Raw genomic sequence first — 59,026 nt, forward strand, 5'->3', positions numbered from 1 at the left:
GGTGGAAAGATCTCATAGAACTTTTATCTAGTGTATCTTGAAACATTTGGTAGTCTAAGAAAACATTCTAATTACATTTAAAAGAATTAAGGACACTAAAACTGATATTGCTTTGCTATTTGAAGTTTTTTGTTTTTGTTTTTCCTAGCTAATAATACGTCTGAGGGATAAATACCAAGAAGTTGTAAAGAGCTTCTTATATTTAAATTCATTGCAAGAGGGGAAATTTTCAACAATCTACCTTTCTTACTCAACACTAGTTAATGTTATTTTTGCCTTGCTTTCATGAAACTATCCCTCATATTGATATTTGACAAATACATGGCACAGAGAGAATCATTAGTCTAAAACTGTCTCACTGCTATCTCCGTAATCTACCAGAAAATCCTCATGTATGCTAAAATATTACATTTATAGCATGACACTTAACAGCAATATTTATAAGTCAGGGAAATAGGGGAGTCTTAAGTTTACAATCTCTATGAACTTATGATCACCAACCCTTTCATGTACTCGTGGGCGTGGGATACATCTTCTCCATGTAAAGACCCCTGTATTAAGTTAGCAAGTCAAATCAGCCAGAATCCTATTTGCATTGAAGCATTAGACATTCTGGACAAAATCAAGTAGAAAACCTCAGACCAGAGGGTTAGTCTCCCAGACTTCAGATCCAAAACAGAGGTTGTGCTCCCTTCTCTCAGCCTGCCTCTAGCCAGGGTACAGAGTATCACAGAGAGAATCCTGAGAGCCACTTCATACTTCTTCTGGCCTTGGGCCCAGATCAGAGAAGAGGGAAATTTCTGAGTACAGCATTGGTGCTGTCTTTGTGGTTCTCTGTGATCACGTCCGAGTTGAACTCTTTGTAATATTCTTTACCAAAGGAACCCCAGAATGGACCAAGCCTATTCGCCTTATGCAGTCTAAGGCACACCTGCAATCACCAAGAAGAAAGTTCTTTATTTTCCAGTCCCTGGCAACAATAGGAGTAGTAGTGAAGAGGAATGTGAGCCATTAAAGTCAAGTTTGGGGTCAAGGAGGGCTTAAACTTTCTGTTAATAATGTGGCTGGAACTCCAATCCAGTAACTACTAATGTCACCAAATTCTTGATATCTACATGACTCATGTAGAAGTGAGTTAAGTTTCTTTTGACCATTTGTGCTCTGGACATAGTACATTAGTATGGAGAGATGACACTATTTGATGGAAAGAGAGATTTTTCCATGTTCTGATGTTACTATTCATGACTCAGATATAGTTATACAACCAATATCAGTGTCTTTGCTTATGTTTTAAAGGATCTTTAAAATGTTTGTTAAATACTCTGCAGTTTTGTGTTTTGCCTTGGTCACGTTGCATTTCGGTTGCACGTGTATAGAGTCTGTATTACTGTTCTTATTTTCGTCACAATGTTCTAAATGTTTGTAATGCTAACTTCATAGGCACACTCTTAATTATTAATGGCCCCCAGATACCCAGAGTTTCTCCAACCATCCCTCGCCTCCAGGGATGCATAGTTATTGGAAGGACACAGGGAAAGGTATGTGTCCACGTGGGTCTGAGGGCATGTGACCAGATTGAGTGAATGATCCCGAGTGTATTTCAACCACAACATCTTTGTAAACTGTTCATGTATTACGTATGCCTCTTCTGGCCTTTCTTAGTGTAAAAGCAACCAAACTTTTAATGAAGAAACTGTGTATTCATATGTTACTGAAACTCAGTCACAACAGGTTTAATACAAATGTGATTCTGAATGTAATATCATGGGGTTCCGTATAAAGAGCTTCTCATAAATGTTCTGCATTTTCCTGGAAGCATGATGAGGATGTTGTCTCAGCAGTTTTCCTTGGCCGTCTTTAGATTTCATCTTAGCACTCCTGAGGGGAAAATTTCATCTCAGATCTTTTAACTTATCTAAATGTGTGTACAAAAGGAGCTATGGTGCTCCCTCAGCCATCTCGGGTTAAAATCAAGGTCTCACCACAGGTCAGACCAATGGGTTTTCTTACATCACTGAGAGGACGTGAAAGAAAGGCCTGGATGCCTCGCCCGATGAAAGAGCCATCCTCCCAGGCATCAGGCTGGGCCTTCACTCTGTGTTCCCAATTTAAAAACAGGAACTAAATCTCTGGCATGAAATAGTGTGATTGCCGGTTTGTAGGCCCTGGTGCCGTCCCTTCCAATAACTCATTAAAAACCCTGTGTCAGAAAAGAAAAGGTCACACAGCACACATGTAACGGAATCACAAGGACCTGGATCACCCTCACCCCCTCTGTGCCACATGGATGCTGCCCCTCAAAGCACCCAGGCCACTCTGCTGGGAGCACCCTGAGATGGAGTCTCCTGGGGGAAAAAAAAAAAAAAAAGGCTAAAGAAGCAGCTGGTGCATGTGGCAGTAGCGAGGGAGAGATGGGCAGTAAGGTGTCACATTCAGGAACATGGCAGTCTCTCTGGGGCAGCCTTGGGTCAGCATAGGGGCACTGAGAGCACAGGTGTGTGCCCTGTCCTAACGGCCGGCTGCCCTGCAGAACTGGTCACAGCAATGACGCAGCAGTGTGGTGGGAGGGACAACGGCGATAGTCGTTACACTTACTGCTTATGATGGGCAGTCCACAGTGCTAAAAGCTTTAGAAGTATTTCCTTTCATCCTCCTAAGAACTCAGTGAGTTTGGTATATACTTTCTGTTCCTTTTACAGGGGAGAAAACTGAGGCTTGGAGAGGTTCAAGCAGCTCCCCCAACGTCACACAGCTTGTAAGTGGTGAAGTCTGGATTGGCAAATAGGCACTGTAAGCTGGGAATTGGACTAGGGACAAGGCACATCCCCTTGTCCTCCAGCTGTGTCTCTGAAAAGGGTTAGGACCCTCACTTCAGAGCAAACTTGAGTGACATCTCTGTACTGTGTCTGATGACATGATGATCTAGCCTCATTTAAGGTTGAGCAAGTAAGAGACAGAGAAAGAGAGAAAGGGGAAGGAAGGGAGGGAGGGGAGGGAAAAAAAAAAAAAGAAGGAAAGGTAGAGAAAAAAAGAAAAGACCGAAATAAAAGACAGAGCTTAGAACCTATAGAAGAAGCATTATAGAACAAAGTGGGGGAACGAACAGGTAGGAAAAACAAGACAAAACAGATCTGTGGAAAAGATCTATTGCAGAATCTTACAAAGACCCTTTGGGAAGCTATTTAGCATCCTGTAGAAGCAGAATATTAGAGGTCTCCTATCCTTTTTTTTTTTTTTTTAATGTGTCATTTTCTATATTAGGTCTTTTGGTCCTGTGCTTTCTGATTTATTTCTAGAATATCATGTCCTAGCTGTAGCCTTAAAAAAGCAGGTCCTTCTAAATACAGACAAAGGAGAAAAAGAGTGTTAAAATGGGTACAAAAGGAGAGAGATATAACGAATTATACAGCTGTTCACAAGAAAAACTCTCCAGATAAAGTCAAAGGCCAAAATTTATAAGAATAAAAACATGTTCTAAATTTAGTAATCATAAGAGTTCTCATAAAGAATTGTCTATAAAAGCCCATTTTTGAGACACAGGTCTTCAGAAGTTAAAGTTTCTTTTGTGGAATAAAGCCTTTTATTCTCAAAGGTCATTTATGCCCATTTTTTTCATTGTTAATAACAGTATGAAATTAACACCCATCATTTTAGAATGTGTATAAACCTTCATTGTTTTGATTTGGGGCAGAGGATCTTAAGACTCTGTCTTTGCTCTTCTTCCTTTGATTTATTTCTATCATCTTATTATGTGCTCTCCATTTCTCTCTCTCTTTCTTCCTTTCTTGCGATCTTCTGAATAGATTTCTTTTTTCCTTTCATCTTTTGCTATTCCCACCCCACCCCCTACCTCCCCTTTGGAATTAATTACCTCTATGTCTATTTTCAGGAGTTACCCTAGGCATTTGAACACACTTGCTTCATTTCTTGTTGCTCGACCCAAACAATGCAAGAATATTTAGACTACAGTTTTTTATCCGATTCTAATTTCTATTATAGTTTGACCCATATTTGAATTCTTTCTTGTTTGTTTAACTTCACAAATTAGACATTATTCTTACTATGATATGTAGTCAGTGTTTGTTTAAATTTATCCAACATGTTTATCCGTTTCTTTGCTTATCATTTCTTCTTGCAGCCCTTCTTCCATTTGGCCTCTTAATGTCTCTGTACAAAGCAGGTTTTCATTTCAGAAAATTTTATTCAACTGTTTATCAACCTGCTTGATTTGTTTTTTTCCAAAGGCCATCTCTTATTCCTTGGTCACAAAATATTTATTTCTTCACCATACCCAATGTGGTTGCTTTATATTCTGTGTCTGATCACCTTTACTGATCTGATTTTGCTACCTGTTTCTGCTCGTTCTCACTCACGATGCTTTACTTTCCTACAGGGGAGAGGTGAAGGCAGAGTGTGCCTATGTATGGTTTTATGTGAGCTATGTTCCTTGGAACTTTATCTATAGGAATTCTTTGAGACCTGGGTTGAGACTGCATTCTTCTAGAAAATATTTCCTTTGTTCCTCCCAGTTGATTATACAAACATTCTAGGAGCACTTTAATTAAAATTCTGTTTCAATTTTGCAGATACGGGGAGTATAACTTCATACAGAAAGCCATGTGAGGGCCAAGCTGTACTTACAAATTCTCAAGTGAGATTTCCTACCACTCTCCCCCAGCCTAAAAATCAAATCAGACGTGTTGCTCTCCCCTTCTGCATAACAGTTCATTTTTCACTCATCCTTAATTGAAGGTAAAGCCCTTTGGGATTCCAGCTTCATGTGGGAGTCTTCTGTAAGACTTCCAATCTTGTGGGTGGGGGATGGGTGAAATAGTTAAAAAGGATTAGGGGTCTTCTTAACCATGATGGGCACTGAGTAATGTATGGAGTTGTTAAATAATATTGTACAAAAAAAAAATTCCAATTTTGTGCGGGCCTAACACAAAGAGAACTGGCTTTGGTTTTCCTCTCCTAAAGTTGTTACTTTTATCTCTTTTTGATCTCTGCAGATTCTTTATTTTTGTGCCATTTCAGTGACACCTTTTAAAAGTGTTTTCATTGTTATTTTATCTCACATTTTGGTTGTTTTCATTGGGTAAGCCTTTTAGCATGCTTAGTTCAATAAACTAAAGGCAATACTGTGTAGAGATGGGGTGCCATCCTCCAGAATGCAGTATATATGCTGAGTTGAAGACCTCTATAAAGGACTGCATTGGAAGAATACAGAGATCTGGGAACCAAAAGATGGAAACAGGTGTGGCCCCATGTACCTATTCCAATGACCCACTGGCCTCAGTTTTCCATCCTGTTTCTACAGCTCTGGCCTCTGCAGTCCCCACCTCCCAAGGGAATGCAGTCTCACCCAACAAACATATCAAGAGTCCCTTCAGATTGCAAGCTACAGATACCACCAGGTTCTTTGGGTTCCTTTGTGTTCTCTGTGCCCAGGTAGTAGTAAGTGAGAAAAGGAGTCATCATACTGGCAACCACAAAGACCAGCAGAGGTGACAGCAGGTAACTGGGGGAGTTTGGAATGGAGGAGTGTGACAATGAATACTAATCGTGGCCCTAAACCCAGCTTCTGTGGCAGGGGCTTTAGTTTGTCCCACTAACTTCCCTTTTCCAGGTTTGCCTTTAGGAAGGGATGTTCATGGGAACTGCAGTAGCTAGCTTCCAAGACAGTCCCCAGAGATCCCTGCCCCTGGATATACCCTTGTGTGGTCCCTCCCACATTGTATCAGGGTTCTTCTGGGCAACCAATAGAGTGGTAGAAAGAATGGTGTATCACTTCCAACATTAGGTTATAAAAGGCTCTGCCTTCTGTTTTAGTCTCTCTCTTTCTCTTACTCGCTTTCTCTCATATCACTTACCAACTTGCCAGCTACTGTTGGTCATGAGACACTGAGGTGGCTTTTAGAGAGGACCACATGAAGAAGAATGGAGATCTCAGACCAAATAGCCAGCAAGAAATTGAGGCCAGGCAGCAACCACATGAGTAAGCCCAGAAGCAGATTCTTTAGTCCTGGTCAAGTCTTGTGATGATTCCATGTCTAGCCAACATCTTGACTACAGTCTCATGAGAAACTTTGAACCAGAACCATGTAGCTAAGCTACTCCCTGGTTTCTGGCTCTTAGAAACTGTATGAGATAATAATGTGTTCTTTAAGCTGCTAAGTTCGAGGATGACTTGTTACACACAGCAGTAGGTAATGAATACAGGAACCATGGCAAGTCTGTTCCCCAGATGTGTAAAGGAAGCAAATCCATGTAGCCCAAGGAGTAAACTGTGACAGCCACGGAAGAGCATTATTCAAATCTCCAATTAAGCACCTGCTCCAAGGGGTGTGAATTCACCAATAACCTCCAGCTATGGAAGCCTTTAGGATCCGCCTTTTCTTCCAAGCTGAAGCCATATGCTTCCGGGAAGACCCTGAGCAATGAGTGAGCATTGTTGTAATTTCTGGCCAGTGCAAGATTGCTCATGGGGAACCCCCTCATTGGGCTGGCTGAGACATGTTCTGCTCTGCACCCCCAATTCTCCTGACTTCTTTCTCTCACTCATAGGTGCCACATCTGCATCATGACCTGAAGGGTTTCCCCACCAGTTCTTTCTCTCTCTCCTCTTTCGCTTTTAAAGGAATTTGCCCCGATAAATTACATACACTTCTAATTCTGTCTTGTGTGTCCTTCCGAGAAGACCCCAATTTTTTTAAAAGATTTTATTTATTTATTTGACAGAGAGAGAGATCACAAATGGGCAGAGAGGCAGGGAGAGGGAGAAGTAGGCTCCCTGCTGAGCAGAGAGCCTGATGTGGGGTCTCAGGGTCTCAGGACCCTGAGATAAGGACTGGAGCTAAAGGCAGAGGCTTAATCCACTGAGCCACCCAGGCGCCCCTTCCCCAATATTAACATTATTATTACCTTTGTTTAATTTTTTTTGTTTTTAAATTTCTTCCCATTCCTGCTTGTGAAGGTACAGGCTTAGCATAATTATTTAAAATATTTCTCTTTTTTTCCAATATAAGAATTCAAAGCTAGAAAGTTCCTTTGTCATCTGTTTCTGGGAGAAGCAAATCTGGGAGAAGCAAATTTTTCTATCTGGGGGAAAAAAAACAACCCAGGAAAATGTTTTATTTATTTTGATTCTGTGGTTAATTTTAGTCCATAGCAAACTAGAATAAACATTCCTATCTAAAATTAATCCAGAAAGGTAATGCTGATTTTTAAGTACAATGGTCATCCATAATTTTTAATTTTATATCATCTATTCATTTATTCATTCAATGAACATTTATTAAGCTCTTTATTCCAATCATTATGCTGAGGTAGTGAATTAAGGAATATCTTTACCAGATGGAGAATTTTTTTGTACTTAATACTGTTTAAAAAAAATTTAAAGAGGGAAATCAAACCCCTGTTTTTCTACAGATCACAACTCGTTGTTTGACCGTAAAACATTGCTTGGCCTGGCTTCAAATTGATCCCCAATAATTTTCCAATTTGAATGAACCCCAGGTGCTCCATTCACCTTGTCATTAACAAACTGTTGACCTTATGATTATTTTATAAAGAAGTAGGTGAAATAAGGAATTTCTTTAAGAGATGAAGAACATATTGCCTGTTCAAGCAATAATTCACTAATTCATTCAGTGTTGATTCATGGCTTCAGGAAAAGAAAAAAATATGAAAAATGACTTTAATCAAATAAGCCTAGGTAGAAAGGACACAGATTTCCCTCTGCATCTGAGCTCTTTTGCGTTTTACTTCCTGTCATCATTGGCCAAGGGCCTATACTGTACTGCCTCGCACTCTTTGCTTTTCCCTTCTATGTGCATAGCAGAGGCCTGGAAATGTTACCTGTACCTTGGGCTGGTTGCCAGGGTTAGTGAAATTCGCCCTGTGGTACCCCCAGTGTTATATGTAACTGTGCAGCATGTACTTCTCATTCAAAGTAAATTTCAAGTTAGTCTTGTTAAGAAACACCCTTTTGAAAAAGTTGCTGGGGAAGTATGGCAAAGCCGAAACAGTTGACCATCTAACTGTATTTTGTCTGACCCTGGGATAAAACACTAACTACCATCTATCATCTGCAGAACAATAGTATATTGACCTTTATCTCTTTATACAGCATTTAGGCAAGAGATTGACTGTGTAGACTTTTTTATGTCTGAGGTAGATAGTTTTTATGTCATACTAGCAGTTTTACTTAGTTAAAATTATTCTTTTTAAGTCCGCAAAATGCTCGAATATATCAACTCTCCTTCCATAGTTAACAGTGACTGAATTCCATACCTACTGTGTAAGTGACTACCTGGGGTGTGTTTTTAGAAAACATCTCTCAGCTGTATGTATGTGCCTTTTTGCCAGACCTAGGAGAATAGACTCTCCTTTATTAATTTATGAACAATTCAAAAGGAATGAAAATCAGAGTTTATCAAGTTCATGTTACTATCTTTATGTATTGGCATTTGGAAAAGTCTCTAGTCATTGTTTTCCATTATCACTATGGCTTTTCAAACCTCCGATATAGTCATTTTGGCAAAGGCGTGAATACCAGCAACTGCACGAAAACAATGGGCCTTGCTTTGTAATGTGATGTGGGGAAAATATTTTTTAATTTTCTAACAGGTGCTTGGCAATGAGTCTGACTCACTGTAATTATACCTCTTTTCTGAAATGAAGCAATAGAGAGAGAACATACTAAAATTAATAGAGAAAGCATGACTTGGGTTCACTCTCTCTCTCTCTCTGGAGAATTCATGATCCTGGGTTTTTTAAAAAATAAATCATTGTTTTGTGAAGTCGCACAGGAATGCATATTAGTCTTTGTGTCAAAAACAAGGACTCTTAATAAACTGAATCTCACCCTACCTTTAGACAATTCAAAAAGAATCTTAAGAGCTTTACAGTGTTGAGCAGGGATAAAGCCTCCTTACAGCTTAGAACAAAATTCTTACCAGTTTCAACCAACAGATGAAATGCATTTCAGAAGTGATGCTCACATAAAGAACTGTTTGGAATTCGAGCACTCTACATAGGCAGAGTGTTAATGGGCTACACATGCTACCGTGTGTGAAAATAAGAGTCGGTAGAGTCTTGTGGAGCATTGGTGATAGCAGGAATCCAAGTAAGCAATGCCCCCTTATTCCTTAAGTACTAAGAGGACAGTGGGAAGAGGGCTGGGGAATGACATAGAGGTAATGTGGCAAAGACCAGCTGAACACAAAGATGAAAACTGCAAGATGAGTGCCCTTTCCTTTGAATTGCAAAGGGTAAATGTGGGATCTTGAAGATTTACCCGATGCCTTATTCAGCACCTGTAGCTCACAGGTCTGGGCATAAAATTGTCCCAGATCCAATTCAACTCAGTAGAAGGTTGCATTTTCTCTCTCTCTTTCCTCTCTCTCTCTCTTTCACTCACTCAGTTTTGGGATATGATATAAGACAGTAAAAACAGAGTCTGGCCAAAAAGGAAATTGCTAGGAGTTAATTTGAAAAGAAAAATTCCAGAAAGTCATTGCTTGTCACTATAGCTCTGCACATGCCTGCGTTTCCTTACATCATTCTCTGTTTGCTTTCAACGATTTCCTTCCCAAGCCTCTTTGCTGATACACTCGGTTCAGCATCAGTAAACGAACAGGTTGCAGGGGAAGAACACCCACGGACACACAGCAGAGTGTGTAGATCACTCTGCAGCCCTCACTGTGTCACGGCTGACAGTGATCCTGAAGATCTGCTGGAGGATGCACTAGGCACCAAACGAAAACCAAACAAATAAAATCCACATGCTATCAAACATTGCCACTGGATGTGGAGAAGGACCAGTTATCACAGCCGTCCATCACCTAAGCAGGCCATTATTGGAAAGGCTATGAGAGTGAGAATGGTGTAAGCCTGGAACTTAAAACCAGGAAGGTGTTTGAGGATAGAATTTGGATCACTGAGCTCATTATTTCTTTTTGCTGACAGCTACAGCTACAGGCAATGCAAATAATAACTAAGCATTTATTGTGTCCTTTGGTATGCTAGCCTGAACTGTGTCCCCCTCCAATTCATATGCTGAAGCCTTACTTGCTATCATGACTGTATTTGGAAATAAGACTTTTCAAGAGGTAGAGTTAAATGAGGTCATTGGGTGGAGCCCTAGTCCAATAGGACTGGCATCCTTATAAGAAGAGGAAGAGACACCAGCGGTCTGTGTGCATAGAGGAAAAACCAGGGAGGACCCAGAGAGAAGGCAGTGGTGCGCAAACCAAGAAGAGAGACCTGAGAGAGACCAAACCTGTCAACACCTTGATTTTGAACTCGCAGCCTTTAGAACTGTGACAAAGTAAGTTCCTGTGGTTTAAGCCACCCAGTCTGTGGTATTTCATTATGACAGCCCAAACAAACTTAAAACATTGGGAGCTATAATGCCATCCCACTGTGATAGTGAGTTGCAGCCCAGAAACAAAGAAGTAGCCAGAATTCCATGAAAGCCTGACGTACACACCAAGTTTGGCTTCTTTGTCCATTTTCATCTCTCTTGTGCATTATACTAATAGCACGAGGCATCGAAGAACCATCCCTTAGATTCAGTGTGCTGGACACTGCGCTAGTGCTCTGAAAAGGCAAAAAATGACTCACAGAGTTGCTTCCCTTAACTCATCATCTAGAAAAAGACAAGATGAGTCAGTCCTCTAATACAGGTTTAACAAAGGACTATGAGAGACAAGAATGACTAATTTCAGTTCGGGGCTTGGGAGTGTGGGAAGGACAGGAAGGAGCAGGGAAGGTTTCGAAAAGAGGGAGAAGTTTGAGGAGAACTGTTTTGGTATCTGTTGACGTCTAACCAAGCACCCCAGAGTAGGAGCCTGAAACAAACACCCATTTGTAAGGCTCGGGGGTTTGTGGGTCAGGAATTGGAACAGGGCACAATGTGAAAAGACTGTCTCTACTCCAGGCTGTCTGAACCCCAGTTGGTTGGACGCGACTCAGAGGACAGAGTGTGGGAAGCACCTGCTTCTAAGATGGCTTCCTGGGCCACATCCCTGGAATGAAGGACAGGCTCAGCTCAAACGCCAGCCGTGGAGCCCCCAGATGGCCTCTCCTGTGCTGCAGCGTCAGGGTGCTGGACCTCTTACACTGAGGTCCAGGGCTTCCGTTTCAAGTGCTCCTAACAAACGAGGCAGAAACCGCATAGTCTCTCATGACCTGGCCTTAGAAATCACATGGCACCATTTCCATTGTGCTCATTGGTGGAAGCAGTTTCACTCAAAAGGACAGGACACAGACTCTCTCTATGGAAGGAGTAAACAAACATTGATTTATTGCCATATTTTAAAACTGCCATCATGACCCTGAAGCATGAATAGGATTCTAATAAATCTCATGTACAGAAGCTTTATTTCCTAAAAAAAAAAAAAAAAAAAAAATTCTGATTTTACACAGAATGCATATTCATTATTAAAAGAAAAGAAAAACATGGAAAAGTAGAACGAAACTCATTCATTGTTTCAATAGGCAAGATGTGCCTAGAGCTGGAGTTAGAGCTATCACCGTAAAGAAGAAATAGTTCCTACCCTCAAAGTGTGCACAGTCTACACTGGGCCACCCATAAGCATTCCATCAGGAGATACAACATCTAATATGTTGATGCAGTCCTTTCAATTTGAATATCCTTTACATATGTTTTTGTGTCCTGGTTTGTTTGTTTCTCCCAATACACAAGATAGTATGGGAATTTTCCTCGTGGTATTAAATATTCTACAAAACTCTGATCTTGAATGAATGTATCATATATCATCATATGAATAGGACACTGTTTAACCATTTCTCTACTGCTGGATGTTCAGGTTGTCTTCAAGTTTTTGCTACTACAAAATAATACTGCACTAAACATGCTTACTCATCTGTATGCTTCTCTGACAATTTTCATAGGATAAATCTCTGAGTTAGTTGAATTACTAGTTCAGTAAGAACATTTTTGGAGCTCTTGATTATAGTTTTCCGGTTTGGTTTGCAAAAATGCTGTCCTGGGGGTGCCTGGGTGACTCAGTTGGTTAAGTGTCTGCCTTCAGCTCAGGTCATGATCTCAGAGTACTGGGATCAAGCCCCACAATGGGCTCCCTGAGCAGCAGGTTGTCTGCTTCTTCCTCTTCTTCTGCCCCTCCCCCCAGCCCATCCTTGCTCTCACTCACTCTCTCTCTTTCTCAATAAATAAAATCTTAAAAAAAAAAAAAATTTGCTGTCCTGTTTTACATTTCCCTAGCACGTGTTTGAGGAGCATCAAGCAGCAGGCCATGTGGAAAGCCAGCCTGTTCCTGGGATATGGGGTAGAGAGATTTGGCCCAGTCTGAATTGAACTAAAAAATACTGAAAGAAACCAAAAGCGTTATAAACCACAGTCAACTAATAAGCAGCATGGGCTTGGCAGCTAAAGAGATGGATTTTGGATAGGACTTCTGCAGAGTCAGGGTAGATGCAAAGGCTTCATTGGCTTCTAGCATAGCTTGGGGGCAATGTTCTAAAACTAAGTGTGACGAAGGACACTCAGAAACCAAGGTTCACTGTGGACATGACTTAGGACTCCTTAGGTGGTAAGCAACAGAAGCCAACCCCAGCTTATCTAAACCAGGGGGGGGGGATTTATTGGAAAAACAGTTGGGTTATCAATGGCTGGGAAACCGGGCTCAGACACCAGAACATAACGAACAGGAAGTGGGAAACTCAGTGGGCAGGAAACGGCATAGGATCAAGGGTCTAACACACAGGGCCTCTTAGCAGGGTTCCCTGGGTCCATCTCTGTGAATAATGAATAAGCTCTAATTGGTTTCTGTCTTTTGATGACTTGGCTCAGATTTCAGTTTCTGGGCAAGGCAGATCCAACCAACCTCACAAGGTTCAAGTGCCTCTCCTGGGGCCAGAGACAGGAAGGCAGCTTTCCACGTGTGGGAGAAGTAACTACCAGAGGTAAATCAGGGCACAATCCACCAAACCAAAAACTACCTGCCATACCATGTTACGTGGCCAGGGAGGCACACTTGGACCCAATCATCGTTAATCCCTGAACCCAAATTCATTTGCCCCACTGAGCCTCTGTCTCCCCACCCCACCACACCCCACCACACTGAAGTAGGAATCTGTGGGAATGACAAGAGGCAGAGACTGTTAGGCTTTGCCGAGGAACCAGTGGGAAACTAAATATGAGCTACAATGTGTGAAGCACTGTGCTTCATAATGGGATGAATAAAATATTAAATAATCCTGCTTTAATTTGAACTGAGTGTTTGCCTCTTCCCCTCCCCACTTCCTTTTGTCTGGAAGCTTGGATTCAAAGCAACCAGAAAGCAAGTAGACTGGAAGCAGTCTCAGCAGAGGGGTAGAACCATGCCCTACATGCTGCCTTCAGCCAGGCTTGAGGCCCTCCACCGCCTGGTAAGCCCGAAACAGAACAGAGAAGCCGAAAGAGATTGTCGCTTGGCTTCGTTTGAGGAGGAGGTCAAACATGGATTGGGGTGTAACCTCTCACCAAGAGGACACCCTTTGAGCAATTACCTCCAAGACTTGTCAATCCCTGCTAGCTGGCAACTTATGAAAATGAAGCCATTCACCCTGAAGTTACCTCTGGGGCTTGAGAATGGGAAGAGACCTGATTCCCCACCCAGAGACCCCTGTTGTTTAGCCAAGCAGGGACAGCATAACAAAGGGGACAGGTAAGTTTTAAGGAGAGAAGCAAGGTAACACAAGCCTCATTGCACACACGGACATAAAAAGTCAGGGTCAGGGAGGGGTTCTTAGGTTGGGAGAGTGTCATCAAAGGGAAGAGGTGCCTATGAAGACGGGAAGGTGTTCAGGGAATGACAGATTCCACTCTTTCTGGAAAGAGGTCCAGAGCCCTGGTCTCAGATCCCCATTGCTTCCACTTCTGGGAGAATCATCTTAGGGTATGACAGATCAGACTTCTTAAAATATTCCCTTTGAGTCATCAGGAAGGTAGGTAATTAGCTGCTCCCTTGAGATGTGAGCATTGGGGTGCAAGGTGGGGAGAGTAGTCCTGTTCTGGTTGCCAGAGTTGACTTCTGTTTTCAAGAGCATATTGTAAAAAAAAAAAAAAAAAAAAAAAAAAAACTATGGGATTTTTACATCTGCAGAACCATGGCAAGATCTCATGTGTTCCTGAGAAAACATTTCCAGCACTTTGGAGGGGAGTGAGGAGACGGCCATTTGTTCGAGGGTCTTGCTGAGTTAGGGAGGGTGGTCTTGTCGGTCAGTGGGCCCAGGGTCAGAGCAGGGCCAGAGGGAGCCCTGGACACAAGAGGGGTTAGAGTGGGGGGTGCCTGGGTGGCTCAGTTTGTTAAGCATCTGACTCTTGGTTTTGGCTCAGGTTGTGATGCCATGAGATTGAGCCCTGTGATGGGTGCCACGCTCAGTGGGGAGTCTGCTTGAGGATTTTGTTCTTCTGCCCCTCCCCACTACTCTGTCTCAAAGTAAATAAGTCTTCCCCCCAAAAAAAGAAAATAGGGGTTATAGGGGCCCTACCATATGGAGAATTTAGAAGCTGCCGCACCATAGGATAAGTGCAAAGACATTTACGTTGTGACTTTTCTCATGAGGAACACTTCAGTAATTTTTTCTGAAATACCAAATTATTTCCAGTCTTTTTCTCCATCTTCCAGTGCTTTGTCTGCTTAGCATGCCTGGGGTAACTAAGTGCTGTCTCCTGGGGTAACTAAGTCCCTGACCAGAGGGACTTTGCTCACTGAGGAGGCAGCCTGGTTGTCTCACAGCAAGAATGGAGTCTAGACGTGAGGCATATCCTGCCTGGAACCTGTGAGTCACTGGGATCCCTCCCCAAGGAAGGGATTTCTGTCCTGGGCAGGCTCTGTGCTCCCCACAGGGATTCTCCAGGGGAGCTCGTTCTGAGGGGGCAAAGGCTGAAAGACTAACAACCAGCCAAGTGTCTGAAGTGGCATCCATGATGGACTCTCCCTGGGAACTCCCTCCTCTGAGACTCTGAGTCCCACTCAGAAGGCCCCAAACCCGGAGTGTGTCTACCTTCACCTGGCAAGCTTGGGGCGTGGGCTCTCTGTGGGGCCAGTCCTCCCAACGGGGGCCCTTCTCTGCCTTCACCTGAGCCCAGCCTTGACTTCCTTCCAGTCCCTTCCCCACTTCTGAATTCGTGTGGCACTTAAATTCCTCTCACCTCCCAGCCACCTCATTGATAGTTGTTATCTTTTCTTCTTAATTTTTTTAAAGACTTTATTTATTTATTTGACAGACAGATCACAAGCAGGCAGAGAAGCAGGCAGACAGAGAGGAGGAAGCAGGCTCCTCGCTGAGCAGAGAGCCCAATGTGGGGCTCGATCCCAGGACCCTGGGATCATGACCTGAGCCTAAGGCAGAGGCTTTAACCCACTGAGCCACCCAGGCACCCCTTTTCTTCTTAATTTTTGATCTGTTTTGTTCTCCTCTCCAAAAGTCCTTCTTATGTTCCTGGAGGCCAAGAATCTTACCACTTCTCTGCATGTCCCACACAAACCCTAACACCTGGTATGGTGCTCTTCTGGGTCCCTTTTCCCCTAAAATTCTTTACTGATCATAGCTTAAATTGTTGCGGATAACAGATACGCATCACTTTCATGCATTATCCAACCCCCTGTTCTTAATCTTTTAAGAGTAACTCTATTCCATGACAGTACAGCGAAAACTGTGACCCTTTCCCCAGAAAAATGCACATAATCACATGTCAGCAAAATGCTGGTGCTGATTTCAGGGCTCTGCAGCCCCCACGAAGCCTGGCCAGCCATTGATCCTAAGCTAAGAAGCCCTGTTTAAACAGGCTCTTTCCACCATGCTGCCAGGCAGCCCCCCCAGGCTTTGTGATACGCGTCTCACAGGTGGGAAAAGTAAGGCTGGGAGAGAGACTCCTCCAGGCTCCTCTGAGCAGCGGACTGCTCTGCCTCTTTGCCCAGATTCCCGTCTCCTTTGAGACCTGTTTTGCAGATGTGCCCTTAGAAGAGCCAGGTCAACACGAGCAAGACCTCTTCTGTCAGCAGTCAGTATCTGTGCGTCAGCGCGGGAACTCGCTCTTGTTCTTCTTGCTTTTGTGCCGATGTTTGGCTTCTAATGAAACAGTGCCCTTGCCGAGCCCAGCTCATCCCCGCCCAGTGAGTTTCTCTCCTGATGTTAGAGCAGAGAGTGGGATTGCAACAACCTGCTTGTTGCCTCGAATCTCTGATTTTCTTATCAGATGCTCCCCCCCGCCCCCGCTGGCTCCCCCAAGCCAAAGGCAGCCAGAGCCAAGTCGGATGTGAGAGCAGCCAGGTGGCCCCGACTGTGCCAGGCAGAGCTGCTTATCTCGGCGGCTGGCCGTCCTTCTCCTATCGCGGCCTAAGAGGCTCTGCCCCGAACCGCAGGCCCTTGCTCGGCCATCCACACCGCCCAGGTCTCGGGCCCCCGCAGGTGAACGATGTGATGAGGAAGGAGTCACGCATGAAGGGGCATTGAGCCCATGCTTTACATGAAAGCTGAAAGTCCCCATTCACGTGGCTGTGAATGCATAATGGCTTTCAGTCAATCCAGACGGCCTCCACGGGGCAGAGATGGGGTGGGGGCGGGGGAGCTGGGATGGTGGTGAGGTAGGTGGAGGAGACAATCTGCAGTTCCTCCAGGGTCCGGGACCTCAAGTGCCTTCTGGCCACTTGGGCATCCCCCAGACTCAGCTCCCTGACATGACAGAGTGTAATAGCTTCAGAGAAAAGAAAGAGTGGTGGTTTGTTCTCGCACCATTTGCAGTGTCTGAGCAAATGCTCTTCTTCACAGCTCTGCCTGCCCAGAGACTACTGTGGGACTGACAGATGCCTCCCCCACCCCACCCCCCAGAGACCAGGGCGCTGATGCATGAGGCTTACCTCTATGTACACCCAGAACGTCACACCATTCCTACCCCCAGATTCAGGCCTTGTGTTAAAACAGGGTGCACCTTCCTTGAGTTTGTATGTACTTGCTTATTAAGTAGGGTTGGCTCCCCACCACGTGCTCAGAAAAAAATATGTCTTTTGTCTCATTTTGATGTTACCTTTTCCCTTTGTGTTCTTGCTGGTGTGACCCCAGGCACCTCCTGGTAGCTGTTAGGCTATCTCAAGGCTATAAACTACCGCCCCCCCCCCGCAATGTTTATATTCACAAGGGCAGAGCCTTACCTACTTCTCTGTTTCCCCACCTCACTTAGGAAAATTCTAGCATTTACAGAGGCATTGAGCTATAGTCTTCTATTGTGGAAGACAAAGTTAAAATAAGTAGGAATTGGGGTGCCTGAGTGGCTCAATGGGATAAAGCCTCTGCCTTCGGCTCAGGTCATGATCTCAGGGTCCTGGGATCGAGCCCCGCATCAGACTTTCTGCTCAGCAGGGAGCCTGCTTCTTCCTCTCCGTCCCCCCTTCACTCATGCTCTCTCTCTCAAATAAATAAAATCTTAAAAAAGAAAGGAAGGAAGGGAGAGAGGAAGGAAAGAAAGAAAGAAAAATAAAAAAGAAAGAGAGAGCGTACGAGAGAAAATTCCAGCATTTGACTAGCTGTCAGGGCAAAATATTTGGCCAGAAGGCATAAGAAGCTGCCTGCGGCTGATGTATGAAAACACTGATGAGGAGAGCAGCACGGGGCAGGGAGAGAGGGAGCCTCACCAGGGAGGGCCCGGCTCAGACTTCCTCCCTTCCTCCTGGGGGACTCTCCTACCTCAGTGGTTCTCACCCCAGGACAGTTCTGCCCCCAGGGGACATTGCTGGTGGTGATATTTCTGGTTGTCACACTCGGGAGGAGGAGGAGATGCCATGGGCATCCAGAGGGCGGAGACCAGGGATGTTGCTACACACTCACAGTACACAGTGCAGCCGCCCCCCACCCAAGAGGGATGCAGCCCAAAGGTTAGTTGTGCTGAAGTTGAGAACCCCTGACAACGTCGAGTCAGTCCCTCCCACTTTCATACAGCATTCCAAGGAATCTGTGGAATAGACACGCCCATCTGGAGATCCAGCCCAGACTTCCCTGAATCCAGACTCCCTGGGGACCCTCCCACCCTGGTTCCCAGTCTCTGCCTCCGTTGCAGCTTGAACCGGAATGACCTCAAGTTTCCCTCAAAAATGTACCCCTGTTCATTTCAACATCCCCAGTGCTGTCTCATTTGCCCTCCTTTAGGGCAGGCCCACTTGGGAAAGAGCCCTGGTTTTGTTTCTGAGGGCCTCCCTAGTTTATCATCGCCAGTGGATTATTTCCTCCATACAAGTCAACTCGGGGGGGTGACTCAGAGACCTGCCTTTATCGGGTCATGAGATGGAGGAGGAAATGGTGTGGGGAAATCCCAAATCCTTGGCTACCCCAGTTTCCCAAAGCGAGCCTTTCCCCTGGTGTCCCTGACGGGCTTTGGCAGCCTTCTGCTGAGACAAAGAAAAGAAAAAGACAGCTGTGTAAAAACCAGATCCTTTTTGTGGGACAACAGAAATGCTTTCTGAGATCCTTTTAGGGCATCCAGGAATCATTTAGTCATCTTTTGCTCAACCCAAGGATAGTCTTCTGCTCGGAAGAAAGGCACCTTCCTACAAAACAGGCTCAGGTGGAACCCTTGGTGGGGAGAAGAGAGCTGTGAGGTCACTCCCGGGCATGGCTTCTAAGGATTAGCCTCAGAGGGAGCCACATCTGGGTCACTGTGTAGCCCAATGGCAGCCTCCTCTACACCCCGAAGCAGCTCAGGCAGTAGGTATGGGTTTTCAGGCTCTGGGGCCCTGGCTCTCTGCAGCAAGCCTGCTGTGTGTTCGCACTAGAGGTGAGGACTTGGCACCCAGGTCCTGGGCTGTCCCTGCTGAACGTTTCTTCGGAGCAGACGCAGGTACGCATCAAATCAGCTGCATGCTGCCTGTTTTGTTTTTTTGTTTCTAAAGATTTTATTTATTTGACACAGAGAGAGACGTAGCTAGAGAGGGAACACAAGCAGGGGGAGTGGGAGAGGGAGAAGCAGGTTTCCCGTGGGGCAGGGAGCCCGATGCGGGGCTCGATCCCAGGACCCTGGGATCATGACCTGAGCCAAAGGCAGACAACTGAGCCACCCAGGCGCCCCATGCTGCCCTGGGAAAACTAAGAGGCATCACACTTACCCCAGCTTTCTAGCACTCTTGGTGACATGGGAGTGAGTCACTAAAAACAAAGGGTGTCTGTGCTATGCTGAGGATCCGTGTCCACCTCGGGTTTCTGGTCTCATGGGAGTCCCGGCAGCCTGTGTTCTTGCTCTCAGAGGCCGTGCTCTCAGAGAGCACCTTCTTCCTCAGCCTGATCCTTTAAAGGTGCTTGGCTGCCCTAGGGCGCCCTCCTGTTGGACGGGACCATCACTCCTAGAGTCTGAACCACAGATTGCTTGTCAGAATCTGTGTGTGCCCTGCGTGGCCTGAGCCGCCCTGCTCACAGCTGCCATGCCCCGGGGGGACTCTTTCCAAGGGTTCACTTAGGCCATCTCATTGAATCCTCACAGAGATCCGGGGCTCCTATGACTTGAGAGAAACTCTGCTTCACCACACCTGGGCCATGTAGACCCGCAAAGGCTAAGACCAGACCCACCCACCCCACCCCCAGGGCGTTTGAGCTTCCATCAAGCATTTGCAAGTAAGAAACTTAAGGGTTTGATTTTGCGAGGACACTGCTGTTTGAAACTCTAGGCCTCCCAGTGGGAAAGTGACAGCAGGGAAGAGGAGATGCCTTGGGTGTGGCTGGCCCCAAGGTAGTAAACAACCCAGGATGCGGGACACTGGATGGGGGACACTGGATGGGGGACACTGCAGTCAGCCACCCAGCCATGCCAGCAGCTCTGCTTCCATTTCCCCAAGAAAAGCTGAAATCTAGGATTTGGTTTAGTTGCGGGGGGGGGGGGGTGTTGTTGTTAATGGGAAATCCTCTAGTTTTACCTGCTGGCAATTGATTAAAAAACAAACCAAACCAAACTTGTTTAATGCCCTGCAGGTGAACTAACACGTTTGTGGGCTGGTTTGCAGTTTGTGGAGCAGGCTTTCTGCGAGATACGAAAATTCCCATGTAGAATAAAATGGGACCCATTTTTGTTCCTGAAATATAGTCTTTATTAGAAGGCGTTAAAATTTTCAGAATTCAGAACAGAGTTCTAAAAATATACGTGCTTTGGTATTTTTGTCACTACATTCATTTTTTGAATGAAGATCGCCTTCTATCCGTGTGACAGTTTCCACAGCGCAACGTGAGGCAGGGTATTATCCTGTTGGCTGTTCACAAGGCTGTGGGCCAGGCGCCATCCCTTCTGCGGGTGCTCGCAGGGACACGGAGGCTGAGAGAAGCCCAGTGACTAATTCGAACCCCATGACCTTGTGGTGGCAGCCCCAAACCCAGCCAGGCCTTTCCGCCTCTGACTGTGCTGCTGGTTCAGGAAGCTTTGAGTTTTAGTTTCTCCCACCAATGCTTCGATACCAGTAACTACTCTTCACTCCAGCTGCACAATTTGTTTCCAAGTCAGCCTCTAGTCATTAAGCAAAAGAGAAGCCATAAGTACTCCTTGAAGCTCGCACTTAGCTTTCCCTTTACAGACCAAGAAAGGAGAAGGTGAGTTTGGGGGACGTAAGAGTGAGTGGAAGAAGTCTGAACCCCCTGTGATTGTTTGCAACACTGGGACATGTTCGGGGCTGGGGGCCTGTGGCTTTTTCCAGACAGTGCTCATCTTCCTCAGAGGCAGCAAGGCCCACAGAGGTCTGACTCCAGCTTTTGGCCTTTATCCATACTGACTCTGGAACGTAGGCAACCATCCTAGATCTGCAAACTGGTATCTCCCTGATACCTTTCTTCTATTAGGATGACCTAATTCAGGCCATTTTGCATCGGGAACAGGTCACCACCCAATTTGTCATAATACCTTGCTTATCAATGCCTTATTGCCAGGGAATGAGTTGAATTCCTGTGGGACAGGCCTCCAGAGTTGTTAAACCTTGATCAGCCCTCAGACTTTAATTGGTGTCTTCCTTTTTTTAAAGATATATTTATTTGAGAGAGAGCACAGGTGAGGTTGGGGTCAGGTGAGAGGGGCAGAGGGACAGGGAAAGGGAATCTCAAGCAGATTCCATGCTGAGTGCTAAGCCTGTATGGGGTTTGGTCTCATAACCCTGAGTTCACAACCTGAGCCAAAACCAAGAGTTGGGCGCCTAACCGACTGAGCCACCCAAGTGCCCCCCTATTTGTTTGTTTCTTAAAAGGCCTAAGCTCTTTTATCCTGTAATGTTGCAAAACACTTTTAAACAAAACATAATCTTTTTATGAGGTAGTAATTACCTCATGCTAACAATTTCTTCCATTAAGAAGGCTTTCTGGGGGGCGCCTGGGTGGCTCAGTGGGTTAAGCCGCTGCCTTCGGCTCAGGTCATGATCTCAGGGTCCTGGGATCTGCTCAGCGGGGAGCCTGCTTCTCTCTCTCTCTCTCTGCCAGCCTCTCTACCTACCTGTGATCTCTCTCTGTCAAATGAATAAATAAAATCTTTAAAAAAAAAAAAAAATAGAAGGCTTTCTGGGTACTCTGAGAACCTTCCCATATAAGGTACTTCTCACTAGGTGGTGGGCCCATGCATTTCATCACCTTTACAACTGTTTGTGAGAGACAATGCCTGGAGAAATTTTATTATGGGAGAGCTCTGGAAGACGACATCAAGGGAACCACGGTGCACATTGGAGTCAGAAGGCCTGGAAGGTGATATCCAGCCTTGTACCAGCTTATGGTATGACAGAAGATAAGTCGTCTTCCCCCTCCTGGCCCTGAGTAGGACCCTCATCTCTCAGACAAAATGACCTTTGGGGGTAAGAAGGTCCACGTGAAAAGGGCAGAGAAGAATAACATCTATGAAGAACCTAGCGCGTTGCCAGGTCCCATCTGTGGTATTATTACACGAAGTCTCTTGTTTAGTCCTCACAGTGGGATATATGGATCCACACCCAAGGCCACATGACCAGTAGGTGGCATGGCCAGAATCCAAAGCTGGTCTGGCAGCCCCAAAATTTGAGCTCCTTCCACAACACAGTTCAGTGTTTCTCAAACTCTGTTGAAGAAGTATCTTCAGCCAGAGAAAAGGCTAATACCTTGGATTCATTTGTTCAGAACTCCTTCGACAAAGTACCACAAACTGGGTGGCTTGGGCAAGAGAAATTGATCTTCTCACAGTTGTGGAAGCCAGAAGTCAGAAACGGACGTGGGGCAGGGACGGCATTGGCTCCTTCTGAGGCTGTGAGGAAGACTCTATTCCAGGCCTCTTCCTCAGCTTCTGGGGGGTTGCCCGTAGTCTTCGGCCTTCCTTGAGCTGTAGACACATCCTCCCCATCTCTGCCCCCAACTTCGGTGGCATTCTCCCTGGGTCATGTCTATGTCCAAATTGTCCCTTTTTTGAAGGACCCACCCTACTCCAGTATGACCTTCTCTAAACTAATTACCTCAGCAATGACCCTCTTTCCAAAATTAGCTCACATTCTGAAGGACTATGGTTTAAGACTTCGAGATATTTGGAGGGCCACAATTCAATCCATAACATTACCCACTTAAGGAGTCTGATGTCTTTGAAATATTTTTCATTATCTTTAAAATCCAGGCAAATTGAGCGCTCTAGTCCATTGTTACCTCACTATTTAATATGAAAACATTTCCCAAAAAGCCTGTGAGTAAAATTAGTGATCCACAAAACTGCTCTGTGTTGATCCTAGGAATCCAAAACCCTGTCCCAGGCCCCTATCCCACACTTGTTCACATCCTTCAAGGAGGTTCACAGCAAGTGTGAAAGCCCCAAGAAGCAAAGACCCTTCTAAGGAGGCAAAGACACATTTAACCTAAACAAGCATGAAGAATATTGACCCAGACAGGGCTGAATAAGAAACCACGCAAATTAAATACACAGAGAAAATATGGACCATCCCTGACCATAATCAATGATGAACCAGCCCAGTGTGGAAACGCTTTGCCGAGAGCCCTGTTGGAAGCTCAGGGCTGTTTCTCATTCCTTTTTAAAGGAAATCAGCGTCATGTAAGCACTGTTCATCCTGTTTCTCCAGCACAATGGCTTTTGAAGAACATGCTTTTGAAGTTCAGGTACCGTGGTGTTTGGGGACAAAGATGAGGGTTGTGGCAGTAATAGGCTTCGTAACACACTGATCAGATTCATATTTTTCTATTACAGTAAATGTGCCTCAAGTAATAGAACTTACCAGCAACACTAACCACGGCCATACTGTTCTTTTATTTCCAAAGAAATAACATTTTCAAAAGTGACAAAGGACTCTGACAAAGGCCCAGCGACAGGAGCGAGAATGACTCAGTAGCAGAAAGGCCTTCTCCGTGTGGCTAGCTTCTTGCCCCACTTGGTTCCTGACTGGAAAGTGTGTTGAGCCAAAGCTTTTCCACACCCAGAGGGCCCGCTGCCAGCCCTGTAGGGCTGCGCTCCTGCCCGGCCCCAAGCCAGCGAGAACCTCTGATGGTCAAGGCTCAAAAGGCAGCTCCAGGAACATCGACAGCATGGAAAAAGAGACAGCTTTCTGCTTCCATCGCTTGAAAACACGGAGGCAACCATGTTTCTTACCTTTTCCTGTCTCTCTCTTAGAAGAAATACAAACTTTGCAGAGGCATTTACTGGCCCCTTCAAAGAAGTATCCATGTTAGATGCCAATCAAGGAGAAGACATCTCCACAAAAGGGGTAGTCCACAGGGTCCGGCCAGCTGACAAGCTTGGAGAACACACCTAACCTGGGTTATTGCTCAGGGCAGCTTTGGAGTTGCAGCTCCATTCAGGAGAAATCCCTACCCATCACTGGGTTCTAGAAGCTTTTCTCGGCAAGCCCAGAATGCCAAGGGGCACGCCCAGGGGGACTCCCTGTTAGCAAATGTGGATGACCAGACCCTTGAGGAAATCATGTGAGGACAGAAGAGGGTGGTCTGCAAGGGAGGGAGGGCAAGGGGATCTGGAGAGTGAGAGCCCACAGGGGCATTCAGCTCCCCCCGTCAGCAAGAAAGCAGCATTCGTTGGGCAGCCATGACAGCGCCTGTCTCTCGGGAGGTGAACTTTTCTCAGAAGCGAGACTATTTCATCAGGTTTTTCCACAGCCCAGAGAGAATATCTCATGAGACTGCCCCACTCCCTCTGTCCTAATTCCTCATCTCCCAGAGCTATTGCAGTTTCCTGGTCTTCCTGATAATGGGAGGCAACCCTGAAAGGTGTCTACTGGGGACAGGCAACTGGCGCTGGGCCTCAGGACACCGACATTGAAATGAAGCAGAAACTGTAAATGATTTCTAAAGATTGTACTGTCTTTCAGTTCTCTCCTCTTAAATCCCAGCCTGCCCGCCCTCTCCCCAGCCATCCCACAAGGGTCATCTCCTTGGCAGCTGAGGCCGACAGAAGGGGCCAGACGCCCGGCCAGGGCCTGGAATCCACTGGCCTGGAGGCCCTGCATGCACTCTGGACCACATTTCATGCTGCCTGCCCTGCATTCCACACCCTGGTGAGAGCTCCAGGAAGAGCCACATTTTTAAAGCAATAGTGTCTGCTGGTTTGTGAGCCTAGTTTCTGGTGAATTCAGTTCCTGTGAATTATGGTCCCAAGGGTTTATGAATTGCCAGGAAAGATAAAAACTTAGTTCCCAGATGGGAAAGGTACAAGAACAGATCCCCAAGCACAGCGCCCCCTCCCTCTGGGCTCTGGGACAGCAGGAGGCCCTGGCATGCCTCTCTGATGGGCTGCCCCTCCTAACAGTTTCCCTTGTGCCCCTCAGAGTTTTCTGAACGCTGGTGGAATTTCCAAAACTAGATGAGACTGAACCACAGAGAGCAGGACCCAGCCCAGTGATAATGGTGAAAAGTAATGGCCCCTAAGGACGGAAAGGGGGCAAAGTGGTGAAGTACTGTATAATTTAAATGCATTTGGGGAGACGCCCGAAAACGACTAGGGCAGAACACCATGCTGGCTACATTAAAAACAAAAGCAAGGGGTGCCTTGTTAAGTTGGTTAAGTCAGTCGGTTAAGCATTTGCCTTTGGCTCAGGTCATGATCTCAGGGGTCCTGGGGTTGGGCCCCATGTCAAGCTCTCTGCCCCTTGGAGAGTCGGCTTCTCCCATTGTCTCTGCAGCTCCCCCTTCTTGTGCTCTCTCTCTCTCTCTCTCTCTCTCAAATAAATAAATAACTTTTTTTGAAAAAAAGAAAAAACAAAAACAAAACAAAACCTCCAAAGAGGGGAAGAACTTCTGGTTGTGATTCTTTCCCTTCCCTCTGGTCCTCATCCCTTAGGCTCCTAAGCAGCAATTAATAAGATGCTGGGGCCATAATTCACACACACAGAACTCACCAGAAAGTAGGCTTACAAACCAAATGATACTCTTTGCTCCCCTCCCAAGGGGGACACTCGACAAGGCTGGAGACATTTCGGTGTCTGCACTACTGGATGCCAGGCGGGCATCTAGAGGGTAGAGATGAAGCCTGCCACCAACAATCCCACAATGCCCACCGCAGCCCCCATGGCCAAAGTGTCAAAGTGCCTCCCTTGAGAAACCTTGCCTGCAGAGAAAGAGTCTCTGATCTCTCACCAACCCACTTGCAGCCACACCAAACCAAGTGTATGTGGGCAATTCCTGAGGAGGGGAGGCTCGGTAGTGGCTGAGAACATGCACGGATTCCTAGACTGTTAAACCTGAGTTCTAAGCAGGTGGGCAAGGGCCTCTAGTGAGTGAATCCGCTTTCCCTACCACTGTCTGCTGAAGTCCATTAAGCATCTAGCCACTCGCAGTTTGCTACCGAGTTGTGGGCCAGGGGTTCCCGAGAGACAGGCGCTGTCATGGCTGCCCAACGAATGCTGCTTTCTTGCTGACGGGGGGAGCTGAATGCCCCTGTGGGCTCTCACTCTCCAGATCCCCTTGCCCTCCCTCCCTTGCAGACCACCCTCTTCTGTCCTCACATGATTTCCTCAAGGGTCTGGTCATCCACATTTGCTAACAGGGAGTCCCCCTGGGCGTGCCCCTTGGCATTCTGGGCTTGCCGAGAAAAGCTTCTAGAACCCAGTGATGGGTAGGGATTTCTCCTGAATGGAGCTGCAACTCCAATCTACAGATTGAGATGGGGAGGAAGGACAGGGCAGCCAGGACAAAGGCAAGACAGACAAATAACCGAAGTGAGACACAGGCCACACGGATTGCACAAGCCAAGCCGGAAGCTGAGTCCAATGCTGAGCAACGCTGAGGGGCAGACAGAGTGTTCCCAGGTAAGTACAGTAGCATTCGAGGAATGTACAGGAAGGCCAGGGGAGGGCAGCCATGTCACCACCTGTACCCCATAGGTTCCCGGCAACATGGAGTGTCTTGTGCCCCCCCCCCCAGGACAGGCAGACCCGGAGGGTACCTGCTCCACGCTCCAAACATTCACGGTCACCTGGGACTGAGGATTCAGGTGCTAATAAGCAAAAGACGAAAATGTGCTCTAGAGAGGTACCTCAAGCACAGGTTACAGTGTCCCACAGCAGGAGCGCTGCCTGCACATGGTGGAACTTGCACGTGACCTGGGCCTTGGTGCGTGGGCACTGCAGGGGGAGCTGAGCTTACCTGAGAGCCCCAGACCTGGGTGATTGCGGGGTGCGGGGTGGGGTTGGGGGATTGGTTGGCCTACTGACAAGAATCTCTGTAAAGCAGCTTTTGGCTTGAAGGATTTTATCCCGACTTGTGTTTTAGTCACTCAACAAAACCTCTGTCTCTCTCCCTCCTAACTCTTTCTGAGAAATAAGGCCGTACCTACTCTTACTAGGAATCACAGACCCTGGGAAGCCCTGTGGAGCTTAATGGCAAACCCATCATGTTGTTGATGCTGGTGGTTCTAACTTACAGGCCATCAGATGTTGCTTCCTTTCCCGTACCTCTGCCTCACTCAGAAACAGCAACTCAGAAACCTACCCAGGCGAAAAGTCATATGCTTTGAAGAGGTGCTAATAATTCAGCAACCTAAACATTTTCCGGGACCAAATCTTTACCAGAGCTGCTAACAAGTAGTCAGATGGATGGCCCTGTGAGCTTTCTCCTCTGACAATGAAGGCACAGAAAGGTCAGCCGCCGGACACAGAAAGAGGAGAAGGGTCCTGAATACACACAGACAGTTTAATCACCCGTGAAGAAATCCAAGAGTTGACTGAAAGTGCTTTGTCAGGGAGAGAAGGGAGGCCCCCTGGCCTCAGAGAAAGGCCAGGAAGGCTGGAGGTTGCTTTGGCCGCAGAGATGGTGGCTGACCACAGAGGCCACCATGGAGACACCAAGGGCCTGCTGGGGGAATGGTGGTGGAGAGACTCAAAAACAGGAGGGCAGGGAGAGCCAGCACTTTCCAAAGGGCCTGGCAAACACTTGTTCCCTAAAAAGAAGATGAAAATTGAGCTCAATGGGAAGGGAAGACATTGTTTTTAAAACCACCACAATTACTTAAGGGTTGGTTAGTCCTTCAAGCTTCTGTCTGTCAATTCTGTCATTTCTTATTCCAGACTCCTCAGAGTATTTGAAAGACTGGTTTATTCAGATTACATCAATGCCCCTTACTTGCATTTAAAAAAATCAAGGTCAAGCTATGTTGATATGCGAAAGGGAATTTAGATGAATGAGGGCTGGCTCCCAGGCTCTGGCCCTATAATTACTTTCTTTGTAAGCCTGAATACCCAATCAGATGGTTGCCTTCTCAACACTTTTTGTCATATTTATGGAATACCTTTAAACAATGGAATCTGGAAACTACAGCAACATCTGTGTCCAAATATATCCAAGCCTGTTTGTGTTTTTAATCGGAAATCAAACAATTTTAGATGAACTCATCTATGGTAGCATCACAAATGCATATTTTTAGGTAATTTTTGAGACCATTTTGCAAACCATTAAAGTAACGACATCATGCTTTATCTTTAAAAGATATTTCTCAGCTGTGATTACTATTGGAATGAAATCAGGGGTGGCATTCAAAAAAGACTGCAACATAAAAAGGTTTGCATAAGAATTCTGATTCCATTAGAAAACCAGTCCTTTTAGGCCAGTTCTTCCATTCTCCATTGGCTCATGTAATATGGTTGGTTTGTTCTCATTCCAATTAAAGATGCAATTCATTAAAGAGTCTTTAACTTCATTAAAGCAAAGCTTTCTGTTAAGGTTATCAAGCGTTGATGGGCTTCTAAGCGGACATTCTCCGCAGGCAGGAGAATGCCACTTTCAAACCCTCTGATTTTGTATGAAGCAATTCCTTTCTACACAAAGAATTTCATTTCTGTAGTCGGGCCTAGTAAAATGTTTATTCATTTACACTCAGCTTGGTTATTTTAGGCCCAGATCCATTTTCAATAATTTCGATATGAGAATGATGTGTACAGAAGGAGAGTTGTGTTGTTTTCATTTAATCCTTGGTGCTTAGGAAAAAAAAAAAACAACTTAAACCAATGAAGTGCTTCCCTCACCTGGAGTTTCTTAGGAGGAAATGACTTTTCAAGGCATGTGGGAATTGTCAAGAAAAGAATTTTCCCTTGAAATGATGTGTTGGTACATGGGAGGGTAGCAAGAGGAAGAGGTAACTCGGCTGGTGAGGAAATGAGTAGCTGTTTTGAAGGCTTGATGAACAGGAGACCAGTGCACATTTTCCTCATTTATCTTTTCATCTTGAAAAGTGGTGGAATTCAGGTACGTCTTGATTGTTCAGGAGAATAAAGGATACGTGAGACATGACGAGAAAAACCACCAATGGTGAGCAAGATAAGAAAACCAGGGATCACTTTTTAAAATTTGTTTATTAACACTCACACCAAGCTGTGTACTTTGGTTCGCATGGCCGCGTGGTATCTGATGTCGCATATAAAATCGCAGAGGCCATGACAAGCAGGAAGAGAGGCCTGGCCCTGCTGTCTGAGTAACACAAACAGCCCTGTGTGTTATATGTGGGCCTGAATACGCAGCCTGAAGAGCCCAGCTCTGGAGCCCACCGGCCACCACCTCACTTCTTCCCCTGCCTCTGCCTGCCCCCTAGTGGACAAGCATGGGAAAGCGTGGGAGTCATCCTACCAGGCTTTGTGAGGACTGAAATATGGCTCCCTGAGAGCATGCCTCCCCCCCCATCCCCCACCCCGACCCGGGCCTGTTCCCAAGCACTGTCTGTGGATTTCCTGGAGAATCAGAGCTCTGCCTGGAGACCCTTGGGTCTCCCTGGGATGAACACCTCCACTTCCGGTGGTCTTTTCCTGGGGCCTTTGTCTATCTCGGCCTGCCCCCATCCCCAACTTGCAGACATTGTCCCTTGAGTGGTCTCCATAGCAGACGTGCCTTTCCTAGAAAGGACACATTATTCCTTCTTTGAATCCTACAAACTGTGCAGAACCAACAGAGTACTATTAAACATGTACTATTCCACATGTACTGGGTGCTGTACACGTTTCCCACTGTAGAAGCCTCTCGTGCATCCCGTATGTCCGGAGAGGTATTCATTTGTTCATCAGAAAACTTCTAGATGCCCAGCCCTGGAGACACGGAGGAAACGATGCCAAGGCTCCCACCTGGAGGAGCTCACAGTCCAGGGAAGCGACAGCTTATCCATTGATCGCCATGTTATCAGGTTGGTGCCACTAAGAAGCTCTCAGTTCTGTGCCTCCAGAATAAGGCAGTAGGGGAAGAGGCATTTGAATTTGTCATGGGCTCTCGGCACAGCAGAGTTAGTCCAGCAACTGCTTTGTTCAAATGAGCCAGGTTTAGAAAGAGGCTGGCACAGGCTGTCCTGATACGGACACCTCTGGAGTACTGTGGCTGTGCTGGGTATTTCCATCTCTGCCCAAGTCACCGTGATCTGTCCCAGCAGAGGCAGACACTGCCAGGAGCTCCCTCAGATGACACATGGCGTGATCTTCCCACTGTGGCAGCCCTCGGCTCCTGCCCACACTCTGCTCTGCTTTGCTCACTTCAAGCCTCCTTTAATTTTGCTGAAGCTCCCATTTTGCACGTTGCTGATTCACAGCTCTGGAAGACCTAGAAAGAAAAAAAGGTAATTATCTCCAATGACTCAGGAGCCCTCCTGGACTCTGTGATCTCTGTGTAGACTTTCACTTTGAAAGCCTGAGGGTAATAATATTGTCATCTGTGTAGGCAAAGCTGGAAGGAAACAGATTAATGTTCTTCTAAATTCCTGCCTCTTGGCAAAAATTAGTGTAGAGAAGACAGAGTCTGAGCCCTGGCCTGACAGCTGAGGTGAATGCATCTCATCCAGAGGTGAAGGGACCTGTAAAGGAGCCCCAGAAGATGACAAGTCCCTTGGGGTGAGGGCATCAGCTCGCTCCTCCCTCTCTCTTTCTCTCTCTCTGGTGTGTGTGTGTGTGTGTGTGTGCGTGTGTGTGTGTCTCAGTTTCTGTCTCTGTCTCTCTTTCCCTCTGAGGCAGTAAATGTTTGTGGGAAGAATGGCTGCCACCCTGCGTACTGTCAGGCTGCCTGAGCCCTGGAAGGAACAGGGGTTGGGAAGCGAAACCACTGGCAGATCTTAGACTTGTCAACTGAAGATTCGTGAACAAATAAGGGGAAGTGACTTACCTGCCACAAAACTACTGAGAGAGATGACCCTTGAGGAAGGGTGGGAATCCCAGGAGAGGAGAGGAGAATGGACTATGCTCCACTGCAATCCACTGATGGACTCTCCACACTCGGAGGAAAGCACGTGCCCCTCTGTGGGGCAGGAGCACCAGCAGGAGCAGCGGGAGCAATGTGAGCCTGGTGCCCCTTTGGGGCGGGGTGAAACTGAGAGTCAGCAGCAGGAGGTGCCCCGGGTGAGAATTGCAGGGCAGTGCTGGGCTAGAGGGCGCAAACGCTGGAGCCCCTGAGAAAGGGTCTGGGGGTTCTTTGCCCAAGTCAGCCCTTCCCCCTGGGCAAAAGAGAGCGTGCAAGAGGCCCCACGGGGGCAGAGCCAGTGTGGCTGGAGAGTGTGGAAGGGGTGGGAAGGCAGAGCCAAAGACCTCTGGGGACAGACCTGAAATCTGTGGCTTTCCCTGAGGCTGCTGGGGCCTGGGGGAAGGAAAGAGACACACAACTACAAATGTTGTGCCCTCTGCAAATGTTATAATTAGTCTGAAGACACTCCACCATCCTATTTTAGGATGGTGTGCATTCAGATTCTCTTCCCGTGCCCCAGCTTTGGGCTCCATTAAATCCTCATTCTCCCTGCTTTTCCCCCCATGGATTCATAATTCCTTCCTTCTCTCAATACACACTAATTGAAGGCCTGCCCTTTTCCAGGTCAGGCTGGGTACCAAGAACACAATGTCAGGGAAAACAGACAAGGCTCTGCTCTTGTGGCACCTCCACAATAGAAAAGGAGAGACATTGATTGAATACCCACACAAGTTAATGGGACACTGCAGTGTGGGGAGCTCTGAGGCTGTCGTAAGGGGTTTGGTTTAATCAGAGATGTCAAAAAACTCTCTGAGGAAGGGATGAATGAAATAAAATTCGAAGGACCAATAGGATTAACCAGGACAGGTAGGTCTTGGCCATGGAAAGACTCAAGTGTGACCAAAGTACACACAGCAAGGCAGGCAGGAGGCACGACAAGGCTGATCTTGAGACAGACGTGGCCAGTGAGGGGGGGCGGGGTTGGGTGGGCACTGAAGGCCTTACGAGGATGGGCCATGTGATCAAAGAGGCATTGCAGAAGGACTGCTCCAGCTGCCCTGCAGAGAAGAGTGTGGAAAAGGTCATAAGTGGATGTCATGAGACCAGTTAGGAAGCAGTTACAGGTGAGTTCGAGACCAGGAGGAGAGCAAAGGTGGGCATAGCGCAGGGAGCGGGGAATTCTATTTAGGATGCATAATTGTCAAGACGCAGTGATGGAACAGAGAGGCTTACAATGTACTCCACACCTGTTCGATCCTACAACAGCACCCCCTGAAATAAACCCTCTCTTCGTGGGCTAGATTACTATCTGAGACAGAAATGCGACATTCTCTTTGCAGGTGTGTCCCTAGAGAGGACTTCATGATTCCTTTCTAGTTTTCTCTAAATATGAAGGAAAGAAGGTCCATGATGCGTGAAACATATCAATTCAAAGGTCACAAGTTGAAAGGATGACAGCAACTCAGATTACAGGATTGTCAACTTCCAAGCTCCCTGACCTTGGCTTAAGGGCTGAAGGGTTGGGACAAGAGAGCTTAACAACACCGCGGGCTGCTGGAGTGTTAGAGGGGCTAACCGAGAGCTCAAAATTCATGTATGGTCCAATTAATTGACATATTTTTCTACTGCACAGTTAGGGGATGCTTTTGTAAGATTCCCAAGTCGGCTGGGAGTGCACCTAGCTACCAGAAGCTCTCCTGCTAGGACCCCTGCTTCTACAGCACAGACACCCATCCATCTCAGGAATGCGGTTTTCTCTCTGTGCTGGGCTAGGCATCAAGGACTGGAAGATGAAGAAAAGTGTCCTGCACTCCAGGAGTTGCAGCCTTGCAGGCCAGTCAATCAGGAGTGCACGGTGTGATAGGCGACAACACAGGCAGGGATAGAAGCTCGGCCCAACAGAATTAGGGAGGTTTTCCAGAGGGCCTATGGAAGCCAAGTCAAGGGGTGAGCAGGAATTTATTTGGAGAAGTGGAGACTGATTGTTTCAGGCAGAAAGAAAAAAAAAAAAAATAGCTGATACAAAACTGCAAAGATACCTAAGAATGAGGTGGGACCAAAAAGTGATGGCCCTGGGGTGACAGTGGGGCTATAGCCAGAGGTGAGACTGGAGACAGCATTGGTGGGTCACAAAGGATCTTAACTACCTGCTTTAGACATTAGTATTAGAATTTCTATCGCTGCATAACAAATTACCCCAAATCTTAGGTGCTTAAAACAATAAGCATAAGGGTGCCTGGGTGGCTCCTTCGCTTAAGCCTCTGCTTTGGGCTCGGGTCATGATCCTGAGCTCCTGGGATCGAGCCCCACATCAGCTTCCTTGTTCAGCTGGGAGCCTGGTTCTCCCTCTCTCTCTGCTGCTCCCTCTGCTTGTGCTTTTCTCACTCTCCCCCACTCCTGCCTCAAAAATAAATAAAATCTTTAAAAAATAATAATAAATTCAACAACAGACATGTATTATCTCACTATTTCTGTGGGTTAAGAATCCAGGCATTGCTTAGTGGTCCTCTGACTCACGGTCTCACAGGCTGCAATCAAAGTGTTGGCCAGGGCCTGCGGTCACCTCAAGGTTCAACTGAGGGAGGATCACCTTCCAGGCTCACTCACGTGGCTGTTGGCAAGTCTCAGGTCCTTGCTGGCTTCTTGCTGAAGACATCCGTTCCTTGCCACATGGGCCTGTCCATAAGGCAGCTCACAACATGTCAGTTGGCAGAGAGAGAGAAAGAGAGAGAGGGAAGGAAGAAGAGAGGTCGAGAGAAAGACATAGTCTTTTTTTAACCTAATCTCAGAAGTGACATCCCATTACTTTTTTTATTCTATTTGTTTAAAGAGTTGCCAGATCCAGCCCCCATGTCCACAGGTGAGGGGGTTTACACAGGGTGTGAAAACTAACAGGTGGAGATCCCTGGGGTTGCTTTGGAGGCCGCCTACCACATAGAGGAGAGCTATTTAAGACGCAAGCCCAGCATCATCTCATTCTTCATAAATTATATAGAAAGACCTATAATTTCACTGCATATTAGTTTGTTTTTGTCGATGGGTACACTCTGGTCCCTAGGAGCCCTGAAGAACAGTGTGCTTCATTTCACGTCTCTCCCTAAGGATTTTATACAACCCACTTGGCACTCACGCTGTTATTATTAGATAGATTCAGCCAGAAGCTGCCTGTGTGGGTAGAGAGAGGTGGGAAGGTAGGGAGGCAGAGAAAGGAAGTGATCAGGACCCCAAATTGAATCAAGAGAAAGGTCACACGCCAACTGAAAATTAGAAATGAATCTGAGTGGAACTAAGTATCGTGGTTGACAGCTCATACGCGCCATGCCAACTTTGCCACGGCTTGGCAGCGGACCTTGGTTTTCCCACATGCAACTGAAAATAACTAACATTCATCCTGAGGGAGTACCACTAAAATAAGAAACTACTGCGAGCTATACCTCACTGCTCATTCAAGCTGGAAGCAGTCTGCAATTACTTAGCTGAAATTAGATACAAATTAAGTTGCCACTTCCGGAACCCTTTTTCCTGTACTATATTACAAAACAGAAACTGATTTTTGAACTCTGACAGTTTCGATTTTTTCTTTTCTTGCAAATAAATGTGATATCTGATAGAATATCCACAATAGCAGATTATTGACACTGACCTCTTGTGAGATCTCATCTCTTTAGAGGTCTGGTTTTCTGATTCTCAGACCTGGGTGTAATTGCTATGGACAGAGTGACAGGTTGCTAGAGAGGAGAGCAACTTGCCCACATTTGAAGTATACCACATGGCAGGGGGCAGGGGTGGAGGAAAGAGGACTAGGTCAGAATTTTCCCCTGAGATGTATGTGGATGGCCCTGCTCCCACTTTTTTGGCTTGTCTGAAAGCTCTCAGGGTCTGCAGCCATTTAAATACAGAGAGTCTCCTATGTTTTTAAAAACAAAACAAACATACATGAAAACAAACAACAATAATAACTTGAGGGTCTCCCCTCAAACTTGACTAAAAAGGAACTGGCATGCAGATAATGTGGGTGTTTGGAGGTCTTCTGTTATGAAAGAGTCCCCGGATTGTATTATCTCCTTAGTAAAATACCATCTTCCTTGACCTGCTATTAGAAGAAGTAAATGAACTTCAAAGAGCCCAGCTGTGCCAGAACCTAGGACACTGTGGCAGCTTTCAGGGTAGATTGCTTCTCCGTAACTTTGAAATCCAAGCTCCCTTTGCAGAAGGCAAAGAGTACTGTTGGAGACATTAGTCATCATTTAAAACTACCCCCCCACCCTCTTTCACCAGCCCCACACATTCCCACCCTATATTCTTATCATGATACGGTGAATCTTAGAAGTGACAAATTAAATAAAGAGTTTCCAGGTAAACTTTCTGCCTCCATGAAGGTTTTCTTTTCTTCTTCTTCTTCTTCTTTTTTTTTTGTTTCTATAAGTCTTAAAAAAGAACACTAAAATTCACCTAAGCAAACCCTTCAGATGGTGAATCTCGACAGCATCACTTTAATTTTGGGGGTTATTTCATGCCTAGTTTAACTTTTTAAATTATATTTAGTATCTTTTCCAGACTTCTTAGGGCTTGGGAAGAAAATGCAATGAAGTTAAATGAGCTCAAAGTAAATTAAGTAATCCAAAATGAATTGATGTCAGCAATGATTCCGCAAGCAGCTCTCTCCCACATCACATCTCCTGGGAGTGGTGAGCTCAGCACTACATTTATTCTGACAGAGGAAAGCACACACGCAGACTCTGGCTGGCCCAGACCAGCTGAAAATGCAAGGCAACCACCCTCTCTGGACAACTTTCTGCCTTCCTAGCACTTATCATGGCCTGAAAAACCCCTGTTTGAGCAAGGACTTTAAGTCCTAGTAGGACAAAGTCATACCCTTAAGAATGAAAACCTGAATGGCAATTTGGCAGAAGAGCTCCATATTCCCGGCTCCAGCAGCCCACTGATCCAACCCTTCTCAAGGCCATCATCCCACCTTAACTCACTAGGGAAAAGATAACCTCCAACTCGGACATTGAAAAGAACTGAAAAGACGGCAATGTGGAAGAAGGACTGAGGGGATCAAAGAGGCAAAATCAAAATGCTGCGATCTTGTTTATTTTCACCATTCAGGGAACTTTTTGATTAGCCTCCTTTTTTCTTCCCCGATTTCAAAAAAATACAAAACCTTAAGTTCTGAGGAGGGACTCTGCAGCAGGAAGAGGAATCAGATCACAGGAGGATGGGTAGGATAAAGGCTGCACATGTTTTCTCCCCACATCCTCGCCCATCACACCCCAACACACAACACACGTCTCAACCAGTGTGTAAAAATAGCTGTCCAGGTTTTGTTATTCATCTCTAAGCAGCAGCTGCCCCCACCCCCCGGCACTGCCTGCCTCCCTTTAGCAGATTGTACTATCAAGTGACGCCTCACACGTCCCATTCCCCACCCCTCGCCAGATACAGGTCTTCGGTGACCTCCGACATTTTCGTTAGACATTTTCGTTCTGATCAGGAGTGCGGCGCTGGAGAGGAAAACCCGCCCCGTTCCCCTCCTCCACGCCCCAGGCCGCGGCGCCGGGACAGCGCTCCCATCCGCGCCCGGACAGGACCGCCCCTCCGTGCCGCCCGGCACGTCCAGGACAAAGGCGCCCGGGCCGGAACACTCCCTCCTGCGCGGGGAGCAACTTTCCCGAGGGCCTTAGGAGAGACTCTGGCCTTTCCTAATGAGGGCCGGGAGCCTCCGCTGCAGGCTCGTTCCTGGCAAGCGCTCCCGCTCCTGGCAGGGAACACCGATTTCCCCACCGCCGGGGGAGGGACTCGCTTCTACTGCCGGGACAGCCGCGCCGGCGGCCGGAGCCAGCGCATGCGTAGAGGGGGTGGGGTGGGGGTGCGTCCGCGCGGGAGGTGGGGGGCGCGCATGCGTCGGCGGCGGGTCCCGGGGTCAGCCCGCGGAGGAGGTAGCTGCGTGGGTTAGGCGCTCTTCGGTTTCCTGGAGGCACCTTGGGGACCCTGCACAGTTGGAAGGGAGCCACAGGGAGCTAAAGGCGCAGGCTCCCTACAAGGCTTCTGCTTCATGCCTCCATTTTACAGACGAGGAAACTGATCCAAGGAAGCGCTTGGGAAGTGACCAAAGCTGCATTTCTGAATTCTGGCACCTGGGACCAGATCCGGCTCTTAGTGGCATGGTTTAGGTGCTCCTTTGGTGAGCATTTATCAAGTTCCTGGATGAGGTGTACTAAATGTCTTCATGGTATGAAAGATAACCACGAATACATCAGGAGCAATGTGACGTGACGATGGGTGCCCCAGACTTGGGCATAGAATGAGACAGCCCTGGGTTTGATTTTGATGATTTGCTAGACTACACTGCTAGCTGGGTGGCCTTAGTGAAGTGGCTAACCTCTCTAAGTAGTAGTTTCCTGGTCTGCAAAAAAGAGATAAAATAGGACCGACCTCCTGGGTCGCAGAGTTTAAATAAGATAAGGTACACATTGCTTAGAACGGTCACTGCACGTGAAAGGCACTCAAGTCAGTGTTCTGGGGTATTTTGAGAGGTAGAACTGGTAGGCAAATAGGCCTTCATGAGACCATCAAGATACTCATTTCCAGACAGAAGTCATGCAGAACAAGAGGGAAGGTACTTTCCCCTACGCAGCATTCGGGGAGACGTCCATGGGGTGACATGACCTGGCACTCCAGAGACCAGAGGAAATGGTCTCTGTTTATCTTTCCACCAGCTGCTCCCACCTGCCCTGTGCTCTCCCTCCTTTTCCAGCTCTCACTGTGACTCACGGTGGCTGCAAAGATACATCAGGAGCCCTTATCAGAGCGAAATGCATTCTGCAAAGGTGGTTTCATTTATGTTTGGAGTCCTACTCTATTACAGGGGTCTCTGTCCTCTTTTTGTAGGTAGGGCAGGCACAAGAAGAAGTGGATTTACGTGAATCAGCAGGAATGGTGGTTAAGCACACTGGAGGAGTCTGGGGTTGTAGATCACCAGAGATGAAGATCATCTGGGACAGCGTCCTCGTGCTAGTGAAGGAGCCTTGAAACGCTATAAAAGGTTTTAGACTCAAGTTGGAGAGCACTGATTTTCTGTGTCCCTGTAGTTCTTCTATCCACTCAAGCACACGGCTGTAAGGGCACACTATATACTGCCAAGTACAAGGTTCTGCTCAGTAAGCAGGGAAAGGGAAAAGGAAAATGGGAAATCCAGAAGGATTCCCAGGTTCTTTGTTCAACTTTACCCTTTACTCAGAGGAAGATGGCATGTTTTGAACACATTCTTTATGTGCATGGGACCTCTAGAATGTAATTAGTAACATGCGTGCCAAGCCCACCAGAGAGAGGCCTAGAAGTGCCCTGTGGGAAATAGTCAACACAGAGGTCATCACTGAAGCTGGGGCTGGGATGAGATGGTCCACAGAGAGTGGGCCAAATGGGAAGATCATGGGGTGGATGAGAAGTGAACCTGAAATATACCAGCTGCTAAGGGTCAGATGGGGGTCCTGACAAAAGGGCAGAAAAGTGAGAAGAAAACTAGGAAAAAAAAAAAAGCATCAGGGCACCTGTTTGGCTGTCATTGGATGACTATCTTTGGAGCAGGTCAAGATCCCAGGGTCCTGGGATTGAGCCCCACGTTGGGCTCCTTGCTCAGTGGGAGGCCTGCTTCCCCCTCTTCTACTCCTCCTGCTTGTGTTCCCTCTCTCGCTGTGTTTCTCTCTCTGTCAAATAAATAAAATCTTTAAAAAAAAAAAAAAAGAGGCATCAAGCAGTCCAAATGAGGAGGTTTTCTAGGGTGAGGAAGTGATCAGGAGTGGGAAATGCCACAGAGATGCCCAGCACATGAACACTGGAATGTAACCTTTGATTTGGACCATGAGGAAGTCAAGTCATCGGTGACTCACGTGACCCTGGTTTCGGTGGGGCTATGAGAGCAGAAACTGGGTCACAAGGGGTTAGAGGCAAATGGAGTCAGGGAAGAGGAGCAGCGGGGAAAGTGGGTATAGCTCACTGCTTGAGAAGAGTTGGGCAGAGAAGGGGAAATGATAGCTGGAGTGCCTGGGCGAGTTTTTTGTCAGTGTCTTCTTACTATGAGAAACTGAAACATGCTGACAGGGTCAAGAGAGGCAGGATGGGTCAATAGGGAGAAAGAGAATGGGGTCTAAGTTCAACCTCCACAAGAGTAAACGGGAGGAGAAGGTATTCTGTCCCCATGTAACACAAAGGAAAGATTACTCTTCCTTCATTCTCTTTCTTCTACCATGTGAGAGGAGGCAATGCACTTGAAAGGGTTAGGGATGGACTTGAGGAGCTCTTCAAAACAAGCTTTGATTGAGTCATGGATCTAGCCATGGCATCAGTCTGTCAGGTGCATTTAATTAACCTCATTTACATGTAGAATTATGCTCAATGCCACCCCAAATAATGTGACATAGACCCTCTTATTACCAGGTCTGTCAGGACTCTGGGTGGCGAGTGACTGAAACCCAACTCTAACCACCTAAACCCAAAATGGAATCCAATAGTTTGCTGAACTAAGTAGACTGGCTTTGGGTAGGGTTAGATTTCAGGGGCTTAAAAGATGTTGTTGGGAATAGTAGGGTTTATGACATATGAATTCAGTGTACTCAAGGCATTCATCTGCCTGGTGGGAGTAGGGGGTGAAGGATCTTCCCAGAAGATAGACAGAGATAAAGAAAAGGCAACACTGAGCTTCACAGTTCAAAAGTAGAGTTTGGAGCAAGACAATGGCCATGTAATTCAAGCTCTTAACCTTGAGAAAGTACCCCCTACCTTCCATTACTTTCTTTTCTTTTTTTAAAATTTTATTTGTTTATTTGACACAGAGAGAGAGAGAGAGAGAGATCACAAGTAGGCAGAGAAGGGGAAGCAGGCTCCCTGCTGAGCAGAGAGCCCGATGTAGGGCTCAATCCCAGGACCCTGGGATCATAACCTAAGCCGAAGGCAGAGGCTTAACCCACTGAGCCACCCAGGCGCCCCCATTACTTTCTTCTTTAGCAGAGCAAGGACTGGGTTCGGTAGACTAAAATGGGAGTTTTATGTATGAGAGGTCTAGACAGGAAGAGAAGGGGGGACCGTGGGGTACAGAAACATCAGAACAAGATAGGAAAGAGGCCTAGGGGGAGCAATAGTATTGGAAAAGTAAGGACTAACCCTACAGGCAGAAGAAGACCTTCTCCCATGTTACCCCCTCTCCCCTGGAATTATGAAAAGGAGACCTTGGGTAGCCTTGCGCTGGTCAGATGGAGGGAGGTCCAGCATGGACCTCCCACTCTATGCTAGTCCCCTTACAGCCTAGACCCCACACAGATGAACCAGCAAGTCTGCGACCAGCTTGCCAGAGGTGAGCACTGTAACAGGGGGACTCAGTGACATGGGCTGCCAAGGGAATCCCTAGGATCAGGGCAGAAAGTCATGGCCAGAAATCAGAAGTACCTGAGAGAGCAGAGACTAAGCCAACCAAGGAACTCTATTGGAAGCACTGTCTCAGTCTAGAGACCACCAACTCAGCATCCACAGACGTCCGTATCAGAGGCTGGCTGTCCACCTAGAACAGGAAAAGCGGACACTGAGATGGGCATACTCCAGGCAGCTACCTTCTAGGACCATACGAGGCCAAGAGTTCCCTTTCTCTCAAATACTATGAGGGCACAGAAGCCACACACCACCTGACCTCCACCTTATAGACCCTGCGGGTGATCAAAACATTTAAAAGGCCTTCTAGGCCCAGGCACTGACCAGTCTGAATGGAGGTGTTCTGGTGTTCCAGCACTAACCCTTTTGTTGACAAATTGTGAGGAGCTTGGGGAGAGTCCTAGACAAGGGGCACTGGGGGTTGCTCAGGGAACTCAGGACAGCCTGTTTACCAACTGCCCCAGGCATATTTCAGCATTGATCAATCAGGTCAACCATAATGGTGGGTATAGGTGACTGCGAGCCAAACACATCATCTTTATTGGTGAGGCAGGAGAAGGGCAAGGCCATCTGAGAAAATGAATGTGTTCCCAAAGGGGATATCGAAACTATTGGATTGGACCAAGGCTTAAACCAGTGTCTTCCCCTACTAACCAGTGCCTCCAGATTGGTGATGGACAAATGAGGAAAATTCCATTTTACTGAGACATCCACATTGCTGTGTGTGTTGAATTTACCACCCACCTGCTTTCCTTTATATGGGCATCACTTTCAGGCAGCAGCTCCAAGCATGTCTTTCTCAATAGTGCCTGCAACGGTACCAGGGCATGTTCACATTGGTCCAGCTTTACTCATGAACCTGTCTCTGAACCAGTCCCCGATTGGCCAAGCCTGGGTCACGTGACTGTTTCTCACCTCAGGGACTGAGAGTGGAGAGAGGAATGGCTCCCTAAAGGAAATCAGGATGCTTTTAGTAGAAAACGAGGTACTGGTTTTTGGGCAAGTAGGCACATTGAAGCATACATACACCACTGTTGCCTTCTGGGGGTTAACTTTCTCAAACACAGGGCTGAGTGGAGTATCTCCACAGCATGAAATGAATTGTCACTTGAGCATTTACCCATAAATTGATCCATGTAGATAACTAATATAGAAAAACAGTAAATCAAAGCAGGATTTTTCCCCTCTTAAATTTTTTTATGATACTGATTATGTTTTTAATAATTGAATTAGATAAATATAATCAACTAAGTGTCCAGTATGGTTTAAAGTGTAGTGGATTTCACAAATGCATTTAGAAAATAGTCTCTCCTCTTGTGAATGTGAAAACAAGTGTCTTACTTTCTCCTCTGTGCATTATTTTCTCTTCTTAAAGCAAATCACCCTCTCCTAAGTCCAAGAGAAGCTAGATAATTTGTTATTGCCTGTAAAAAAAAAAAAAAAGAAAAAAATTTTTATAATAATTAGAAGTTTAATTATCCAAGGAGAGATAGCATTGGGTTTTCTTCACAGACTTTTGTTTTCAATACTGTAAAACATTCCACCCATAATTTTTTTTTTTAAAGTCAGCTCTAAGTAAAACGAGATACTTAAATTCTCAGGAAAGGAAAAATAATCATCAATTTTACTCTAATATATATGCTGTGCTTTTTGGAAATAGTACTGTTCCATAAGGGATATCTTAAAATTCACAATTTAAAAAATTTACATCTCGGAATTGAAAAACTCTTTGGGGAAAAAAAATCATTACTCACAATAAGTAGAAATAAAGTCATCATCATGCCCTGACGTTTGAGTCACATAATTAATTCAGAAGAAGCCGGCTTTCTCCGCATGTGGAATCCAGGCATTCGTTTCTTCATCAAATATTTATCACACCCTGCGTGGCTTCCCTGCTCTGTGCTGGGCACTGGAGGATACAAGAGTGAGTCAGACAGGCCCACATCTGGGAAGGAAGGAGACAAGCCAGTAACAGGAAGGCCCACAGAGGTGTGCAGGCATGCTGAGGGCTTGTGGGAAGGAACAGTCGATTGATTTTTCAGCGGGGTGGCTGGCTTAGAGGCTAGCTGGAATGATAAGCTGCCTGAAGGCTTTGCATTTCTCACAGTGACCAGCGCTGTGCCCGGAAAGTATTTTTAGAAACACCCCCCCACACACACAAGATGGAGGACATTTAGAAATCCGCCCTGGCAGCCCTGAAGCAGCTGGGCTCTGTGTCAGCTAAGAAATGAGAACTCCTGGTCTTCCCAGCACCTCAGTATGTGTGCTCTGGCCTTGCCTGCCTAGGCCATGGGCGTCGCAGTGCCCCATTCAACATATTCAACGTTCTATCATCACTGAACTGCCCCCATGGGCTAGACCCTGTTCAAGCAAAGCAGACCACAATCTCAGGGAGCTTACTTCTAGAGGAAGGGAGAGGGACAAATTGTATGTCAAAATGGTGATAAGTACTATGAAGAAACACAAAGCAAGAATGGCAGGATGACAAAGGTGGGGTGGGGGTATATAATACAAAATAGGGTCTTAAGAGATCCAGCCTAAATTCAGTTTCCCTAGTTACCTGGGCCCCCAAGAACTGTGGCTAGTGGTGCATTGGGAGCCCACCAAAGACAGCAGCAAGCTGCCTGACCCCACAGTGGCCAAGACGTGGCCAGCTCAGGCTAACACAGGCTGGTGTGCAACCCCACACCAATAAGAACTTTCTTATCTGGCAGCTCATGCCTGGGGAGGAAACGGGATATTTATGCTACATGTGAGAAGAAGGTTTGTACCTTGAGAGCCGCTAGGGGAGATGGACATCTATATCCCCAAAGAGAACTTAGGCAAAGCGAAGATAAAAGGTCAGGGCCCGGACCAAGAGTGCTGGGGCCCAGTCTAGGTGCAGGCCCCCACTCAAAAGGGAAGTATCAGTCAGGAAGGGGGCAGACACCACGTCGTTAGAATGGGCTAGAAGGAACACCTGTGTTGGGGTGGGGACAAGGAGGCACAGATCCCGCCGCCGTACTGGTTACCAGGCTTGGGGGCAGAACGAGAACTCAGAGTCAGGACCTTTAGGTTGGAGCACAGAGCTGGGGTAGGATGGCCAGGTGTGGAGGCTTTGGGAAGAAGCCAAGGGTTCTGTGTTTATCTCGGTACACTGGCTTAGGTGGCTCTTGGCTCTTGCCTTATTCTGTCACCTGTGTAAGCCCCTTAGTGCTTTTAACCATAAGCCAAATAACACTGAAATCAATTGTAGTTCTCTTGGGAGGGCAGCTAGGGAGGGAAGGAAGGTGAAAGGGCAAGAAATCTCCAATATTTTGGTCCTAAAGCATAATTGCAGTAGAAATCAAGTAGAAAGCGACTTAGGCCCCTACCGAGGATAGAAGTACATACAATAAACTGACCAGCACAGCGTGCTCTCCTGTGTGGACGCTGGGACCGGAACACCTTGTCGTGTTGCCACTTTGATCATGGGGATTTGGATCAAAAAGAACCTGGGGTTCGGACTTTGCTCTAGGGCTTGGCCTTGGCCTCTGCCACCTGTTGGCTGTATGACCTTGGGTAAATGACTTGACACTCTGAGCCTTCATTTCTTCATCTGGGTAGGGAAAAGGTACAAGCTGGAGCCTGGGCTAAGAGTTGGTCATGGCTGGCGAGCCAGTGGGAAGCCCCGCAGGGAAAAGCAATCGGCCTTTCTTGAAGAGCTGCAAGGTGTCAAGTCCAGTGAGTTCACTGAGGGGCAGAGTGTCTGCATCAGAGAAAGGAGGAGTTTTGAGGACCCATTGTGGTTACAATGGCTGAATCTGTCCTTGGCCCTGCCCAGGCTGGATCCGTGGCTGGTTCCTGGACAGAGCTGTCAGGAGAAGCTAATGGGACTATTTACTACATACTCTACAAGACACTGAGATTCAGGATCATTATGATGAGACCCCCCATAAACGCGCATAACAGGAGAGAAAGACCTCACCTCCAAGGGGCAGCTTTGCCAGAGCGGGATGGCAGAGCAGGGGGAGGGGCGGTGCCTGGCACCCAGACACAGATTTGTGAGTACCTGAAGGATGACTCACCCCAGTGACTCCCCGAAAGTACAGGGGAGGGAAGGTACTGTGCTGGAATTAAGTTCTAGGTGAGAGAGGGTGGGAACAAACTAACATTTGGATTCTTAGTCTTGGGGCTTCATTTGTTCCCCACAAGGTGAGAGACTCTTGGTTGAAAATAAGGATGTTCCCATGCATGAGCCTGGATGGGTGAGGTCCCCTTCAGGAGCCACATTAGGGACCCAATGGAACCCTTGGGGGGCTGCTCAGGACATCCCCCCGTGCGTTTAGGGATCAAGACAGCATTCCCACTCAAACATTGTTAATCAAAACATAACCTGGCACGAATCTTTGAGCACTTACTATGTGCCAGGAAGGTATACATACTAAGAGGGATTTGAATAATCCTTTTCTGGGCACTTGCCAGTTCACAAACTACCCTGATATGCATTTTATTCCCATCAGTCTTCATGACAACCTAACAATCTAGGATCCCCCTTTACAGAGTGGGAGGTGGGGTTTCAAAGAAGGCAAGTCATGTCTCCATAATAATCCAGCCAGTAAGGGGGTGCTCCTGGACTCTCTTTGGAGACCAAATAAATGGAAGAATGAGGGGGAAATTCAAGCAAACACTAAAACTGACATTCTGACTGGAAGAGCTGGAGGGAAAGACAGGTCTTTGTGGCTGGACTTCTGGAGGAGGTCTGCTGGGACCGGAGCTGGGTCTAACCAGAGGGCAGAAGGCAGGGTGAGGGGGTAGATAGGATATGGGAGACAGGATGTAGAAAAGGAGGCAGCATGCACATGGGGGAAGGCAAGCTCCCTGTGCTGGTCCTGGAGCTGCCCCTGCTCATGACTTCAGCGACTGCTGGTCTCAGGGTCTGTATCCCCACTATTTCTAATTCTTCTTGAAGAATTATTTATGACATTCTAAATGTTTGCAAAGCCACATGCAGAAACGTGCCAATATGAGAATATTACTTAGCCAGAAATTATGCTCATCTCAAATTGCAGGAAAAAAACACGACAGGAAAAGGAATGAGCATTTATGGGCCAGACTCTGTGCTGTCACCTTTCACATTCTTGTTCCCTTTTAATATTCATTAGAGTGTATTCGTTCATTACAATGACTTCGGAATGCTAGATTTTCCAGTGTACCACAGTGTCTAGCTTGTGGAATTCAGGTGGAACTGAGAGGACCAATAAACCCAGTTTAGTTGACAGTATAATTTTTTATCCTATTTTTTAAATTAATTCAAGGTTTCCAAATGACCAGCTTCAGAAAGTTCATAAGTCATTGAGGTACTCGGGACTCAGAGACTGTGCCCTATCAAAAACAGGGCCTACCTTGCACTAGGTAGAGGACGAGGAGAAGATTTTCAGGGGGACCTGCCCCATTTCCTCAAACTTGGGGTGGTATCGATGCCAAGGTTTGACATACCCTGACCACTTTACTTTCCTTAGCAGCTCCAGCTCTGACAAGGGAGCAAGAAATATACCTCTGCCTCGACAGGAACAATGTGTGTGACATGAAGGACCTCAGGTGCTACGCTGGTTTTTGACAGTGCCTCAGAAGAAAGCACTTCCTGCCTGTTCTAGTCAGTCCCAGTCCAGGTGAGTCACCACATTTTCAGTCAGGCAAGTATTTTAAGGCATGAGAAATTCAAGCTGGAGCCAGCAGGGAAAGGTGAGGGATGGAACACCACCATCAGCTTTGATGATGACTTGTTTTCATGGCACCCAGGAAGGTCATTCTGGTGAGAGTCCCACTCCCCGCTGTTTTGCTGGTACGGTGGATGGGGGAGACTGGTGGCCACCCTGATGCAGGGGTGGGGCATGGCCGTGGGCATGGGCACATGTGTGCCCCTAGAGCAGAGAGCCAGTAGGCTCATGTTGACTATTTGGGTCATGGATAGAAGTCCGCGCTCGCATGGATGGCCCTGCTGTGCCCTCTAGGTGATCTGGCAGGGGGCCAGTAGGGTCCCTCCGCAGAGTCAGTCACAACCTGAACCACCTCCAGCTCTGCTCTCGGGTTCAGCCTCGGGCTCTGCAGAACGTCACCACCAACAGCCTCTTTGGCTGCCATCCACGTGGTAAAGCTGTGCGTCATCTATTCGGACGGGACCAGGAGGCTAGCTTTGAGCAGAAATGCAGGTTGTGTCATAGGCCTGTGGGGTGAACCACGCTGTGGGAGCATCAGGATGAACTGTGCTCCTCACCCCTAAGGAGGTAAGTGATAATAGCAACAGGGCGGGGCTGGGGAGTAACCTTGCTCTGTCATTTTTCCTGAATCCCCTTAAGCTTTCACATGAATGTAAGAAACAAGCAAGGTCCATCCCCGGGCCCTGCGGTCCTCTCCCCCAGAGTCTGACTCAGGGGCTTAGGGCAGGCTTATTTTTTATTAAGGGCCCAAGGGATTCGATTGCAGGTGATCCCGGACCATGCTTTGGAAACCACTGGGGCAGAAGTAAGCCAGCAAGTGTGTGAGACACATCTGGTGTGAGTGGTGCTTCATCTGGTTTCTTAAGATAGTATTATGGGACTAACTGTGATCCCCAGCCCTGAATTTATCCATTGACATCCTACCTCCTAGAATCTCAGAATGTGACTGCATTTGGAGACCGGGCCTTTCAAGGGATAATCACATGGAAAATGAGATCACTAGGTGGACCCCAATCCAATATGACTGGATAAGGAGAGATGAAAGAGAGATTAGGACACATACACCTGCAGAAGAAAGACCATGCAAGAACACAGAAAGAAGACAGCCATCTGTAAACCAAGAACAGAGACCTCAGATTTGGGAGCTTGAGAAATATAATCCAGCACGTATGTTCCATATACGTAATATAATATCAACATACGTAACATCCTACAGCATCTCCAACAGTAGTATCCTGCAATCAAACGTGTTTATATTTCTGGAGGGAAATGTCTACGTTGCCTAAATAAAGATGATAAGCAGCCTTAGATCAACTCAAGACAGGTTTTGTGCCAAATGAATTTATTTCAGGTCAAGTTTTGCAATCAAATGAGTTGTAAATGGAATTTTGGGCATTTGGAGCTTTTAGAGTTTTGAAATCGTGGACCCATATTATCCCTTGTCTTCATCTCAGATGAAGAAACAGAGGCACAGGGAGATAAAACAACCTATCCACATTCATTAACTCATGGGAGGTGGGTCTGGGTTACCACCCAGGCAGCCTGGTTCCCATCCACATCTGCCTGGCTGTGCCCCCCGGTACGGCCTATCCCTCAGGGCCTGCCGTGTCTGTAGAATAAGTACATCAGGCTTGTGGCCTTGCTGTAAGGACCAGATACAGTGTAGCTTGAGTTCTGTGATGGGTCGAATTGTGTTTCCTCCCCAAATTCCTATGTTGAGATCCTAACCCTAGTACCTCAGAATTTAACCTCATATGGAAATAGGCTTATTGCAGATATAATTAGTTAAATTAAGATGAGCCCTAATTCAATATGACTGGTGTCCTTATTTAAAAAAGAAATTTGGACGCAGAGACAGAGGTGTGCTGAGGGAGAATGCCAGCTAAATCCATAATGCGGAGATCAGGGCGATGCTTCCAGAAGCCAAGGAGTGCCCAAGATGGCCGGCAACCTGCGGGGAACTAGGAGAGGAGGGTGGAATGGTTCCTCTCGATGAGCCTTCAGAAGGAAGTTACACTGCCGATACCTTGATCTCAGACTTCTGGGCTTCAGAATGTAAGACAGATTGGTGTTCAAGCCCCCCAGTTTGTGGTAATTTGTTATAGCCACCCTAGCAAACAAATATACATTGTTTACATGGGTCCCAGATTTCAAGTGGGAGACCAATCAAGGGTAGCTCCCCAAGTTACTACTTTATTATAGAGGCTGCAGGAGATAAAGCCTATGAACTAGATGACTTCTAAGGCCTCTTCCAAGTTCCGGGTCTAATTTTCTATGTTGACAACATGAGGATAGCCCAGTTCCACTTGCCACTTGCCCCAGCAGCCTGATTCTTAGGGCATTTGTTTGCTCTTTTAAAAGATGGGCTCATGTGGGGCTCCTGGGTGGCCCAGTGGGTTAAAGCCTCTGCCTTTGGCTCAGGTCATGATCCCAGGGTTCTGGGATCGAGCTCCGATCAGTTGAGCTCTCTGCTGATCAGAGAGCCTGCTTCCCTTCCTCTCTCTCTGCCTGCCTCTCAGCCTAATTGTGATCTCTGTTTGTCAAATAAATAAATAAAATCTTAAAAAAAAAAAAGTTGGGCTCATGTAAAGGTGGTCTTAAAAAGCAAAACAAAACAAAACAAAGCAAAGAATGTTTTTTCCGCCGATGTGGGTCATGTCCGTGTACTTTAAAAATGAAACCATGGGGGCCCTAATTTCCCTTCGGATGTTCCTACTTGTATCACGAACTCAGTCAGACTTTTCTGAATCCGTTTCACTTGTCCCTTCAGATCTGCCAAGTTTAACGCACAGTATGTGTTTGGGCTACAAATTCTGCAGAGGAAAGCAGAAAGCTAAGTGAGAGGTGGTTTTCTGTAAGTTAGGAGTATATCGCTGGAGCCTTATGTTTGTCTGAAAATTTGGATCCTTCATGTGGAAATGTGTCCCCTCCTTGCCATTTTATTGAGCAGATAAAGGCTGCTTTAAGAAAGTATAAAAGGCTGATGAATGCTTTTTCTGTTTGTAGAACAAGTCATGTTTGGCCCAGTGTAGAGAAGGAGGTAAAAATGCTAAACCATTTCCCTCAGGCTTTGGGATGGGGTCCACCACTGTTGAGCTGGTTTGCACTTTTAGGCCTCTACCATGAAGATACTACACATCAATTTCAGACAATTACCTGCTATAGGTGAAGTGCGGCCCCCAACTCCCCATCCGTGGAGATGGGACCTTAATGGCGAGAGCGTTCAAAGAATGAGCTTCAGGTTTCCTTCTGACATCCATTTGCAGCTGTTTACCACTTCCCTGTCAGCCCTCAGCCTTTGTCCGGCAGGTTGCTTCCCAAGGCTCTCCTCACCAAGCCAAGGGATATCTCTCGTCTCCCTACAGCTCCACCCAGAGCCAGAGCCAGAGGTGCAGTGAGCATTGGCTTAAGGCTTCTTTTCTCCTTGTTCCTGGTTAGCCTTCCACCAATTTAAAGGGAAGTAGGCCTTTTCCTATCACAAATACAGCCACAGTGGAATTCTTTTGGGGTACCAAAAAGGTTGCAGGGTAGGAGGTGACACTTTGGGGATTTCATGGTTGGTGACTCACATCCAGTGTTACTGGGAGAGATTTAATTAAGCCAGAGTAACTGCCTAATAGATGGGAGCTACTCCAGAGTAGAGACCACATCTTGTTCATCTTTGAATGCTTAGTGCCTAGCTCTGAGCTTTGGCACATAGTAGGTGTTCAATAAAATTAGTTGTTGAATGAATGAATCTTGATGTTCTTGCTTTATCAGATAGGTGTCTGACGTGTTAAGTACAAGACTCACAGCCACAAACAAGGTTGGAGAATGCTTCTGTCATATCATAATAGCTCGCAAGGGTCATGTCCAACGAATAGGTCCTGAGGCCAAGGGGTAGAGGACAGAGGCCCAGGTTTGGCTCCACCGTTGTCCAAGAGACTCTAGGATGTCAGCCTCCCTGTGTCTCAGTATCCTTCACTGAAACACAGACATTGTAATATCTGCTCTCTGCCTGCCTTACTGGGTGATTACAAGAATGTGACAAGAGAATGGATAGGAAAGTTCCTGAAAATTTCAAAGGCCATGCCAAGGAGATTATTTTTATTATCATTTCTATTATTACAGATATTTGTATAGTTGTGTTGTTCGTAATTGTTTCTGATTTCTTCAGTTTCCTTTCTACTTGCTCATGTTCAAGGATCAGAGTCAGGATTACCTCCTATCCCAGATAAAGGGATACTCACCCTGGGAGTCCAGGTGAGGCCCAAAACCAGCTTGTTGGTAGCTGAGTCGTCTGCTTGGTCAGCAAACATTCCTGTCTCACAGGTGGGGAGTGGCAAGTGAACTCGCAGAAGACTAGTTGACATAGAATTGCCCTCTGATGCCCTTCCTGTGCCCAAAGCCACAGAAAACAGAGGACTGTGCTCCTTAACATTATTTCTAGCCCATCCAGAGAGTCCTCTCTAGAATAGGCCGGGGGGGGGGGGCGGGGGAGGTGACTTGTGGGAAGCAGCCAGCCAGTGGCCGGCAGAGCCCCAGCAGGAAGCCTAGCCTCCGCACTTCCAGGCCAGTGCTCTCTTCTTTCCCCCTGCCTCTCTGGTAGAGGGATCGGGCCCTAGTAGGTAGTGCTGTGCCTCCTTTTGTTTCCTGTTGCTAAGGCAACTGGGTGAACCTAAAACAGAAACAGCCCACGTAGTCTTGCTGCCTCTACCCACACGGTCATCTCATCCAGAGAGCCACAGTTAGGCAGATCGATCTGGGCCGAGCGTGTGTTTGGGGATGAGGAACGCCCCCAGGAGAAACACCTGAGCTGTGTGGCAGTTGATATTCTCTGTACACTCTTCCCAGGCAGACAAGATGCTGAAGCTGGGGAGTGGGGGCGGTAGAGAGTGAGGAGTTGAAGTGGCTGGAGTGTGCCAGTTGGCGGAACGTGACAAGGGCTAAAATTGTCCGAGGCCAGGGTTCTAGCTGCCCGCCCTTAGTTACAGAATGAGAGAGCAGGGGGCATGGCAACTATCCCTCACCTCTGAAATTTGTGCCTCTAGCTTTTCTGCTTTCCCCAAAGAGGGGCCCTTCCGAGCTTTTAGACAAGGGTCTTTCTTTCTTTTTTTTTTTTTTTTTAAGATTTTATTTATTTATTTGACAAAGATCACAGGGAGGCAGAGAGGCAGGCAGAGAGAGGGAAACAGGCTCCCGGCTGAGCAGAAAACCCGATGTGGGGCTTGATCCCAGGACCCTGGGATCATGACCTGAACTGATGGCAGAGGTTTTAACCCACTGAGCCACCCAGGTGCCCCGACAAGGGACTTTCTTAAAGAGCAATGTGATACTGTGGGGATAAGGGCAAAGCCATCTGAGAACCTGGAAGCTCTCTCAGCACAGAGCCACAGAGCTGGGAGTCACATGAGAGAAGCGCAGGGCACACCATCCCACAGCTGTCCACCCAAGACCTCCCTCCAGCTTCCAGACTCAGCTCAATGATGACCTTCTCCAAAACCGTCTTCAGATCCACCCGGACAGGCAATGACACTGTCCTCTCTCTCCTCTCGTACTTTCATCCACACCTCCCCATGCTCTCAGCACCTGCTGGCCACGTACTCACCCTTTGAATGACTGTCATTGCACACATACTAATATACGCCCATTGAAGGAAAAATCAGAAATGCAGACACCCACAAAGAAGAAAATAAAAACCGCTCTTAAACCTGCCACCTGGAGGTAATCACCGCTGATGTTTAGCTTATGTCTTTTCTTCTGCCTACATTCAGCTCATCAAAAGCCAAGTCCACACCTTGCCCCCTCTTTGTACATTCACAGCTGCCACGTGCTTCCCATTCAACAGTGGGTGAATAAACAAAGGGAGGAGTGGACAGAAGGACAGAGAAAAGGTTCTCCTACCCAAAGGTTGCCTTGACAAAGGAACTATAAAGGGAAGAGCAGGTCACATGCAGCCCCCCTGTGTTCCCCTCCACTCCCATCGGAGTAGAGTCAATGCCAGGAAGTGAGCGGTGCATGGAGAATGGGCCGGACCTGTGCAATGATCATTAGCGGAAAGAGATCCCTGCCGTGTAACTTGGAAATGTCGGTCAGGGCTTAAGGGAAAAGAGGATTCATGGAAATAGCCAAGTCAAGGTCGCCACATGCGTGCAGTATTTTAGGCTCAGCAAGCAATCTGGCAAATTCAAAGCCTCTCGTAAATGACTTCCAAGAAATCTACTTTTAGCCGTGCCATTGACATGGGAGTACATCCCTATGACTTGCCCCTCACTGGGCTGAAGATTATCATTGATTTATCTGGAGCAGAAGCAGCAGGATTCCACATCACCTCTTGGAAGGCAGCCAGGGCAAAAGCAGAGAATTAACAAATCTTTATTATTAATTCCAATACCACAACACCCCATGGGTCCTGCAGCAAATCACGGGCTCTCTTAAAAAGAGTTTCTCTGTGTTTAAGTGGAGCTGATTTTTTTTTTTTTAACAGAACATGTCCTCATTCTTAACTGTAAAGACAGTCTCAAAATACTCATTAATCATGCACAAGTCCAGAACATGCTAAGTGCTGCAGGAGACGCAAAATAAGTAGAACAATCCCTATATTTCATTATCAAACGTTGATTGGGGCCTTTTGATGCACCAGTGTACATCGTGCTGGGTTTTACCGCATATCACTGTCATTATCCTGCTTTTAAAGTGAAGAGATGAGCCTCAGGGAGGTTATATGACCTCCCCAAGTTGCCCACAGCCACATGGTCTGTAAGAGACTTGAGACTAGAATAAAGGGAAAGGATCTGACAGTTTATTATTTTTATAATCATTTAAGCACCATTTAAGGAGCCTTAGAAATGTTAAGCCAACATTTGTGTGAGCTTCCTTCTCACTAACCCAGAACCAGCTCTACAGTTCATGTCGGGGGAGTTAGGAAAGAGGTTTGGGCTCATTTCTTCCCCCACCTGTGAGCCTCTGGGGGAGGCTGGTGTGTGCAAAACCAAAGGGGGTCTGGTCCTTGCTCAGTATTTATTCTCCGTGGTCTATTGATGCCCGCCTCCCACGCGGGGCCCAGAGAGGCAGGGGTGATCGAGATGAGCAGGAGAAGAGGAAGTTTTGGTTCCTGGCAGTGTTTTGCTTCTGCCCTCAGTGTTTTTTCCCCTCAACCCCAAAGCAACACTTGGGTGCTAAGAGAAAGGAGCCTGAATTCGGGAGTCCTGTGGACGAGGATTTAAGCCCCAGCCCAACCTCTAGCAAGTTGTGTGAGCTTGGGCAAGCCTCTTCCAGGCTTCATTTTATCCCCACGAAGTGGAGGCAATACTTCCCGGCAGAGGGGTTCAACTGGGCAGCGTAAGTACAGTGCTGCTCTGTCGATAGTCATCGTCTACTATTGTTCAGACGAAATTCCACCCAAAAAGCAGAGTCGTGATTTTTTTAAAAAACCATGAGCTAACAAGTATTCATTAAAGATCTATTTTAAGCAGGAAGATGGAGAGAAACCCTGCCCACCCACTTCAGGAGTGAGGGGCCTAGGCAGGGAGTAAATAAAACCCATGGTAATGAGCGACTTCCAACAGCTCAAGCAGCCAAGATACCGGAAGTGAGAAATTCAATTCCCGAGGGGTCTGCAGCTTTGGAGGTAACGGCTGTGAGTGTGGGCAGATGAAGGCCCCTAGGAGATCCCTGGCTGAGCAACCCCCCACCCCCACAAGATCACACCACAGGTCCTCTTCAGAGGCTGTGTTTCCACACCCTGGTCCTTTCTCTCCCCTCCCCAGAGCCCACTTTTGCACTCGGTGCAGGTACTTTCCTTCCTGAGCACCACAAGGATCCCGGGCACCCTCAGGTTATCTGTGGCGGGCCTGGCTGGCTCCTCACCAGGCGCTGACCTCACCTCGGCGTCAGCCTTATCAGGTGTGGACAGAATTGTCTCCCTGCTCGGGGAGCTCCGAGCCCAGGATTCTCTCCACACCCCAGAGAAGAGGAGGGCCAGGCCCCTCGGAGACTGAACGAGGCGGCCACCTCCCCTATCGGAAGAGCCACAGAGGTCTGTGAGCACCGCCGTGGGGCCCAGATGCAACTCGGGCAGGAAGGGGAAGGTTTATGTAAGTGTTGACAAGGACCAGAGCCGATGCTGAGCTCTGCCAAACAGGAGAGAAGGGAGGAGTGCGATGGGGAAAGACAGCAAGTCGGCAGTTCAGGTCCTCATGGGGACACCAGCAAAGGGCAGCAGGTCACCTTGGGGATCCGGTCTGCTCTGGAATGCGCTTCTTCCCAGGGAGCAGAGAGATCCAGACCCGCCCCATGTTTGGAGAAACCGGCCTTGGCATGGCGGAAAGGGAAGTGAGGGAGACGGCCAGAACCGGGGAGCGGGCGTGGGCCCTTTGCTCCCGAGCACCCAGGCATGCTACCAGTTGCTGGGTGCCTACTCCTGTTCCCTAGTCACCAAGGACACCCCATGGGGACCGCAGCTCTGTTGAGGTTGGTGAGCTTGAGTGTGCTCCTTGGCGCTCATGGCCTGGGGGTGAAGTGGGAGTGGGCTGTTGAGTTCGAACGCATCACACATGGGCTTCTTCGTCCCGCTGCTCCAGCCACTAGTCTGTGTGCCCCGAGACTCCTGCCCTTACTGGACTTGTTACTGTCTGTCAGTCAATGATAACTTACCTGAACTGTCCGCAGAGTCACAGTCATGTAGCTCCCAGAGCCGCACATCAGTGTTTGCAAATTCTAGGGCTGGGAGGGGAGGCAGGGGTCAGGAAACCCCTCACCGCTGGGGCACCAGTCCTGGCCCGGCCTCAGCCTGGGCTGGTAGAAGGTGGGGTGTCCTTGTCAGCAAAAGAGACAAGTAGGGACATTGTAAATAGGCAGCTGGACACCTGCGTCCGAGAAAAGGGGAACCTGAGGGGCAGAAAGTGTTTCCTTCCCCGCAGGTTATATTCCATGTGTGGCCCTGTTGCACTCACATGGTGCCAGGCACGGCCAGGAGTTCATCCTGCAGAAACGCTCAGGTGTGTGCGGGTGATAGGGCGCAACGGTGTTCATTGCAAGTGTCTCTGCACATCACAGAAGTCTGGAAACAATCTAAATGCTATCAATAAGGGCCTGATTAAATAATTTATGGGCTGCACGTAGGATGGCACACTATAAAGAAAGCTCCTCGCGCACTGGGAGGGAACGAGCTCCAGAACATACTGTTATGTCAGACAAATACAACTAGCTTAAGAACTGGCGTGTCATCATTTGTTTAAAAGAGAGGGGAAGTCAGGGAGGGAAGAGAATATGTATTTATACAGAGACTGTCTTTGGAAAGATTCCCAAGCTGGTAATATTGTATCCCCCTGGGAAGCAGTGTCCCTAGGTGGGTGTGGGAGCTGGGAAGGTATCAGCTGACCTGTGCTGTACTCCACCCCAGCCCAAACTTAGTAGCTGAAAACACCCATTTTATCCAGCTCACATTTCTGTGGGTTGGCTGTGTTGGCTGGGGCTTCTTCGCATGGCAGTGTCAGAGCCCCCAGAAGAAAGAGAGCAAACCCAGGGCACAAACACTTGGAAGCCTTTACTTGCGTGATGTTTGCTAGAGTCTCTTTGGCCAAAGCATTTCACACAAGTTCAAGGAAGAGAAATAGACTCCATGTCTTACAGCATAGAGGATATTAGTTTTCATCTAATGGTGGACAGAGGTGAGGAGGGAGGGAGGGACTTTTCTCTTTTTGTCCTTTGTACTTTTTGAATTTGAGGCATGTCAATATTATTCAAAAAGAAATACAGGGGCACCTGGGTGGCCCAGTTGGTTATGCACCTGCCTTCAGCTCAGGTCATGATCTCCGGGGTCCTGGGATAGAGCGCCACATCTGGTTTCCCAGTCAGCGGGGAGTCTGCTTCTTTCTCTTACTCTCCACCTTCCCCCTCATGCCTTCTCTCTCTCTCTCTCTCTCTCTCTCTCAATAAATAAATCTTTTAATAAATAAATAAATAAATAAATAAATAAAATTTCCTACAACAGGAATTTTAAAAAATAAAAAGTACCAAAATCCCAAACTTACTGAGGTTTACTGACAGGGCAGGGGCATGGTCTGCATTGTCCCCTTTGGATCTCCCAGCAGCCTTGGAGGCAGGCACAGTTTGGGCCCTGACAGCAGCCTTCTTGAGATTGCTGCTACCAGAGGGTCAGTGGCAGGGATGCTGGGCCTTGAGGCATCACCGGAGAGCAAGGAGGAAAGGAAGCTTCTGGAGTTGCCTCCACAGTGTGGGCAGGCCTAGCCGATGAAAAATCCAAGGGTGGTGTGCTGTGGGTGAGGGCAGGGAAGGCACAAAATGCTTAACTGTTTGAAAACACACAGAGAGAGTCTGAGTGTGGGGAACAAGAAGGCAGTATCTTCAAAGATGCCAGAGGAAAGTTATAGAGCTTATGGGCCCATTTGAAGGAAAATAACTCAGGGAGACAGAAAGGGTTTCTTGCCTCTTCTTTTTATTTATTTATTTATTTTTAAAGATTTTATTTATTTATCAGAGAGAGAGAGGGGAGAGAGCGAGCACAGGCAGACAGAATGGCAGGCAGAGGCAGAGGGAGAAGCAGGCTCCCCCCTGAGCAAGGAGCCCGATGCAGGACTCTATCCCAGGACGCTGGGATCATGACCTGAGCCAAAGGCAGCTGCTTAACCAACTGAGCCACCCAGGCGTCCCTTGCCTCTTCTTTATGATGCAAGACAGCAGCACGTGTGCACAGGCCGTTTGCCATGGATGGCATCTCTCAAGCCAGCCACGTGGCCTTGGACCCACCTTGTGGGGTCCCACCTTGGAGCAGCTCTGGGAACGCTAGGCATCTGGGTGAGCCATGCTGTGGACAGACAAGGAAAATCCTTCATCATCTCTACCCCATCATTCATCATCTCTACCCACCAGCCCTGACGACCTTCTCCTCTGTTCCAAACGACTTCTTCACCAGAGGCTGTGCCCCGAGGCCATGCTCGCTCCCTTTCTGGGCATGGTAGTTCTATTGTGGTTATGCTTGGTTCTATCTTTTTATTGAAATATAATGTCTACACTGAAAAAAGTTACAGGTATACAACTGATGAGTTTTTTGTTTTTTGGTTTTTTTTTTTTTTTGGAAAGGGGAAATTTCTATCTGTATTGCCAGCCTGCAGATCGACAAACAGGCCATTGTAAGCGTGATAGTACATTCAAAGAACAAGAACAAGAACAAGGAGAGGAGGAGGAGGAGGAAGAAGAAGCAGAGGAAGAGGAGGAAGAGGAAGAGGAGCAGCTGGGTGGCTCAGTTGGTTTAAACGTTGACGCTTGATTTCTGCTCAGGTCATGATTTGGGGGAGGGTGGAATCAAGCTCCACAGTTGAGCCCTGCATGGGGTTCCGCTCAGCAGGTAGTCTGCTTGAGATTCTCTCTCTCTCTCTCCCTCTGCCCTTCTCTGTCTCTCTCTCCCTCCCCTCCTCTAAAGTAAATAAATAAATCTTTAAAAAATGAATGAGGGACGCCTGGGTGGCTCAGTGGGTTAAGCCGCTGCCTGCGTCTCAGGTCATGATCCCAGGGTCCTGGGATCAAGACCCCCATCGGGCCCCTTGTTCAGCAGGGAGCCTGCTTCTCCCTCTGCCTTTGCCTGCCTCTCTGCCTACTTGTGTGTGTGTGTGTGTGTGTGCATGTACTCGCACTCTCTCTCTCTCTTTTTCTGACAAGTAAATAAACAAATAAAACCAAAAAATGAATGAAAAAAAGAAGCACTGTTTTTTAGGAATATATTCTTAAACATTTACAGATGAAATGATACGATGTTTTGGGTTTACTTCAAAATCATCTGGAGTTAAGGGAAGTTACAGTTTAAACAAGGTTGGTTATGAATTGGTAATTATTGAAGTTCAGTAATGATTACATAAAGGTTCTTTGTGTTCTCTGTCTCTTCATATTTAAAATTTTCATGATAAAAATTTTAAAACAATCAATAGGGAATCCTGGCTTCACCTCAACCCAGTGGCTCTGAGGCATGAGGTAAAAGCTGAGCAGTATGGTGAAAAATGTGTCTTTGGTATATTACTTGGTAATGAAGAATCTCAGAGTCTAATGGACTAAATACATAAATAATTAACTTAAAAATTTTTTTTAATGTTCATGTGCCTATCTCCTGTGTAATGGAAAGCTCCGTACAGGTGCTGGGTTTTATTCATATCTGCATCCTGAACCCTTAGCATGGTGTCCTACACATGGTAGGTGTTCATAAATGTTTGTTGAGTGAATGAATGCTTGAAGGCTACATCCTATCCTACCCAAGATCTAACAGACCAAGATAGCACAGGTGCCTCAAACTGGTTCTTAACTTGAACTGAAATTGATACTACCAAGTTCTTTTTTCTTTTGTAGCTGTTCCCAAATAATAAATTGTTCAAATCCTGAAATATCATAATTGAGAGGCCTTAGAGATCCCTTTGTACAAAATTCTCGTGTTATAAATGAGGACACTGAGGTCCCGAGTAATGACTTTTTGAGGTCACACAGCTGGTAGGGGACAGAGACTAAGCTGGAACTCGGGCTCCTAAAGCCCAATCTGGTTCCTTTTTGTTAGAGCACCCAGCTCTACAGCTGGGAATCTGACACATAGGGGCAATCCTATCTTCCCAGGTAGAGAAAGAGAACTTCAAAGAAGTGCATATAATTATCCCATGGTCTTGGGTCATTTTGACTCCATAGTTCTCTCTTAAGAGCAGTGTTTCCCACACTGCGTTATGTCCATTATTTCAAGAACCTTAAAATTCAAAAACCTTAATTTTCAAAACAAACAGAGGGGTGATTATTCTCATTAGAAAGGGCTTTGGTGTGTGTTTTTTTAAAGTGAGCTCTCTCCAGCGTCTTTGAAATATGAGTCAGTTTTTAACAATTCCATCTGGATCCAGCTTGTTAGGAACAAAGTGACTGAATAAAATCAGTGCTGTCCAAGTCAAGGCCCCACGGTCCTATCATGTCAAGTGTCACAAGGGTGCTTTCAACATTCCCAAGCCAAAAAATAAACATATCAATCAAAGATAATACACCGAGGGTGGAAATAAATGAAGAAAGGAAAAGGCAAGAAATTAAAACATTTTGTAACGTATCTTTTTAAAAACATGTTGATTTTGTAAAAATTTTTAAATTAAACTGTTAGCATAACTGTACTTATGGTTTTCTTTTGTTGGCACACAAACAAATGTAACTCTAGAAGTCTTTTGTGCCATTCATGTTCTGGGCTTTTCCATGCAAAGTATTTCTGCAGCTTTGTCCTGTGCTTCTTTCAAGAATCTTGTGACACTTCCAACCCCCTA

The 59,026-nt window shown here is 46.9% G+C and overlaps 1 long non-coding RNA gene across 4 annotated transcripts; it reads right to left on the reverse strand.

Annotated features, from left to right (window-relative positions):
* Window positions 1-28,789: 28,789 nt before the first annotated feature.
* LOC309844852 lies at window positions 28,790-42,111 on the reverse strand. Of its 4 annotated transcripts, none has more exons than XR_014300930.1 (4): window positions 41,832-42,111; window positions 40,099-40,210; window positions 33,262-33,345; window positions 28,790-30,024 (listed from the first exon to the last, which is right to left on the reverse strand). It is a non-coding gene; the product is annotated as an uncharacterized lncRNA (long non-coding RNA). The 4 variants fall into 4 exon arrangements; XR_014300931.1 differs by lacking the exon at window positions 28,790-30,024 and adding an exon at window positions 31,399-31,712; XR_014300929.1 differs by lacking the exon at window positions 33,262-33,345.
* Between the last annotated feature and the right edge of the window lie 16,915 nt (window positions 42,112-59,026).

The sequence above is a fragment of the Mustela nivalis genome, assembly GCF_964662115.1.
Source record: "Mustela nivalis genome assembly, chromosome: 1".
Lineage (NCBI taxonomy): Eukaryota > Metazoa > Chordata > Mammalia > Carnivora > Mustelidae > Mustela > Mustela nivalis.